The sequence below is a fragment of the Pongo pygmaeus genome, chromosome 9 (assembly GCF_028885625.2).
Source record: "Pongo pygmaeus isolate AG05252 chromosome 9, NHGRI_mPonPyg2-v2.0_pri, whole genome shotgun sequence".
Lineage (NCBI taxonomy): Eukaryota > Metazoa > Chordata > Mammalia > Primates > Hominidae > Pongo > Pongo pygmaeus.
The window spans coordinates 37,026,473-37,098,561 of NC_072382.2; the positions used below are offsets into that span (position 1 = coordinate 37,026,473).

Here is a 72,089-nt window from a genome sequence, read left to right on the forward strand (position 1 = left end):
AGTGGGCAAAATCTTTACTTCCAGGACACACCTTAAGTAATCAAACTGCAGTAATACCTAAGTCATCAGAATCACATAGCTTCAATGAATCCTGAACAGAAAGAATTTCACATGTATAAGATGAATGGTCAAAGAAGAATAGAAAAATATCCACCAGCATTGGAACTTTGGCATCAAACAATCTATTTTGATTTCCTTCTCTCCCACTGATAAACTATGTGACCTTAGGCAAGTTATCTAAATTCTTTAGCTCTCAGTTTCCTCATCTGTGAAATGATAAAAATAGCCACTTATTAGGACAGGTGTAATAAAGAAATGTGGTAATATCTGCTAGAGTCTGAATGTTTTTGTTCCCCCAAAATTCACATATTGAAATCCTCACCCCAACAGTGATGGTATTAGGAGGTGGGGCCTTTAGGAGATGATTAGCTTATGGTGACAGAGCCTTCATGAATGGGATTAGTGCCTTTATAAAGGAGGCTCCTGAAAGATCTCCTGCCTCTCCCACTGTGAGAGGTTTATAGCAAAGAGACATTGTTTATGAACCAGGAAGTGCCCTCACCAGACACTGAATCTGGTGGCACCTTGATCTTGGACTTCCCAGCCTCCAGAGCTGTGGGGAACAAATTTCTGTGGATTGTATGCTATCCAGTCCATGACATTTCATTATAGCAGCCTAAAAGGACTAACATATAAAGTATAAAAAGTTTCATTTTCTAAAGTGTCCTACTTTATTTTCACCCAAATTTTGGCTAATAGCCAAGGTTTAGCAAACCAAATTATTTCTCCAAATTTATCCAATTTTAGAACTGTGTATTTTTTCAAGAAAGTCAATGATATCACCATAAAGATATTTTGAAGCAGGAACCTCAGAAATAGGTGAACCTATGAACGTCCAACCAAATATACTCTATATTTTGTTTTATGTAATTTCAAAGCTGAAAAAAGTTAAAAAATGTAAATACACTAAAATATCAAAAAAGATGAAAGCATTTAAATATCCCTGTATCACAAATGATTAAGAATATCCAGCTTTATAAAATATACTGTCAAGTATCAGAAAGTCATTATGCATTTGATCTTTTTTTTTTTGGCATCATTATCTCTGGAAATGACATACAGAAAACGTTGAGATGTGTGCCGAGTTCTCTTTTGTTTGGCAGGAACCAGTTTCACATTCTCCTCTTTCACACCACAGAACTGAGAGTCCTGTAAGGGTAAAAGGGAAGAAGAACAGGAGCTGTTGATGCTTAAACTTCATTTTGCTAGCAGTGTTATAAACCACAAATTTAAGTCAATGATATGCCTTTAACTGCCCGACAAGTTATTTAATTCAGATACAGCTATTAAAAATTTCTATTAATTTGACCTAGGATTGAGTTCTAGCTATGAAACATAGGATGACAGAGAAAATTATTCAAGTATTCTCTGTTTAGCTTATAAACAACAGAAATTTAATTCTTACAGTTCTGGAGGGTGAGAAGTCCAAGTTCCAATTTTCAAACATGCTAAGCACTTTAAAAGCAAGTAACACCAATACAAATACCCTAAATTGGTAACTTAATTACAAGTGCCTTATTGTTATTACAGAATGTCAGACCCTCATGGTAAATTACCATAGGCCATGCTACGTTTGTCTAAAGGAGGTTAAGGTCTGTGAGAATGGTATGAGAAGATTTTGCAGGGCAGGATTGAAGATGTAGGGGTAAGTCACAGCTGTTTGCTCTCCTTAAAAGATATAAAAGTTCCTGGCCAGGTGCGGTGGCTCACGCCTATAATCCCAGCACTTTGGGAGGCCGAGGTGGGCGGATCACAAGGTCAGGAGATCGAGATCATCCTGGTTAACACGGTGAAACCCTGTCTCTACTAAAAATACAAAAATTAGCCGGGCGTGGTGGCGGGCACCTGTAGTCCTAGCTACTCGGGAGGCTGAGGCAGGAGAATGGTGTGAACCCAGGAGGCAGAGCTTGCAGTGAGCCGAGATCGCACCACTGCACTCCTCCAGCCTGGGCAAAAGAGCGAGACTCCGTCTCAAAAAAAAAAAGAAGATGAAAGTCCCCAAGGGCATGAGTTTCAAACAGGCCATTCTACCCTTGATCTTTTATCCTCAAATGAGTAGAGCTAACTTTCCATCTAGTCATTACCTTGTATTCACTTAATGGTCAATCATGTGCAAAAAGAGAAAATTATTGACTCACATAACTGAAAAGTCCAGGTTTGACTTCAGACATAACTGGATCGAGATACCCAAATTCTATCTGTCTTGGTCTCTAGCTTCCACTTTCATCTATGTTGTTTACATTCTAAGGCAGATTCTCATTTAGTGCCAAGATTAGCCACCAGTAGGCCTGGTCTTAAATCTGTAAACTTAGCAAACCTCATTGAAAAAAAGCATCACTTCTTCTCTAGTCTCAGTAAGCCTGAAGTTGATTGGCTTTGATTGACCTGGCTAGTCATACGTCCACCCTTCTAACATTCATCAAGGCTAGTGAGATGCTACATTCTCAAAGGCCAGGACTTGTGATAAACCCACCCTACAACCACAAAGTAAGGCCAACTGTATCTGAACCACATGGGCTGAGTACAAGGGTGGTTTCTCAAAGGCCAACTGCAGAGTGCTAATTCCAGAAGGGGAAGTGATACTGGGCATGCGAAACACTACCAAACTTTAACTGACGTGGAAACAAAAATAAAAAGAAAACCCAAAGCAGATTCAAGAATTTTCCAAGCAGTGACCAAATGGATTTGATAATATGAACAAAAGAAAGCAGTAAAAAATGACTGACTATATATTTTATTGACTCATCTAAGGCCAGATACAGCAAACAATCTAATAGTTTATAATTTCTTTGATTTTTAGAGCCAGGAACTGAGAACCAAGTTGAAATAGAAATAAATTAGGTTACTGTATTAGTCAGCGTTTTCCAGAGAAAGGGAACCAACTGGATGTGTCTGCCTGCCTGCCTGTCAATTGATATATTGATCTATCCATCCATCCATCCATCCATCAAGAGGTGTAAAGAGCCTCTCAACATGGGTTCTTGGTGTGTCACACAGTGGGAGGCTTGGTTTGCCAAGAATTTGTAGTTGAGCACTGACCCTAAAATCTATGTGTAGTTCTTTAAAAGACACAAGAAAAAAATAAGCATGTTTTTTCAATTATAGCTTTTGGGGATGAGTTGGAAACTTTTACTGAAAAAATTAGAAAATGTTTCCTTTTCAACATTTTCTATAGGAAAGTCTACCGTCCAATTTAGAGAGGTCATGAGCTATTTTGGAATAATAAATTTATTTTCATACACCAAACTGTAGGGCCTGTATTTTATGCAGAAATTTTCTTTGCATAGTCTCATTCACTAAGTCATAAATGGCTAGATGCTTGCTAGCATTTTTAAAAAACCTCAATATACCACAATTCACTAAGCAATTCCGAATACCTCTCTTAATGCCAAAATTCAATTTGTATTTTATCCAGAATATTGTAGTCTCCATTTATATGGTACCAGTACTGCTACTATTGGTTACTTTATCTTATGTGACAAAATAACCAATTTTTCAATATAACTATTACACTACCTTCAAGACCAAATAATAAATTTGGGGTGCCAGAATATAACAAAAAACAATTTAATTTGCATTTTTCAAATTCTTCGGCGTAACTGATTGCTTGTTAACAAAGGGAAACTTAGCCAATTTGTTAAGTTTAGCAATGTTTGCAAACATTAGTTTTAATAAGTCTATTTATTTCAAAACGTATCTTAGGTTTCAAAATCTAAGATAGGATAGGTAGATTATGGTAACTTTTTTTTTTTTAAGATGGAGTCTCGCTCTGTGTCCAGGATGGAGTGCGGTGGCGCAATCTCAGCTCACCACAACCTCCGACTCCTGGGTTCAAGCTATTCTCGTGCCTCAGCCTCCCGAGTAGCTGGGATTACAGGCATGCGCCACCATGCCCAGCTAATTTTTGCATTTTTAGTAGAGATGGGGTTTCACTATGTTGGCCAGGCTGGTCTCGAACTCCTGACCTCATGATCCACCCGCCTCAGCCTCCCAAAGTGCTGGGATTACAGGTGTGAGCCACCATGTCTGGCCAGCAACTCTTTAAAAAATAAAAAGTTTGTTTGCTTGTAATGACATGAAATGTAGTGTCTAATCATTGGACGTTTAACCAAGAAATCATTCCCTTGTAGTTTCGAGGAGGAAAAAACACGTTTTAGTTGTGGCATTTCACAGAACTGTAATACTTCCAAATTTAAATACCTTTTGTATTTGAAGGTGTTTTATTGCTATCCCAAATAATAATCTGCTTTATCTAATAAATTTCCTGTATTTTTCTAAAAGTTAAATTATAAGATTAGTAAATCCTCACAACTATACCATTAAAAATACATATTGGGACATATACTTTGCGGAAGTCTATTACCTTTCGAACTAAGTATTCAGTTGTGTTTCATGATTTTAAAAAAATAGATAAGAGCATTACTTCCCAAGTACCTCCACTTTATAAAAATAAGTGAAAAAGAGACTCAGAATTGCCTGTGTGTATTTCTGTATCCTCACTCACATTCTTGAAAATTAACACCCAATATGGTTGACTGCTGCTGGGCAAGACCTAAGAATGATAGAGAAACCATTTGATTTTGAAAAACATCCACTTCAGCAGGTTATTATGTAATTACATGTTCACAGTTAAATTTATAAGTTAAGAGATTAAAAGAAAGTAGTAATAGCTGAGAGCAGTTTTTTTCATGAAGATACCAGATGTCAGCAAAACTAAGGCAGTGTCCTGAATTTTGCACAAGAATGTTAAGCTATAAGCAGGGCAACCATCATGGAGGTAGAAAACCTCTACCAAAATGCAGTCCAGATAAGACATCAGTTTTCTACATTGTGACTCAACGTGTAATCACCTTTTGGAGGTGGAAGGGGTATGTGAGGCCAGTGGGATCTGATTTTTCAGGGCAGTCACAGCTCTTCTCAAGGACTGAGCTGTTCTGGTTTTGTTTTTCTTGAAAACGGCCACCCACAACACTATTTAACAAACCAACCGACACTGTAGCTATACTCAACTGAAAAAGTAAAATTGTTTACAGAATATTTCATACTACCCAGGCACTACAATACATGTTCAGGAATTCTCAACATCGATATTTGTGAGTACACGAATGCAGATATTTTTCTGGGAAGTTAGTTTATAGCTTTCATCACTTTCTCACAGAGGTCTTTAACTTCCAAAAAGTTAAGACTATGATAGAACTCACTAAAATTATTTTCTTTTTATTAATAAATCACTATGTATATATATGGATATTTGAAAATTCACTTGCTAAAAATTACTTGCTTGAAATCGCGCCAGGGAGGCAGTTTTAGATTAGACTGTCAGGTTGTAGAACAGCCTGTTATATAGAACTAAACATAATATTTTAAAAAGAGAAGAATCCTATATATGATGTTACAAGGTAGATAGCTATTTCCATATTTAAAAAAAAGAAAAAAGATCACGAGATGACATTTTATTCAAATATATACATGCATTTCTACCTTAATATTTGTGACCAACATTGTGTGAGACCAACATTTGTGACCTAACTTCTCTACTAGGATCTACACACAACAGAAATTGTTTATAAAACTTTGCTTTTTAGATTAATAGAATTCTAAAGTAATTTATAGTCACCTGGAATATTTACGCACAATATAAAGAGGCTCTAGATGATTTCATTATATTCCATATTTCTGTAATTTTATATTACAAAATAGTAAGTGGGCTCATTATTTAATTTTTCCAAAACATAGCTTTATTACAGCTTACCGTAAATCAGATACACCTTTCTCTGTAAACATTTTGTATGCTCATTAAAAGTTTGCTTCCCTAAATGGGCATGATGAACAAATATTAGCAAAATTGTTCAAGAATATTTTCCTTTGAAAAACGTATTAGTCTTTGAAAAATTACAGGTCTGTTCTAAAAAATGCTGCAATATGGCAATTTTAAAGTCATTTATTCCATCAAAAATATTCCTATTTTAAGTAAAAAAACCTGATTTTAATTTATCCCTATGAAAAGCCTAAGCACTGTCATACTTAGAAAAACTAAAAGATGGTAGAAACAGTTAAGATCTAATGATCCTAATGTTCAGATAAAACTGGAGTGTTTATGTCCTCAATAACAAAGTATTTCCTTAATTTAGAAAAAAGTAATCTAGCATCTGACTTAAGTGAATAAAGCTGAAATATTCTTTTGCCAGTGCTCAGGTAAATCATACAGATCAAGGAACTGACAAGCTAACAGTATGTACTTCTGGTAACAGGTGAGTGAACAGTTAAAATTATTAAAAATATGTCATTCCAAGGCTGAATATGCCATTCCCTCAAAGTAAAACCAGTCATTTTAAAAGCAAAAAAATTAAAAAACAAACAAACCCTCTAATGGTCAATTCAAACTGGCTGCATAAATTGAGTTTTAATGACTACAAAATCTTTCAAATTGCTAAGAGCACATTTGATTTAACTGATGGACTGTATTTAGGGTGCAAACACCCCCCAAAACCTAGATTAGTGGCAATGTCCCATGTGACAAAAAGCTTTTAGACAAAATGACAGCTGTCTTCAAAAAAGTGCAAAGACCGAGGAGGGCAGATCATGAGGTCAGGAGATCAAGACCATCCTGGCCAATATGGTGAAACCCCGTCTCTACTAAAAATACAAAAAATAAGCTGGGCGTGGTGGCACGCGCCTGTAGTCCCCGCTACTCAGGAGGCTGAAGCAGGAGAATCACTTGAACCCAGGACGTGGAGGTTGCAGCGAGCCGAGATTGAGCCACTGCACCCTAGCCTGGGTAACAGAGTAAGACTCTGTCTCAAAAAAAACAAATAAAAGCAGAGATGATACCATTCCCCCATCCTCCAAACAGCATCCAAGCAAATTCCAACATTAAGATGCAATCAATTTCCAAAAAACTTATTTATACTCTGTATTAACCAGTGTTTCTCTTTTCCATCATCACTCCCTAAGGAGTCTTTTTATAATCCTAATCAACCACCCCCAAAATTTTCATACCACAGATATAGTATCTGTTTAAGTACTGTGTGTATATTCATGCTTTATACATCAAGTTTTTGTCCCCCAGAACAATTTTGACAAGGACTGCATGGTGCAAACAATGAAAAGTTTATAGTATTAAAACTTTTTTATTTGAATAAGTGGGGAGAAGAGAAATATATTTCAGCATTTAGATATGTAAATTATTTCCAAAACAGTTTAATACTCAACTAGTCGGTTCTATCAAAATCAGTTTTCCCTGAAGCAAGCACTGTTCCCAGCTACAAGCGATCCTCATTTCACATGGTACTGTGGGACCATAAAAATGGTCCTCCAATCTTAGTAATCAATGGGGAAAATGATGATTGTTCCATGACCTTTAAGATTCTGCTCAAATCTTAAAAACTCTTAAGATCAGTTATAAATGTAGAAAAAATGCAAAAATGTTTAAAAATATTTAGTAATTTAAAACATTAGAAATAGAACTAAAGTGTTTTATTTCATTGTAAAAACAAAGTAGTTTGAATAGTGCTTGCTTTTTTTTCTGGCAAGTAACTTACCATACTGAGTAAGCATCTTTTATGTTCATGGCAAACTGCCACACTCCTTGTAAGTTTGGGTCAGCTTCCACCCTTTTATTGCTTGTGCTTTCAATGTTGTGAAATATTTCTATATTCACATTAAATATCCTTTAATGTAAAGTTTTTTTTTTTTTAACCACCACTTCCTCTGGGACATATCTGTCTTTATTGCAACCACTTTTCTTATTTGTGCTGGTAAGTTTGCCTTCACTAAGCTCCTATGAATACACAGCAGCAAGAACAACATTCCCATGGTCAGTGACTTCTTCTACAAATTCATTTATGTTTGATTAAAATTTCACTTCCAGTGTTATCATTTTTCATTGCTTTGCTGCACTTTCATCTTTGTTGACCAGTTCTTTCAAGTGTTCACTTCTATAGAATGTCAAGTAGATGACAAAGAGACAGCACAACTACATGTTCTGCTGTAAGTGAACTGAATAACAGATGCACAGGGACAAACCACTGGAAGAATTTGAAAGAAGTAACATGACTGGTCACTAATCATGAAGCATATCTGTTATTTACATAGCGATTTGTAGACTGAAGAGCTAGCAGAGAGGTTTGTACTTCATGTAATTACTCAGAGTTTCACTGTGCTAACTAAAATTTTAACCTAGATTTTAACAACAGTTTCCTTACCAGTTTTCTTTCCTTCCTGGTTAAGGAAACTGGTATTTAAACTAAATCTAGGTCACTGAAATTTGTGCCCATGGGAAACATGCAAACAGAGGACTGCCTACACCCTACTTGTTTATATTGATCCAGACAGGCTTAACGCTGACTACTGAAAAATAGCCTATCTGAATTTATATCAAATAGTGTATCTTAAAGCACCCAAGATGAAAAATTAGGGCACACTGAGATGATCTGAAAATCTTTGTCATATGATAATCAAGCTTAAAATGTATCTTAGAGTAACAGATTTTTAGAAATAAAGACCTTTAAAGGCTCCATAGTTTGGTACCACAGATTATCCAGCATGTTTATTATGAATTATTTCTCCTCCTTCAATTTCAATTTGCTCATACAGCCACTTGCGGTCACAGCGGCATTCAGCTCCACACTTGGTAGAACCACAGGCAGGACAAGCATAGAAACATCCTAAGCAATCTTCATCGAGGCAGTCACAGAGGTCCATCCCACTAAAAATCAGGAGACCCTGGCTATCATAGACCTTACTCTTTGCTGGTATCACTTGTCTGTAAAATAAAACACAATGAATTATACCTCATAAATATGTTATTTTTGATTTAATTGAAAATACAGTAAAAAAAAGGAGATAAAATATTTTGAGATGAGGTCATGCCAAAATGATCTATAATTTATCAGGCTCAAGGCTTATTCTATCGTCAGCAGTAAATGAACTCCATGTGAGAAAAGGAGACCTAACTCTATAGAGTGTTGAGACAAATCTAAAAATTCTGAATACGCTTCTTGAAGTGCATAATTTTCCCTTTACTTTAAACAAACAAAAAAGAATGACAGATTAATAGTGGTTCACTTTATTAGCTACCAACCTCTTCACTGTTTTAGCAACACAGTTTTATTTTTATTATAGTATACTGCCTCTATAGATTTTTATACTACAATTAATGTTTCTTGTTCTTTAATGGACTCTAGTAAATTTGGCCTAAAAATATTTAAATGACTCAATGGTAAATTTTAACAGATGGAATAGATGGCATATATAGAAATGTTGACTGAACTTAAAAAAAAAATTCTGAATGATTATACTAACATTTGTTTTAGAGTCATATTCTAAACAATTTAGTTCTCCCATTCATTCTGTTGACTATACAGAACTGCATTTCTATTTTAGACATGTAAAAAATAAAAACCTTGCATTCTCATAAAATGTAATTACCTTTTAGCTGCTACCCATAGAACAGAGATATATGAATTACAGGCACACTTTGGAGGTATTGTGGGTTTGGTTCCAGACCACCGCCAATAAAGTGAGTCACACACACACACATATATATATACACATATATTTTTTTTTTGCTTTTCCAGTGCATATAAAAGTTAAGCTTACACTATAGCCTATTAAGTGTGCAACAGCCTTATGTCTAAGAAAAAATGTATGTACCTTAATTTAAAAATACTCTATTGCTAAAAAATGCTAACAATCATCTGAAACTTCAATGAGTTGTAGTTTTTTTGCTGGTGGAGGATCTTGCCCCAGTGAGGACAGCTGACTGACCAGGGTGGTTGTTGCTGAAGGCTAGGGTAGATGTGGCAATTTCTTCAAGACTACAGTGAAGTTTGCTGCATCACTGGACTCTTCTTACAAAAGATTTCTCTGTAGCACGTGATGGTGTTTGATAGCATTTTACCTACAGTAGAATGTTCAAAATTGGAGTCATCCTCTCAAATTCTGCCTCTGCTTTATCTACTAAGTTTATATAATCTAAGTCCTTTGTCATTTCAGTAATGTTAACAGCATCCTCACCAGTAGATTCCACCTCAATAAATCACATTCTTTGCTCATCTCTAAGAAGCAACTCCTCATCCATTCAAGTTTTATCACAAGATTGCAATAACTCAGTCACATCTCCAGGCTCTGCTTCTAATTCTAGTTCTCTTGCTATTTCCACCACGTCTGCAATTACTTCCTCCACTGAAGTCTTGAACCCCTCAAAGTCATCCATGAGGACTCGAATCTTCTTCCAAACTCTTGGAATGGTTAATCCTTTCCAGAAGGTGTTCAATTTACTTTGCCCAAATCCATCAGAGGAATCACTCACTGTCTATGGCAGCTCTGGCCTCACAAAATGTATTTCTTAAATAAGACTTGAAAGTCAAAGTACTCCTTGATCCGTGGGCTATAGAATGAATGTTGTGTTAGGAGGCATGAAACATTTATCTCCTGGGACATCTCTATCAGAGCTCTTGAGTGATCAGGTACATTGTCAAGGTGTAGCAATATTTTGAAAGGAATCCTTTTATCTAGGCAGGAGGTCTCTCAAGTGGGCTTAAAATATTCAATGAACAATGCTGTAAACAGATGTGCTGCCATCCAGGCTTTGTCCCATTTATACAGGACAGGTAGAGTACATTTAGCATCATTAGGATCCTAGGATTTCGAAGAGGTAAATAATTGGCTTCGACTTAAAAGTCAACAGCTGCATTAGTCCCTACCAAGAGAAACGGCCTGTCCTTTGAAGATTTGAACCCAGGTATAGACTTCCCCTTTCTAGCTATGAAAGATGGCATCTTCTTCCATTAGAAGGCTGTTTGTTGGCTGGGCGTGGTGGCTCACACCTGTAATCCCAGCACTTTGGGAGGTCAAGGTGGGCAGATCACGAGGTCAGGAGATTGAGACCATCCTGGCTAACATGGTGAAATCTGTCTCTACTAAAAATACAAAAAATTAGCTGGCTGTGGTGGCAGGCACCTGTAGTCCCAGCTACCCGAGAGGCTGAGGCAGAAGAATTGCTTGAACCCAGCAGGTGGAGGTTGCAGTGAGCTGAGACTGCACCACTGCACTTCAGGCTGGGCGACAGAACAAGACTCCGTCTCAAAAAAAAAAAAAAGTCTGTCTACATTGAAAATCTGTTGGGTAGTGTAGCCACCTTCATCAATAACTTGCTGCTTCACCTTGCACTTTTATGTTATGGAGATGGCTTCTTTCCTTACCCTCATAAACCAACCTCTGCTAGCTTCAAACTTTTCTTCTGAAGCTTCTTCACTTGTCTCAGCCTTCAGAGAATTGAAGAGGGTTAGAACCTTGCTTTGGATTAGGCTTTTGCTTAAGGGAATGTGTTGTAGCTGGTTTGATCTTCTATCCAGACCATTTAAAGTTTCTCCATATTAGCAATAAGGCTGTTTTGCTTTCTTATCATTTGCGTTCAATGGAATGGTACTTTTAATGTCCTTCCTGAACTTTTTCTTTGCATTCACAACTTGGCTGTCTAGCACAAGAGGCCCAGCTTTTGGCCTGTCTCAGTTTTTGACGTGCCTTCCTCCCAAGCTTAATCATTTCTAGCTTTTTTTGTAAAATGAGAGACGTGACTCTTCCTTTCACTTGAACACTTAGAGACCATTGCAGGGTTATTAGTTGGACCAATTTCAATATATTTGTTTCTCAGGGAATAGGGACACCTGAGGAGAGGGAGAGAGTCTAGAGAACAGCCAGTAGGTGGAGCAGTAAGAACACCCACAGCATTTATCAACTAAGTTCACCACCTTGTATTGGTGTGGTTCCTAGTGACTCAAAACAATTATAATAGTAACATCAAAGATCATCATAACAGATATAGTAATGAAAAAGTTGGAAATATTGCAATAATTACCAAAATGCGACAGAGATAGAGAGTACATGCTGTTAGAAAAATGACACTAATAGACTTGTTTACCACAGTTGCCACAAATTTTCAATTTGTAAAAATAAATAGCACCTTGTAAAGACTAAAGTGAAGCACCAATAAAATGAGGTATGTCCGTATATATATAATAACAATGCTTTTCAAATAAGTGAATTACTTTAATTGTAATTATTTTAACTCTCATGCCAAAATTATTTCTTCAGTTCATTGCTACCTTCTTAGAAACAAATTTTTGGAGTTGAAAGGGATACCTTAATTTTATATGAATAAAAACAAACGTCTTCATAGGTTTTTACTACTTCCACATTATCCAATTTAAAATATGAACCCAGAAAATTCAAAATTTAAGAGAAAAATAGGGGAACAATGCAGATGTGAAGCAGCAAGTTAACATGTCTTCAGTAACACTTAGCCTACCTGTCTGAACCAGCGGTTGCATTTTTTGTAAGCCTTCTTTTTTCTCTTTTACCAGTTTCTGGAGCAAATTCAGTTTGCCTTCCTGGATTTGTAAATTGTAATGACCTCAAAGCTTTAGCAGTTCTTCCCTGAAGAAAGGTAAACAAATTATCAACTCAAATCTTGACATCAGACAATAGATTAACATTTTATTTAATGTTAAACCAGATGATTCCCTAACGTGGAAGACAGTCTGGAACACACAAGAAAGAAAACAAGGTTTTAGAGCCTAAGTGCAAGAAAATTTACATGGCCCTAGACCATATTCAAAGCGTATTGGTTAATGTATTAGTAACATTTCCATTATTTGATTTTAGTCTCTGGTATATTAGGAGCAGAGGAGGAAGGCACTGTGAAAACTGCAATGGCTGCTGCCAACACAGGTGAGAAGGCACAAAAACTGCTGTATAATCCAGTGGCACATAACTGATTTCCTAACAATCCTGGGTCCTTATTATTGTATTTTACATATTTTTAAGAGCAGAGAATATGATTTCAAGTTCTATAGTATTATAATCTTTTTGAAAAGTTTTGGTGAAACAAAATTTAGGTGTTTAAGGGTTTATGTTTGTTATTTGGGGAGGAAAGAGCTGCAGCTGATATATTCTACAAGAACATTGGATAGATAAGGTGAAGACATCTACAATGACACTATCAGCAAGTATCTAGTATGAACTGCAGATAAACTGGGCCTTCAAGGTGTTCCTCTGAGAAAAGAACAACAGGAAAATAGTATAATTTCAAATTTCAACTATCTTTTAACTTGGTTTAATAAAAAGGAGAAAACTGAGAAAAATATTCTAGCAGTAAGAATTATGAAATAATTACAAGTAAAAATTCTGAGATGTGCTTCTTTGATATACTTGTCCTACACAAAAGATAGCTTTATGAAAACTTAAGTTATTCTGATATGGTTAAATATGCATGTAGGCATGTCAATAAGGAATAGAGGTAAAATATTTAATACTTTACAATGTAAAAATGTATTATTATTATTTTTTTTACCACAAGGAGTCCTAAAATTAACCTTGACCATATTAAGTAGGAATTCAGAACTAGAAGCAAAGAAAATTCACAAGCATTTAAAAAACTCAAGAATGAGATAGTGTCAAAGGAGAAAAAAAGAGTGAAATAAAAACCAATTACTGTAAGTCACCTCTCCAATGTTCCTTTTAAAGCAGTGATTTCCAAGTCCTTCATATAAAGGCGAATTCATCCTGCTGCAAAGACCCTTGCTGGTTGCCATGTCCCATGTAGTTACTTTGGTATCAGAAAAGAAACTAAATCTTGGCTTGGCCAGAATATTCTAAAACCCACTCCTAAAGTCTTCGTACTAAAAGTTGTAGCTTGGAGTCTTAGGCATATTTTATTATTACTTTCCCAAGCCTACTTTCTTTATCCCCCAATCTTGACCTTCAGTATATGTGAATAATATTTAGAAACAGCATCCACTTTCACCCCCTCCTTTTAATTCACTGTATGCTAACAAATATAGTAATAATGTAAATATGATTTTCTTATAGTTAAGCAAAATCCTACACGGTAGAATTCACAAAGTAGAAAAAAATGACTATTATACATACATCTGACTCAGGTTTCCTTTTCTGGCGGTCTTCAGTATCAACATCCACACTTCCATTGATTATCTGTGTGCATTTTGGACAAAGCTTCCAACCAGGTACAAGCTGTCTTCCAAATTTAGCACTCAGAAAAGTGGCATCATCTAAGTCAATTACATGCAAATTTTTTTTCGCTAATTTTTTGTGTATGTTAAATGGGTCACAACATGACTTCTGTAAATCCTCAAATCTGTCAATGTAAATTTTTACATGATGAAAGCAAATTGTATTGTTCCCAGAAAGTGTCATTCCAGTTCTAAGCTGAAGTAAAAGCATATCATTTGATGACAATTCTTGCAAAGTCTTAAAACCTGTGTGACGAGTATAGTAGGTTTTATGGCACTCATTTGTAGTACGAAGCTGGACTCCAACTGAACATGGATCCATCATTCTTGATTCTAGCAAATTTTCCCTGTTTTATTTTGTCTGGAGGTTTAGGTCATGGGCTGATCACCCTAGAGAAAATATTAAAGAGAATCAAATTTGTGCTGCAAGTTTATCTAGGAAACTGAAAAAGCATTTGATAAAATTCAACACTTGTCTAAAAGAAAATAAGGAATAAAAAAGGTATTTATCGAAGTCTTATAATAGACATTTAATAATCAAACAGAAGCGTTCCCTGTAAAGTCAGAACTTCACGAAAACACCTGCAATTACAGATTATATTTAAGGCCACATAAGAATTAAAAAGGAGGAAATAAGAAATATTATCCTAAGATACATGAGAAATACAAGAGGTTTAACAAACTATTAGAACTAATAAGAGAATTCACCAGGGATGCTAGAAACTAAAAAACACTGTATCTTACAAAATATGTGAATCTTACAAAAGACATAAAACAAGACCTTCACGGACAAAATTATCAAACTGAAAGACAAAAACGGTACCCTAAATAAATGCAGCTATATATCATGGAGTGCCTCATTATAAAAAATATGTCAATTATCCGGGAATACATCTGTAAATTCAGTTCCATTACAATCAAAGTTCCATCAGATATTCTACTGCCACCCCCTTGGAATTTAGCAAGCTGGTCTATATGAAAGAGCAAAGGTCTAAGAAAGCCAAGGTAATCTTGAAGGAAAATACAGTAACATATTGATTTACTATAAACCTATTCTAATTAAAACTATGGTATTGGTATAGTATAAACAAACAGATCCATGAGTAGATGAGGGCTCGGTATATGACATGTGGTACTATTAATAGATGGGTATCACACACTAATGAAGAAGGGACTTTAACCATATGGAAAAAGAATTAGATCTCTTCTGCACAAACAAAAATCAATAACAGGTGGATTAAAGATTTAAACATGAAAAGAAAAACTAAACATGCTTATGAGAAAATAAAGAAAGTTTTCTGACACGGAAGTATGGAAGAATTTTTCAAACAAGCAAGCAGGTACCAAAAAATAAAAATAAATAAAAAGATGGACACATTTGATTATACGTAAAATTTACACATTTCTGTATAACCAAAGGAGAAAAAAATGACACTTGAAAAGTGTTGTTAGGATTATTATCGTAAATATTCAAATAACTCCTCACTTCTAAAAATCAATTAGAAAATGACAGAGTCCACTGGAAAACTAAACAAATATAGTTAGGCAATTCAGAGAAAGAGAACAAAAGCCAATACATGCATACAAACTGTTTCCCTCATAGTTCCTAGGAAAATACAAATTAAATATCATTTCTTAAACATTTGCTTGAAATCAATTTAAAAATCTGATATCTGGTTAAGATGTGTCCAACTCTCACATGCTCCTCATAATAACTTTGGTAGGAATGTACATTGCTGCAACTGCTTTAGAACGTTTTCTGCAATTTCTTGTAAAACTGAGGAAGCATATACCTTGGGACTCAGCTCTTTTCAGTTCTGGGTGTCAGCTGGAGAAAAATATCTCCAATATGAACACAAGTTATATATGAAAACTTTCAGTATTCACTGCCTTTGTCAGTAAAAGATGACAAATAACCTAACTGTAAAGGATGTGAAATTGTTACTCATACAAGGGACTCCCACATAACGGTTAAAATGAATAAACTACATGAATTACATGAATCAACATGAATAAATCTCAAAGACAATCTTAAGTGAAAAAAGTTGTAAAGATTATATAGTATCATCATTAAAGGTAAAATTTTAAAAAATAAGATAGTATATAAGATTTACAGATGAAACATGAATATATACTAAAATATACATGAGAGTAACATATATCACATTTGTGGATACTTCTGAGGGGAAAAAACATTATTTTCCCCAAAAAGATTTACAGAAAATAAGGTTTGGTGACATGTACATAAGTGCTTCACTACTGTCCATACTTTCTATTTGAAATTTTTCATAAATAATAATTTTCAAAGCAAATTAAAAAAAAAAGTTGAATTCTCAAGAAAACATGCAACCAATGCAACTCATTAGGAAAAAAACTGCTGTTGAGAAAAAATGTGACCCACTGAAATCTGAGTGGTAGTGAGGTACTGTGAAGTCTAGGATTCAGCAATTTTACAAGTATTTATAAGCTTTGCAAAATTAAAAAAAAAAACTGGAGAGAAATCTTAAACACATTTTGATGTGGTTTCTGCAGAGAAAAACAATAATCAGCAAAATCATATAAAAAGAAAAGACCCTGGCCTCAGGTAACAAAAAATGGTGAATAAGTGTCTGTGTTTTAGGTCAAAATACTATATTTAGAAAGTTAAAAAAAAAAATACACTTTAAAGTGTTAAAAAATGTTACTGAACACTTTAACTGAAAAAAGTTTTAAAGCTGGTAAAAACAGAGTATATTTATATTCATTTATTGTGTTTTAGTCAGTTTTTAAAATGAACTAATACAGGTCCCAATCAAATCAGATAAAATGGCTTCTATCACAGTAATAATTAGAAAATTTTTTCTAGCCAGGCATTGTGGCTCATGCCTGTAATCCCAGCACTCTGGGAGGCCAATGTGGGTTGATCGCTTGAGGCCAGGAGTTCTAGACTAGACTGGCTAACACAGTGAAACCCTGGGTCTACTAAAAATACAAAAATATTAGTCAGGTGTGGTAGTGCAGCTATATGGGAGGTTGAGGCACGAGAATCGCTTGAACCCAGGAGGCGGAAGTTAAGGTGAGCCGAGATTGTGTCACTGGACTCCAGTCCGGGCGACAAGGCGAGACTCTCATCTCAAAAAAAAAAATTGTTTTTTTCTTCAAACAGATAATTGGATTAAGATAAATTAAGGAGGAGAAAAAGGAAATCAGAGGTAAAGTTACAAGGCAACGAACTATGTGGCAATGTATCTTAGCAAATAGGGGACACAATCTGGCTTTGACCTTTCTTATTTTTTATCTATATTTTTTGAGACGGAGTCTCACTCTGTCGCCCAGGCTGGAGTGCAGTGGCGAGATCTCGGCTCACTGCAAGCTCTGCCTACAGGGTTCACGCCATTCTCCTGCCTCAGCCTCCAGAGTAGCTGGGACTATAGGTGCCCGCCACCATGCCTGGCTAATTTTTTCGGTTTTTTTTTTGTACTTTTAGTAGAGATGGGGTTTCACCATGTTAGCCAGGATGGTCTCGATCTTCTGACCTCATGATCCGCCTGCCTCAGCCTCCCAAAGTGCTGGGATTACAGGCATGAGCCACTGTGCCTGGCCTGACCTTTCTTAATACAAGGGAAACTAGGACAACTATCCCTCATCACTGTACAGAAAATAATGCTTAATATTTTGTTAATACCACAGATTCTTTTTATTTGGAGGTAATCATCACCAGTTTTTAGCTGCAGATCTATAATGGAATTTTTTTTCCATAAAGCTATTTCCTAATATTCAAAACTTGGGCTACCATGGTCATATTTGATAGGAAAAGCATCTTGGATTTAGGAAACTAATTACTTTAGAAACCTTATCTGTCCATAGTAATCATACATTTTTACCCTTTAGGGTAATTACATTTACTCTATTAATTTTAATTTTAGGTAAAAAATTCTTTTCCTTAGTTATTGGGGAGTCTCTGTTCCATTAGTTTCCTTTATTCATGGCTAAATTACTACAAAATTCAACAGAGTTCATCATGATTAAAGGAAACTAATGGAATAGACTCTGTAACTTGTGCCAGTGAAGTTGAATACCTATTTCTGAAACTCCTGGCCTCAAGTGATCTTCTCACCTCAGCCTTCTGAGTAGGTGGGTCCTATAATTTGTTTACAAGAAGTTCAGTTTTTCTTAGTAACAGGCAGGACATTGAGCTGGCACCAAAGAAAGATCTCTACTTACTGGATGCAGAAAATGGGGTCACCAGATTTGGCAAATAAAAAACGCAGGATGCCCTGTTAGATTTGAATTTCAGACAATGAATTACTTCTTTACAGGATCCGCTCATTTTAAAATTAAAATATCCTATCTGATAAAAGACATTGTCAACTGTGATAAAAACTAAATTTTACACAGATTAAAACTCAGCGGCAAACTAATCCCACTCACTTGAGTAAAAGTGCACACACCTGAGTCAAGGTAGTTTTAAAGTCTTCCATAGGTCAGCTTTCTGATCTACGATTAGGCAGTTTGTTCACATACTGTCAAAGAGTCCAAGTCCAGCTAGCTCAAGGAACACCAAATTTCAGACACTGATCATAAATGGTCACTGTTTGCATTCTAAAAATTACACCCTCTGGTTGTTCCTCCTCTGTTATATTCCTCAATGTTCTCATTTCCAGCTCTTTCTGACTTCCTCCTATAAGCTGAAGTTCTGCATTTGGGCCTGTTTCCTAGCAACTGTTTTTGCTCATTTTGGTCTGTGTTCTGGCAATGTGGCCTACAGTTTATATTTTATTTTCTTCAAATGACAGTCCAGCAAGTTCATATTGTTCCTTTCACCTACAGTACAGTGCTATGTTCTTCCATAACGATGATTTATCTGGCCCTTTCCTTAATATAGTTGGAAATGCATTACTGTTTACTCTCCCTGAATCAGCACTGGCATCAGCTGAGACCTCAGGAGAAATAACAGAATCTCAGTATCAGCTCCAGACCCAATGAGTCAGGATCTGCATTTCAAAAAGAGACCCAAGTGATTTGTAAGCACATTACAGTTTGCTATGTACTGCTTCAGATAATTCAATTAAAAAATTTAAATTTAAAATGTTTTGATATCTTCTATATTTTATAGAAGATAGCAAAAAAGAGTAAGAAAAACACAGATATGTATTTGCCTTACAGGAAGTCTAACTCTAGGGAAGATTATTGGGGGAGAGGAGATTTAAATTTGATACACTAAGGACAGAGAAAAACATCTGCTTCAATAGAAAACTGCACTGTTGAGAGCACAGCCTTTCAGGTTTTCACATTCTGATTACATGGGAAGTCTGATTCTTTCAGCATCTTGGAGCTATTTTACAACTGTCAACTGTAGATAACCAACAGCAATGCAAAATAATTGTCTGTATTCTTGTAAATTCTATCTGGTGAAGGTTCAATGGACTTCCATCTGACTGTGGAAGCTGCTAATTTTGCCTTCACTTGCACATTTATTTCAATATTCCTGCTCTATACACATGTCTACTTTCAGTTGTCATTTAAACTGGTTATAGCATCTTACCAGTTCCTATTTTAATAATCTTTTAATGCAAGAAAAGATTAATTTGCTCCAAACACTTTGGTCAATATAAAACCTAGTACTCTTCATGGAAGAAAAAAATCCAGCTTCTTATAGGATAACAAGCAAACCAATAACAAAAACCCCAGTCTTAGAAAGATTCATGATGGTATAAATAAAATCCAGGTTTTCAATACTTTTCAATGTCAAATAATAAAAACACTTTTTGGCAAGTTGAATTTTGCTTGAGCCCTGTGCTGGTTCCTTATTAGCTATAATTTAAAAAATCCTCCCACCGTTGAGTTAGGTAAGACTCAAGGATCCTCCCTTGTTTACCTATGACCAGGCAAAAGAAAGACCCTCCAAATTCTCATTTTTTGCTTCAATTATGAATTTATGAATGATTTGCTGATCTGCTTGGCCCTACAGATCAAGTGGAACCAAATACTTGTTAATCAAACTTTAGTTTCTCTCCTTCCCCCAGGTTCCTGAGCTTTGGCCAACTCTCAGCCAGACCCAGGGAATAACATTCTCAGATCTACTATTAGATCAAGCCACCCTTATATCCTACTTCCTCACACCAAAACTTTCTAGCACAGTTCACTCCTTGGAAATTCTTGCAGATCTTTTGGTTCTACCCATTGCAAAAGTCCCTTTTCTCCTTTTGCAATAACCCTTTTGAATAAAGTCTCTCCTAAGTCCAGATTTCTTATTTGACATTGTCTTTTAAAAATTCTGCATAGGAGAAAATTAAGACTTTCTACTGCCTTAGGATTGACATCACTTTACTTTAGTGCCTAAATACAGCATGTTTTGTATTCTAAGATTAACATTTAATATTGTTGTAGCACTACCTAAGAATCAAAAGAGAATGAAATAAATGTAGAATACTTTGATTAGACCTCTCCTACTACCTTAGGCAGTAAACAAAAGTATTTACTCCTCATACAATTTGAAAGTTGCCAGCTCAGGAAATTATCCAGCTTTACTTTTTAAAACATCAGTAGTTTTAAAGAGTTCTTAAGCATTATCTTGCTACCCACTACCAAACGGTAAGGAAGGTAGATTGGGTTGAGGAAGCTGAGAAAACTCACACGTGGCTACGACGCTTGCAAGGTCTAGGACATTATCACAGGGGTTTCGGGGTGTTAATGCAGAACACCCCCACCACCACCAACAAAACAGCAAAACAGCCACTAACAAAACAACAGCAGAGGGAATTGAGGATTAATTAGGGAACTCACTTTTTCTTCCTAAATTTGTAGGGGAGATGCAGAAATATCTGTTCCAATATGTTAATTTCCCTTAACATAGTTTTTTAGTTTGTTACCAGTCTCCTTATAAGTGAGAAAAGTAACATTTAGAGGAAATTTAACAAAACAAAAAATCTACTTCGTTTTTAGGTCAACTGATGTCTCTTTTATGAAAAACATAAAAAAAAAAGTTTTCATGAAATGTTTTATGAAAAAAATTAAAGGCTTTTTTTGGCATAGGGTCTTACAACTTATACAGCGTCTTCCCAGATTATCTCTCATTTAATAAAAATATAATTTAATCTACCCCTACTCCCCAAATCAGTAGCTTTAGTTATGGGCACGTACGCCTACAAAAGTCACGCATCTTGCAACTGTGAACTTTTTGTGCCTGTCATCTTCAAATACTGATTACCTATAACATGACAATTTGCATTAATCAAAGGGCCCAAAGGCAAAGAGGAGAGTCTCAATCCTCAGGAAGATCTAGGCACAATAAGAAAGGTAAAGGCAATTTAAAACAAAAATATAGTCCATAACACCACTGAAAAGATTTGGTTCAAGTGTGGTAGTCAGGACATGCTAGGTACAGTGCTTAGGGCAAACATCATTTCAGGAACCTTCATAGCCACCCTGAGGAAAGTACTATCATTCTCATTTACAGATGAAGAAACTCAAGCCTAGAGCTGTTGTTATCATGCCTAACAGAGTGCCCCCAAACCCTGCAATGATTCCCACCCCAACCCTGTAAGAGGCCACATACATTTCTTCCTTAGTTCACGGCTATTAACAAATGACTAAAACCACCAGATCCGTCCAATGGGCACCTGCTAAGTTCATGGTACCGGGATGGAAAAATAAACATTAGCCTTTGGCCTCAAACGGCCAGGGTTGAAAGGATTCTGATTTGAAAAATTAAAAACAAAAATAGCAGAGATACAGGCTGTCTACGGAGTTCAAGGCCACAATAACCCTAAGCAGTTCACGTCAAAATAGTAGCTTTGAAGGTCCTGGGCCTACAGGACAGGAGACGACCCTCAGAGAGGTCAGAGGCGGCAGAACCTGTGCTGGGCTTTGGCCCAAGGCGTTGCGTCGCAGATGAACTACGCGGGGGTAGGGGTGAGAGGCCCCGGCCAGCAGCTGGAAATCCCCCTCACGTGTGCGGGCCTCCTCTTCCCCCTCTCCCCGGGTTCCCCCGTGACGCCGCCGGGCTCCCTCGCCACCCAGGGGCCCGTCTCCACTCTCCCACTCCTCCCCAGGGCCTCCCCCGCTCCCCTTCCACCTTAGCTTGAGCTCTCCTCCGCTCGGCTTCGGGCAAGATGCGCATCCACACAGGCCACACTCGACCGACCGCTTCCCAGCCAGTCCCCGCGCTACCACTGAGAGGACGGCAAGCGCGGGCTAGAGGAGCTCAACACCACCACAAAGAGACGTCCGGGAGAAGCCTAGAGCGGACACGAGTTTGGCGGCCTCCGGGGACGGAAGGGGCGGGGCGGCGTGAAGTGGCAAATGATTCAACGCGAGGCAAGAGTTGCTTCAGATGCTGTCTTTTGCGGTCCTCCGAGAGGTTAGGGATTTGGGAGGTCCCTGGGGGCCATCTCTTACAAGACACAGTTTCCACTAAATTGGATCGTATTTGTACATCTCTACACCTGTGCGTGATAGTAAACGTTTGCACCCAAATACCCCGACCCCTGAAGGAGAGTGTGAGTTAAAAGGATCTGAAGAACGGACCCTTTAAGGTCTCACATTCTATTTCTTTAATTCAAGCGAAATATATTCCAAAATGCATCTTTTATTGTAAGCTATAAAAATAGCTATTACTTCGAGTAAAATGTAGGCTCCAGGAAGATGCTTGTAAATTTTCTCAGAACAGAAATGGTATTTTTATTGTATCCTTATTGTCTGTCACGGTATAGGTGCTCATTAATTTTTAAAGTGGGTTTTATTATCTAGAATCCAGGAGAATTGAAAGTCTCTTAAAGATTCTTAGCCTTTTAATTATCTTAAGGTCGGGATAGCAGGGAAACAAAAACTTGTTTTAAACCCCCAGTGAAAAATGAGGAACAGGCAAATAAGACAAGCCCCACCAAGGCCCAAGCTTGCTAGTAATTCTCTGCATCTACTGTAAGCTGTTTTCTGCAGTGAGTCTATGGTCCTCCCACCACTTTCATACTGCTCCCCGGCTAGGCAGGCGATTGATGCCTAGAACTAGGGAATGACAGGAAAAAACAATGAATAGTTTCTTCAACTGTGTCTGCAGGAGGTTGCATTCTTTAATTCTTTTACTGTTTACTTTGTGGTTGGCACTTTGTTAAGTAATGATTAGACAAAAAGAATAAAATGTATTTCTGCTTCCAAGGAGCTCACAGACTAGTGAGAGAGGAATAAACAGTTAATCACAGTGTGGTGTGAAAAGTGTCATAACAGAAACACATGGATATAAACAGGATAAAATGATAGGGGCTAAAGCAGGAGCATTCTGGGAGGAGATTAATGCCTTCATGGAACTTAATTTGATGCAATGGTGGCTTCCTAGTAAACTAGGCAAGTTATCCTAAAGGTAGTGAAACAGAGAAGGCTCACAGATCAAATTAAGATTATTAAATAATATAGCCTATTCAATTTAAGTATCCAGTGAAAAGGTGAAAGAGTTGTGGTAAGTGGACACACTTAGGATAAGGTGCAAGCAAGTGGAAGGAGACCATCACCTGAATCATGGGTTAAGTAATGTTCATATATCCTATCTGCCACAACAGCCTTCTTCACTGGTGGTATACTTACGAGGACCAGAGGTGAGGTGTCAGCAAGGAGGCTCACAGGTGGAAAGTGCTTTGGGCCAATGGTACACACCTGCTTTATTGGATAGAAGCAGAGAAGTATGCCTGGTCACAGCCAGAGCTTACTAGGTAAGTTGTTGAACAGATACAGGTTTTATTTGCATTTCCTGGGCAGAGCACATATGAGACTATTCTAAGTGTGACCAATGGGTGGCTGATTTAGAGGTGGCATAGTTAATAGTCCAGAGATGTCAGATTGCTCATTGCTTAGTTTTTCCATCCCTTTTTGGCTATCAGTGACTCTCTATTCCATCATATTTCTATTTAACTTTGGCATGTCTTACAGTTTACTAACTTACTATATATATTTTACATAATCCTGCCTGTGTTTCACAAAGTACATGCTTACTCATATTCTATATTTAAAATATGCTAGGAGTTTTGCATTTATCTCATAAGCTACTAGCTTACTTACTGTCTATAGTTAACATTTCTTACGACTTTCATCCATCCCTAAGGAAACTGCAAAGCCTTTCAGTATGGGTAGAGTGGAAAGCTGGAAAGGCACGTTAGGTAACAAATAATGCCCTTTTCATGCCATATTAGAGATACTTAATTTTAACCTGTGAAAACTGTAAAACTATCAGTAGTGTAGAGAATAGAAGAGAGGTGCAGTCCTGGGCTAGAGGGCCAGGTGGAAACTCTTGCCCTAACACAGATGATTAAGAAGAGGGCCTCCATCAAGTGAGGCAGTGGCTCTATGGGATGAAATGTAATTCCCTCCCACTCACCTCCTCCCACTGGATTTGGTAATGTCTAGAAACATTGTGGCTGTACCAGCAAGGGGTGCTACTAGTATCTAGAGGGGTAAAGGACAGGGTAACTGCTAAACACTTAACAATGCACAGGACAGCCTCCCTCCTCCGACAACAAAGAACTAACTGGCTCAAGATTTCAGTAGAGCCAAGATTGAGAAACCCTAAATGAAGGACATTTAAAAGGCATAGAGATGATAGAGGTTAAGTAAGCAGAATTGCTCATATTTTTTAACTGATTAGATATAGAGGTTAGGAAGAAGTAAATAATTATTTCAGGTTTCCAGCTTGGTTAACTGGGAGGTCAAAAGGAGGAATGGGCTAGGGAGAACAGAGATAAGAATTTAAATACTGAATACGCTAAGTTTTCTCAAACTTATCAAATGTACCTCCAAGTGAAGATATACAGCTGGCAGTTGGAAGAAGAGGGCAGGATAAGAGAGGGATCTCAGCTGGAAAACAAGAGTTTTGGGAGATGTTATTCTGTGAGTGGTAGTTCTACCTTTGGAGGTGGGTGGGATAGGGAAGATGATACCTATGGAATGTTTAGGGTAAAATGAGAACAAATAGGGCTAAAGATTATTCTAAATTTCTGAGCTCTCATTCTCGGTCCTCCAAGCCAGCCTACCAGATCATAATATCTGCAGATAAGATCCAAGAATCTGCATTTTTGGCAAGCAACCCAGGTGATTTTGCAGCACACTACGATTTTAGAACAACAGATTTAGGTCTCAGAAGAGAAGTGTGAGAAGGAGCAGGCAGCGAGGTAGCAAGAAAACTAGGGAAGAACAGAGACCCACAAACCAAGAAAGGAAAGTTTAAAGCAGGGCTCTGTTGGTGCAAGAGGTTGTAGAGCAGTACTGGCCATTAGAAATACAATGTGAGTCACATAAGCAATTGTAAATTTTCTAGTAGTGATATAAAAAGTTAAACAGAAGCAGATGAAATTAATTTTAGAGATAGCGCTTGTTTAACCCAATAATTAAGACATTATCATTTTAACATGTAATTAACATAAAAACTAATGAGATATGTCATGTCCTTTAATTCATATTATGTCTTGGAAACCTGGTGTGTGTTTTACACCTCCAGTGCCTCTCAATTTGGTCTAGCTACACTTCAAATATTCAGTAGCCGCATGTGCCTAGTGGCTACCAGAGTGGACGGCACAGATGTAGAAAGTCAAGTAAGGAAATAACTCATCTTCCAGCTCGGACTGAAATGAACTAGAAGGAAAATAAAAAGAACTAAATATATTCCTTAGCTGTACTAATAAGATAGTTATAGATGGTGTGATAAGACCTGTTTCAGTGATGTGGTGATGGTAGAAGTCAGAATATACCCAATTAAAGAGTGGGAAGTTAGAGATGCTAACAGCTACCTGAGAGAACATCTTCAACAAGTTTTACTCTCAAGTATAAAGAGGCACCCCTTTTTTGTGTCTTTGAAGATGAATTTTAAGATTAAAGAACACAATTCAGTTTTAGGTTTTAGCAATTACATTTGGATTTCTGCTTCTGCAAAATTACCCTATCACTAGAAACACCTGGAAAATTGAGCATAATATGTGAAATGAATTGGGCACGGTAGCTCACAAGTGTAGTCTCAGCTACTGGAGAAGCTGAGATGGGAGTATCACTTGAAAAAAATATATATTTTATATATTACATACATGTGTTTATGTATATATAATATAAAATATATAATATGTATATAACATTTTATATAACATTAATATACTGAATATATTATATATAATATATAAATAAATATACAATGTGTATAAAATACATGCATATGATAAAATATACGTTTATATTTTATATAAATATATGAAATATATATTATAAATATATAATATGTATAAGATATATAATATATACACACATATATACATTCATGTAAATCATAAGTATATATACTTATACATATTTAGGAAAGGGTTGTATATATACATATACACATATGTATGTGTATATGAAATCATTGTTTTCAGACATTGGCCAACAGGCAGTGCAGGATCGTGATCCCTGAGAGAAGGGAAACAAATGAATTAAGCTCCATAATGACCCCAGCTTACTATCTGGAGGCAGTGTCCAGAGCCTAGAACAGGGAAGGGAACCCAAACAAAAACCGATGATTTCACTAAATGGAGGCAGCAGAGATGGAGGCGACAGAGATGGGAATTTGGGGAGGCTGATGGACAGAGTATCTGAGAGGAGGACGTGGCACACAATAGAGTCTTGGACATCTGCAAGAGTGTTCCTTTGTATTGCTTACTTCCCTTTGGCTCTGAGTACTTATCTGTGCAATGGAAGGATGAAACTCCACGAGGCTAGGGAAAAGACACCAAAAAGCTGTGGGCCAAACAGTTTCTAGTACTTACACAGGGCTGGGAATAGTTTGTCTTCCCATAAGCCAGAGCAGATTGACAGACCTTGTAAGAAGCACTTATTTGTTTCTACCAATCAAAGTAACAGTAGGAGCTGGGCCAGGTTGGTCTTTCTCTCTCTTTCTCTCTCTTTCTGTCTCCACGTGGGCTCTTTGCTTAGGCTAGTTTGGTCTTCCTCACAGCATGGCAGCCAGAAGGTAGTTGGATTTATTACATGGTGTCTCAGAGCTCCCAGGGTTTGTGCTCCAGAAAGCAAGGTGAAAGCCTCTTTGCCTTTCATGACTTAGCCCCTGGAAACATATAGCATCACTTCCACTGAATTCTCTTGGTTGTGTGGGAGTCATTGAGCTTGCCCCAGATTCACAGGAAAGGAACATAATCTTTACCTCTTAATGGGAGGAGTGTCAAAAACCATGTTTTTTTAAAATGCTACAATACTTACCCTAATGCATACAATAGCATGGTCTGGTGTCAAATCTAATAACTACCATAATTGCAAAGTAGTAACAAATATGAATATATCCTGAGATATCTGTAACAACTATAATATGATACAAAAAGTTATGTGATTTCTGTTGGTGACAAAGTTATAGACACTGTAAACAAAGTTACTAGTACTGCAGCAGTACTAATAGGCACTGCTAATACTATTATTTGTTGCCTAACCTTTGTAAATAAATGAAATGCTAAATTTCAATTAGAGGTTAGGAAAAATAAAGAGAAAGCTCGCTAGGGACATAGAACAGCATTTAGGACCTAGATGAAGTTAGAGACCATGAATATGCAGAGACATAAATTAATGATGTGAAAATTTTAATTTTTCTTCTAGTGTATAGTTGTCCTTGTGTGGGACCAGTGAAGGCAGAGAACAGAATTAATTTAAGCAAGAGCAGTTGATGGTTAGATGTGTAAGAAGGACAAGAGACAAGAGAGTTTAGGGTTTTTTCATGGAAGTCATTAGATGGTGAGAATCATGAGATAAGACATAATGTCAGTTTAATTTACTATAGTATTCCGAGAGCCTAGCGCTATTAGTTGGATAAGAGGAATGGTTGAAATGATAAATCTCTTCAAATAAACAAATGAACAAAGGAGGGAAAGCTGGTTGAGAATGAAGAGAAATGGAGCTTTCAAAATCAAAATTGAAGGCAAGGAGGTGGAATCTGTGATCAAATTGAAACAATGAACAGTTGTGGTCAGAGAGTGGAACTGAAGTTTAGGATATCAGCTAGTGAGGTAGTTTCCTGTGAGAAATTCACAGCTTCTCATTAAACGCACTTGGGAATGTGCAAAGGAACCAAGAATTAGGAAAAAAGAGAAACATTTGCATCCAAGAATCCCAAGTTTGGGATGAGATGGCATGTACTCTGAAAGGGAATGAAGGGGAATGAATTCTTAGTAATTGTTTTCATTTCCTTTGTGTAAGCTTTCATACTGAATTTTGGCATACCACAGAGAAGTACACAAGTTCTAAGTCTATAGCTTGATACATTTTTATATTTGTATAACCACTACCCAGGTCAAGAAATTATGAGCTCCCCAGAAGTCTCTCGCATGCTGTCTCCTAGTTGTGAGCGCCTTTTACCAAAGGTAACCATCATTCTAACTTCTTTGACCATGGATTGGTTTTGGTTGTTTCTGGACTTTGAGCTTTGGAATTGTACCACATATATTCCTTTGTGTCTGGCTTCTTGTGGTCAGTATTATGTCCTTGAAATTCATCTATGCTGTATGACATCGTAAGCAATTATTTGTCATTGCTGAGTGGTATTTCTATTACGTGAAACTGACAACATTTTCTTTTATCTCTTTCACTGTTGATGGACATTGGGTTCATTCAATTTGGGGCTTCTACAAATAATGCTGCAACAAACATTTGAACATTCTGTCTTTTGGTCCACATACATTTACACTTTCATTTGGATATGTAGTAGGGAGTGGAATTGTTGGATTATAGGCAATGTGTATGTTCAGTTTGAGTACATACTGCTGAAGAGTTTTTCAAAGTGGTTGCATCAATTTACGTTCCTTCCAGCACCAATTTACACTCATAAACATGCTCACCACCACTTGGAGTTCTCAGTTGTTATTGTTGGCTTTCATTTTAGTTATTCTGGAGGGTGCATAACTAATTGCTTTCTAAAGCTTCAATATCCTCCTTGGGGCATGAAACAAAACTCTAAGTGGGCTCTGGAATCAGACTGCCTGGTTCAAATCCTGGCTCAGCCACTAGTAGGATAATGTGTAGATATTACATTAATTCTCTTAGCTTCAAATTCTTGTCTGTAAAATAGAGAAAGTAGCATCTGCCTTATAGAGTTTTTGTGGGGAATAAATGAATATGTGTTTGTGTTTGTGTATAACTTTTTATATATATAGTTTAGCATAGTGCCTGGCACATAGTGAGTTCTCAATAACTGGTAGCTATAATTATTCTTGCTACTATTTATGGACCTTCCAGTTATGTCTGAAAACACTGGAATGATAATCTCACATGTATTATCTCATTCATGACATGGTATATTTCAATCTGGAAAGATGGGTATTAAACTTAAAAGAAGCGGAGTCATTATTTGAACTAGTATCCCCTAACCTCACACCCACCTTGTCCTTGCTTTCCTTATAACAATGTTTAAGAGTCAGTTGATTCAAAGAAATGTGATATAGGGGATTTAACTAATGACTGGACAGAAGGACAGATTGAAACTGCGTTTTTCAGCAGTTCTTGTGATTTGTCTCATTTGAAGTAAAGATTTCAGACTGTTGTGGGGGTGGCGTAGGGGAAGGAAATACAGATTTGTTCACAGCTGCTACTCAAAATACTAGCCATATAACTAGGAAAGAATTTGGCTCGAATAAAAATCCCAGGGCTCTTTATTGCCATCACAATCATTATTGTATCAATTAGGATTCATCTGGGTGTCCACAGTGTGTTTGGCACAACATCAAGGAAGGAAGCTGATGATTACAGGAACCATTTTGGTTACATCTTCGAATGACCCAAATGGTGTGAATTAAATGCAGAAATTAATTATTAAAAATTAATAATTCAACAGCACTGGGAACAAAAAAAATTAGAACTGGAAAAGGATTTAACAATTCTGTTGCATAGCTTCCTCATTTAGAGGTTGATGAGACTTAGTTCCATAAATGGTAATGTTATACAACTAACATATAAATGACAATCTGTAAAGGTTGTACAACCAGTACATAATAGGGACAGTCAAGACTCACACCCAGGTTGTCTTTCTAAAAATGCAGTGTTTTTCTTACTCAATCAGGCTGCATCTCAATCTGTAAGAATCATATTCTTAGAAAACTAGAAAACATAATATTATATATTTGTAATATTAATATCAATTACTTCTTTTGAATTGCTCTTTTGGAAAATTGGTCAAGCCATTGGATTCTACTTGTTCTATCTTTTCTGTATTAGTCATTATCTGTGATAAGAAGAGAAGGTAATGATGGCTTTGGTGGGGATGCTTTAGCTTTGGTGGAGCTTATTTAGATGAACATTATGAGCATTCTAAATATTTTTGGAAAAAATTACAAAAACATTATAGATATTTTTGAGATTCCTTGAAAAAATTTCATATGGGCCTTTGGACAGATCTTTGAAGAGCAATACTGCCTAAAAGCCAGCAGAGGGAGAACAGAGCACTGTTTTGCTAATTTTCACCAAGTTTCTCCTCATTCTCTTTTACATTTTATTTTTCCACATATTTAATACATTTCTTGACCATGAGATAATATTATCCTGTCCTGCACTTTTGGAAAGGGTAGAGGATGCTGTTATCATTGAATTAGAGTTTTGTTTAACTCACTGGTCAATAGGGTATCAAATGAGCTGGGTTAGACAGTTCTTAAGCATAGTCGGAGTTCATTTGTGTGGCTTTCACATGTTTTTCTCTATAATAATTGTGTCAATTAGGTGATTTTAAATATTATATATAATCAAGTCAATTAATATAGATTCTCTCACCTCCAATAATTACTGCTAAGAGAAAGTTACGATGTAATAACAAGGTTTGGGATTATCTCATTAATGACTTGATGTTGCTATGTAAGAGGGCAAATGTATATTGACTCAAAAGAAAGTTGAAAATGATGACTTTTTATAATGAGAGTTTTAGAAATAAAATTCAAGTGCCAGTTAGTTGAAGTAATCACCTACTCATTCTTCCAAAAATCTTCAATACATTTCCACATTCACTATTGCTTTGTTTTCTGTATCTTCAAAGTTTGAGGTACAAAACTGAATATACTACACACTTGTCCTCAAATAATTCATAAGAGACAGACACAGAAACAGATGATCAAAAATGTTAACAGTAGTGTTAGACATGTTCATGAGGCAGTAAGTGTGCATAGAACACAGGCACCCAAACCAATAAAGGGAATCTGGAGTGCTCCCTGGAGGAGGGTCATCTGAGCTGAGATTCCTTATTTATGCTTAATTTATATTAATTCATTTATGCAAATGAAATTTTTTCAAAGAATCTCAAAAATATCTATAATGTTTTTGTAATTTTTTCCAAAAATTTTCTGGGTGATTCCCTCCCCCATCCACATGGTTATGGTGAGAGCAGCTATTCTGTACATCATCACACTGCATCCCTGGGCCACAAATGTTTGGGCCATGAGGGGGCACATGAAACATGCTGAGGCAATCAATGTCCCTCCCTAGGATTTTTCCACATGGGACTCACTGAAGCTTGAGAACTGTCAATTGCTATGTTTTCTGCCATTTGATAGAGGAAAACCAATAATAACAACAATGTGAGTTACATTGACATGCACGGGGGAAGCAGAGAGAAACTGTGAAGAGAATGCATCTCCCAGACAATGCATTCTGTTGTTACCTACAATAGGTATACAATCACTTCCTTGCTCTCTGTTTCAGGAAACATCCCAGTATCCTTACAGTAAATTTCTCTTTTTTCCTCCAGTTAGTTTGAACTAGCTTGCTTTCTTCTGCAGCCATGAGAATCCCAGCTGGTATGAAGAGTTACCAAGGGTGAAGGACATTTCATGGACTGCATGAGCAAAGCCACAGAGACATAAAAAAGCATGGCATGTATAGAGAAATAGAAATAGTTTAGTTTTTTTGAAACAAAATGAGAGAGAAAGAGTGCTAAGAGCTTTGGTGAGAGATATGTCATTTTAAAGAGTTTAACTCTACCCTGAAGGCAGTGAAGAGCCATACACTGGTTTATACAGTGAGTGACATGGTCAGATATGTGGTTTAGATAGATCACTCTGGCAGGATTTTCTTCAATAGTTCTCTCTTATCTCTGGGCTTATCCTATGTTCCCTCACCCAGGAACCTGGGGAAAGAAGATGGGACATAGAAAATGTATTCTTTCACTAGCCAGAGCAAAGCCCAGAGTCATGACTTTTTATTATTTGCATTTTAATTGCTATATAACAGTCTGTCTTCTCTTGCATTCTGAAAGTCCCACTGGAGCACAGGCCATGTCTAGTTTGTTTACCATTGAATTCCCAATGCCTATCTTAGTACCCAGAACACATGGTGATTCAATAAAAAGTTGTTAAGTGAATAAATGAGTGAATGAGTAAATAAATAGTGATAAGGTGGAGGAGATAAATTCAAGATATATTTTGCAATAGTCAGGACTTGATGAGTTTTATAACATATCCTGCTTTACTGAGTACTTATGTGCTCTGCAGGGGATGGAGTGCTTTGCATGCATTATCTTATTTAAATCTCACAACAATCACCTGTGTAATATGTACCACAGCTCTTCCTATTTTTCATATGGGGGAAAAAGAAGATTAAAGAGACCAAATGCTAGTTTGAACCATATGAAATTGCCACCTAATAACTTGCCCAATATAGTTAATGAGTCAGTAAGTACTCTACAAACTGAATGTGTGTTTCCTCACCAAATTTATATGTTGAAACCTAATCCCCAATGTGATGGTATTAGGAAATGGGACCTTTGGGAGGTAATTAGGTCACAGATATAGAGTCCTGATGAATGGAACTAATGCCCTTATAAGGGGCTGAAGAGGTCAGAGTTCTCCCTTCCACCATGTGAGAATACACACCAAATCTGCCAGCTCCTTGATCTTAAACTTTCTAGTCTCAAGAACTGTGAGATATAAATATCTTTTGTTTATAAGCCACCAGTTTATGGTACTTTATTATAGCAGCCTAAATGGACTAAGACAAAGTGGTACTGAAACAGTTGAATATCCAGATGCAAAAAAGTAAACAATGATTTTTATGTCATACCATATACAAAAATTAATACAAAATAGACCACATATCCAAATATATCTAAACTATAAAAAAAGGTCTAGAAGCAAGTATATGAGATATTCATTGTAGTTTTGGCTTAGACAAAATTTTTTTTAGATACAACCAAAAAAACAGGAACCATAAAATAAAAAAATGATAAATTGGATTTCATGAAAATGAAAAACTCTCACTCTTCAAAAGACACCAATGGAAACGAAAAGAAAAGCAACACACTCTGATAAAATACTTGTAGACATATGTCTGATAAAGAACTTGTTTCTAGAATATATCAAGAACTCTTATAATTCAATAATGGTAAGACAAATGACACAATTTAAAACAAAATTGGCTAAAGATGTGAAGACATACTTTGTCGAAGAAAATATATCAGTGGCAATGGTATGTGAAAAGATGTTCAATATCATTAATCATTTATAAAATGCAAATTAAAGCCACAATGAGATAGCACTACACATCTACTATATGGCTAAAATTTTTAAAAATGATTGATAAAATCAAGTGCTTAAGAGGAGGTATGGAGCAAATGACATTCTCATACATTTCAGATGGAAATGCAAAAGGGTACAGCCACTTTGGAAATGCCATTTGACAATCCTTACAAGTTAAACAGATCACTTAGAAATCTCACTCTCAGGCATTTATCAGGGACAAGTTTAAGCACCTACCTGATCAATAATTTGGATCTGAATGCTCATAGCAGCTTTATTCATAATGATTGAAAAAAAGAAAGAACCAAAGTGTCCATTGAATGATGAATGGATAAACAATGATATGTCCATACAATGGAATAACACTCAGCAATGAAAAAAGCTAATCTACTGATAAGCATAACATATATGAATCTCAGAAGCATTATGCTACAAAAAGAAGCCAGATAGAATATGTAGTCTTTTACATGATTCCATTTATATGAAATTTTAGAAAAGGCACAAATATAGAGATAGAAAGGAGATCAGTCGTTGCCAGGAGCCAAAGAGGATTGACAGCAGTGGTGAATGAGGAAACTTTTGAGATGATACAAATGTTTTGTATTATCATTGTAGTGATATTCAAATGACTGAATTTATTTGTCAAAACTCATCAATTGTATACTTACAAATTGGTGAATATTACTGTCTATAAGTTGCACTTAAATCACAGTGGCTAGTGAGAGAGAGAGAAAAGGAGAGGTGAGAAAGAGAGTAGAAGCTGACCTACCCCATTCCACAAGTGCAAGTGGCCTGCCTACCCACCTGCCTTAAGCAGAGGAAGGGAGGGGAAACTGCTTTTGAATGAAAGCTTAAGAGATGTTTAATATTGTGGACTTGGAGTTCCACTTTCTGAACTGAGACAATGGTTTGTAACTTGAGTGACCACAGAGCCATCGGATACCTAAACTGAGAAAGTTATGAGTCCCATGAAGTCTCCTTTTCAGTCACAAAGAAAGATTCTCCTCTGAATAACTTTAAAGGGCCATTAAGAGGCAAAAAAACAAAGTTGGATCCCATAAATCAAGCTTGTCCAATGTGCTAAGTACATTGACAAGAGAGTACTTCAGAAAGGTAGCCATGAGCGTCAGGATAGGCAGGCAAGGAAACAAAACCAGGGGAGGAGAAAATGACTGGGAGAAAGTGAAGGAAACTAATGAGCAGAGGTTATTAAGATCTTGCTAAATAGGAAAAGTTGCCAATGTGAGTGAACTACAAGGATAGAGCTTAGTGTCTTTTTAAATATATATCTGCAGATTTAAGGAACAATTTCATATCATTTTCCCTTTAGATTTTCATCTTTGCAACAAAACTCATTGATGTATTAATATAATCAATCATTTATGTATTCAACAGATATCGTTAAGTTCCAGTACACTGCTAAGCACTTGGATCTTGAAGTAAATAAGTAAAACACAGCCCTGCCCTCCTAGGATTTACAGTTTAGCAGGAAAGGGAAGCCATTACATACAGTCATGTGCCATGTAACAATGTTTTGGTCAATGACACAGTGTATATACAGCAGTGGTCCAAAAAGATTATTCCTGTATTTTTGCTGTACCTTTTCTATGTTTAGATGCACAAATACCTACCATTGTGTTATAATTGCCTATAGTATTCAGTACAGTAACATGCTGTACAGGTTTATAGCTTAGAAGCAATAGGCTACAGCATATAGCTTAGGTGTGTAGTAGGCTATATACATTTAGGTTTGTGTAAGTACACTCTATGATGTTCACACAATGATGAAATTACCTAACAATGCATTTCTCAGAATGTATCCCCATCATTAAGTGATGGATGACTGTAGTTTTGTTTTTAATTATATCCATGAAACCTAGCACATTGCTTATTATGTGCTTAATCAATATTTGTTGAATTAATAGACATATTTTATAATGTGTGTATGTGTGTGTGTGTGAATATCAAAACAATCCTTAAAGCTGCGGAAACTTATTTTCTCTGTTGTGTATAGATTAACTTGCAGTTTTCTCAATTAAAGAAAAGTCTCTAGCAATATTTGGTCTTGTCTCTGTTCTCTGAATGACTTTTGTGAGTCTAAAGGTATAAAGAAAATCCTATTCACCAAAATGTTCATGGCATTGGAGAACACAGATATGCTTTTGTCAAGTGAGGTCTACTTTTCATTAGGAGAATTAAGCTTCCTATGCATGCTAAGGAAGAAGACATGTGGGAGCACGAGATTTTGGAAAAGTCAGAGCCTACAGGGTCTGGCTGAGAAGAAAAAAAGAAGGAAGGTCGGGGCAACAAGATGGCAGATGGCAGTGCGCACCACAATGAGATTCTCTTACCTCTGCGACTGCACAGAACCTTAGAATATCTATAAAGAATATAAATGTGATTGGAAATTTTGTGTAAGATAGTGAAGCTTCTAGATATGAGGTGCCACAGGAGCAGGGTAACCTGAATAAATTCAGAAGTGGAGGCAGAAAAAGGAGAAATCATGGTCTAAAAATCATGGGGTAATTTTGGGAGCTTGATGGGCTGAGTCTAAGCAGAGCTACTCATCGCCTTTAACCACATAGAAGTTATCAATAAAAAAAAAATAACAAAAGACTGACTTGTCATAAGATAGATGTCAGTGGGTGCAAGAAAAGGAAAATTAAAGCCAGAGTAATAAACTTACCAGCTGATGCTGTGGAGGCTGGGGGAGCTGGTGACTGGATCTAGCCACTAGGAACTAGGGGCTGTAGCTTTGAAGGTCTCCTGGAGACAAGAGATAAGGCTTTGACTTGTGTGAGGCAGAAAGTTGGAACTGAGACCGCAGCATAAAGGCAGAATCATAGAATTGCTGTCTGTCAGTGAAGGAGGAATTAGAAAAACTAAACACTAAAACTTAAAAAAAAAAAAAAACTCCCTAAGAAATCAAAGCTCCAGGGTTTTTCCATATTTAACTGAAGTCTCAATTGACATTCTTCCTAGGGTTTTATAATAAACAATAATCCTTCACACCAATGAAGTTCTGGGGTGTCCGGCAGAAGCAAAACTCTGTATAGCTACACCTCCAACAGTCCAGGGTGATAAAGAACTGCCAACAAGAGCTCGGGATTAAAATTTATAAATCATAGAAGAAAATAATTCACCATGACAGAGAGTAATTAGACAGTGAAGAGGACTGTTAGAACTTCAAGGACTTGAGAAACTAGAACAATATGAAATGTATTCTAGAATAACTATGCTTAACATAATTAAAGTGATAAAAGGAGTAAAAACCACAAGGAAAGAGTAAGATATTATTATATAAGAATATGTGAACTTGAAAAATAGGAAAGAACTCCAAAAAATGATTTTTTTAATTTTTGAAATTAAAAATTCAATGAAAGAGTTAAACAATAGGTAGATCATAGCTAAAATGAGAATTACTGAACTAGAAGACGGAGATGGAAAAGCTAACCAAAATCCAGCAAAGATAAAGAAATGGAAAATGGGGGAAAATGTTTGAGAAATAGAGGCAGACTGAATGGGTTGAACATTTGTCTAATATAATAAGAGTTGTAGAGGATGAGAAATGAGATTGGAGAAGAGGCAATATCTAAAGAAATTCCCATAATCAAGTGTGTCATGGTTATAAGCAGCATATAGTTAAGCTTTGTTTATTTTTTTCAGTCTGACAATCTTTGTTTTTCTATTGGAGTATATATTCTTTTCTTGTGATTAACATTACGTGCTTATTACTGATATATTTGGGTAGATGCTGACCATTATACTACAATATCTGGTTTTTTTTTGGGTCTCATTTGTTGTATGTTGCCTTTTTCTTCCTTTGATGAATTCATCAAATCTTTCTATTAATTATCTTTTACCTTTATCATCATGAGAATTATGCATTCCATTAGTGGCTACTGCTGTGCTACAGTGGCCATAGGTACATGTGGCTCTTTAAATGTAAATCCATTAAAATAAAAAAGAAAATTCAGTTCTTCATGTCAAGTACTCAATAGCCACATGTGTGCAGTCACTCGTGTATTGGATTGCACATACATAAAACATTTCTATCATTGCAGAAAGTTCTGTTAGATAACATTGATTTTGATAATCTGTGGGTCTATTTATATCATCTGGGCTTTATTTTTGTCTTGTTTCTTGGTCTGCCTTTGTAGGGAATAAAAGATTTCTCATCCATCACAAATTCATGGCTGAGTCACTTATAATAAAAGACAGATTAACATGAGAAAAGCTTACAAATTTATTTAATGTAAGTTTTCTATGACACAGGAGCCTTCAGAAATGACGACCCAAAGAAATAGGGAGAACTGTATTTTTATGCTTAGGTTTGCTGAAGAATGAACAGTCACACAGAAGTGTGGACAAAAGGGGGTGTGTTCTAAAGGTTACAAGTTGGGGGCGGAGGGCAGACTTAGGAAGGGTTGTTCAGATTCTTCTTGGCATCTCTATCTTTGAGGATAAGAGCGTTCCTTTCTTCCGGGTATAGGGAGGGGGTCTATGGAATTAAGGTCTTATGCTTCAGGGGAAGATCAGCTAGGTTTTTATGGCCTGCTTCAGGGGAGAAGGGGCAAGGGGAGAGTGAGAGTGACCTTATTGCTTTTGCCGTTTTCTCAAATCCAAGGTGCCATATTTTGGTGTACCGTGTCCTGAACCCCATCTCCTTGGCATCTTTTTATTAAATGATGAGTATTTTATATGAAAAAATTACATGTGTTCAGATGATTTTGTCTGTCCCCAGAAAGGGTTCACCTTGTTCTCTGTCAGGAAACTACAGTGAGGAAACTACACTTTAATTTAATCAACAACTGAATTAACCTAAGTTGTCTGCGTTACAGTTGTTATGAACTCAAATATACATCTTGTTTAACCTCATTCTTGGGAGCATAGCCTCAGACAGTCTTAACTGAGAGGCTGGGGTATTTTTCCTTTTATTAAGTCCCCTTCTTTTTACCTCATTCATATGCTGTAAATTGTCTTTGTCACTGGCAGACTATTGAAAATGACTTTTCTTTTAAGTGGCATTCTGCGTAGATTCTTAGCCGGTTGCTTTGTGTATCTTAAAAATGTAGCTGTGGCCAGGCGCGGTGGCTCACGCCTGCAATCCCAGCACTTTGGTAGGCCGAGGCAGGTGGATCACGAGGTCAGGAGATTGAGACCATCCTGGCTAACATGGTGAAACCCCGTCTCTACAAAAAAAAAAAAAAAAAAAATAGCCAGGCGTGGTGGCGGGCACCTGTAGTCCCAGCTACTCCGGAGGCTGAGGCAGGAGAATGGCGTGAACCCGGTAGGCGGAGCTTGCAGTGAGCCGAGATCGCGCCACTGCACTCCAGCCTGGGCAACAGAGCAAGACTCCGTCTCAAAAAAAAAAAAATGTAACTGTGTGTCAGGCTTGTTTCTCCCTCTGTCTTTGCTGCCTTGGTGGCTCTGGGCTCCACTTTTTGTCTTTTCTGCCCTGCAAAATTACTGGAAACTCTTTCAGCTACTCTGCTTCTCAGCAACTATGCTCTTCCTGAGATACATAGCCTTTCACACAGCACCAAAAATTAGGAAATTCTCCAAGGGGACTCTTACTGGCTCACATCTTTCTGCTTCACTCTTTAGGATGTTGGGCCTTTAAGTCCTAACTGCCTAATTAGCTCTCAATGCTTTTAAATAGAGATTTTTAAAAATCTCTTTTTTTTCTTTGTGGGAGCTGCTATTGTTTGAATGTATGTGTCCCTCCAAAATTCACATGTTGGAACTTAACCCACAAGGTGATGGTCTTAAGAGGTGGGGTACTTAACAAGTGATTATGTCATGAGGGCTCCAGCCTGGTGAATGGGATTAATGTCCTTATAAAAGTGCTGGAGGGAAGTAGCCAGGCTCTTTTTTGCCCATTGCCTTTCACCATGTGAGGATGAAGCAACAAGGTGCCACCTTGAATGTGGAGAGCAAGCCTTCACCAGACATGGAATCTGTCTGCACCTTGATTTTGAACTTTCCAGCCTCTAAAACACAAGAAATAAAATTCTATTATTTATAAATTACCCATTCTATGGTATTTTGTTATAGTAGCACAAATGAACTAAGACAGAAGCATCATTGGTTTGCTCCAAGTTATGCTGTTATATAATAGCTGGGAATAGAAGCCCTTCCACTTCATTTCCAGTCATGGTTAATTCTGGTTCAAGCTTCCAATATTGACAGGAGAGTCATTTTATTATTACCAATGTTTCTGTGTAGTTACATCTTTTTTCTGTGGCATCAGTATGACTACTACTATGCTTGTATCTGTAAATCCTCAATGAAATATTGGGAATGTGTTGCATAAATTCATATGATTTAATGAACCTTATTTTGGGCAAACTTCTGAGAGCTATAATAACAGGTAACATTTATCAACCACCTATCACATACCTTGTGTGTTGGATATAAGTTGCTTCTAATTATTAACAATAATTCTGCACCATATATATTATTGCTCTAACTTTACTGATAAGAAAGCCGAGGCTAAGAATAGTTAGATAACTTCCCTTTGGAGAGGATCCAGGGTTGACTAACTTTAAAGTATTCGTAGCCATTTTCCACCTATTCTTGAGAAGGTACCAAAACCTTAGGAATACTCTGTTCTTCACATCCCCTCAAGCTTAGCTGCAGACTCATTTGCTGTAATTCAATTCAGCTTTCTAGGTGATATCCCAAAGGAATAAAAATAGAAATAATGACAACAGGCCATGCTTATTGCACTGAGAGGCTCTAAAATCATTTTAATGAGCGAAACCTACTAGTATTAGTAATAGTCTAGTGACCACCAGCATGTTGTCTGCTTCAGGCAAAGTTTAGTTGGCTGGGCAAAAATAGGAAAATCACAGATGAGGACTTTTTCATTTAAATAAATTAGCACTGCCATAGCATTCATTATCTAGAGTAGCTATTTTTAGCTCAGAGTACCCTGCAGAGAAGATGCCAGACAGAATCTTCTGTCTTACTTGCTGGCTTGGAAGAAAGTCCTCTGACCCCAACACTGAAAGGAAGACAGGATCTGAAAACCACTCATCTCCCTCCCTGGTTCCTTGCTGAAGTGCACATTCTGAACTACCCATCACTGCTTGTGACTTTGTACTTCCTAGTATCCTTCTACAGTGGCCTACATATTTATCCCATTCTTTGTGATGTCTTATGCTAATCTGAAATAGAGTGATGAGAACCTAAATTATGATGGTGGATATCCGGCAGTGCCTAAGTCAGATCTTAGCAAAGTGATAGTTGAGGAATAATTCTAATTCAATGAGAGCCGCAAGGTTTGTTTGGGACTGTAACTTCATCTAGAAACATCTAGAAAGTGAGAGTCCAGATATTACAAATAAGAAATAAATTGAATCATACAAATGGCTTGTTTCAATATATTCACAGTTCAGAGAATGATGCAAAACATTTTTTTCCTGTTGCCATGGGGTCATCTTTCACTCCAAAATGAGTAATAATCAGATAGGCACCAAGAAATACTTTCTTTCTTTTTAGTCTGTTACTCTCTGTTCTTTTATTGCCTCTGTTTCCTCACAATTCTATCCTCTGTTAGGTTCTGGTACGTTTTGCTACCCCAGGTAACCTATGCCACATTTCATGTTTGGATGGCAATGGTGAATTCCTATTTTCTTAAATGGACCATCTATAAAGCAAACAAATTTTCCTTTTGCATCATAAGGCAGCCTTAGAGCATTAACATAGTTGTATTTTTATGAGAGAAGGACTCTGCATCAGAGATGAGAATGGAAAGTGACACAGTAAAGGAGATAGAGACCCCTATGCTCCAGAATTATTAATGAAGAGAGGAAGATGGCATGACTAATGGGAGGAGATTTGAAGAAGTGTTTTCTTTTTATGTTACAAATGTGAATTGCTCTACAACTCTATGGCTTTAATTCATTTATTCATTCATTCCAAAATGTTTATTAATTATATACTCTGTATCAGGAACTACATCAGACACAAGTAGGTAAATATTTGGTAAATAAACAAGATGGGACTCCTGCATTGGCTAATATACAACCTAATTGGGAAGGCAGACAACCAACATATTAAAAACAAACAGTAAAAAGTGCAAAGAAGAAAAGGTGAGGGGTATGGTCATAGGGATTATGTGCAGTGTGGTGTGTGCATGAATTAATTATATATAAAAATAAAATTCATAAGCATATGGATAGCATTTAAAGTTGTAGAAATTTACGAGATCAACAAGGGAAAGAAGACACAGAGATAAGAAAAGAGATTCCTAAACTAAGCCCTTAAGAAGCAAACTTTTTCTTTTGTCTAAATAAGGCTAAATCTGGTTTTATCCACTAAGATTGCTTGAAAGTTTGTTATCAGACATTTTATTTCACAGCCTCCTTCCCCTTGCTTGGGTTTTACAAGGACCCTGGGGACTTAGAAGGTCCTTAAAGGCAGACACAACAATTCATTTGAGATTAATCATTCCAGTGTGTGATTTGTTTCCACTGTACCAAATTTAACCAGATGGACCCTCACTTAGACTTCAAGGAGTGTAGCGCTTCTTCTCTAATTATGGCCTTCTACAGTTCTTTCACTACACAGGCAGTTTAGGTGGGATCAATCCTCACACCCATGGCAAGCAGGTATATATTAGAGAATCAATAACTATCAACCTGTCAGATAACACTATAAAGCCTCCAATTCTTCTCTTCTTTCCAAATATTTGTTTCTCCAAATGGACCTAGGCCTTTGAAGCACAAAGACCTATTCAGGGCTGTCTTCAATGGTAGCGGTTCTCTGCCTAGCAACTCACCCTTCTGGCTCCAAAACACAATATCATTGTTTATTTTTTTCTAAACTTAAAAACAGCCCATGCCTTAGAAGTCAAGACCCAACTACCTCCCTGGGTGGCAGAATTAATGATATCTTTTCTTTCTTTCTTATAAATATAGAGTAGCCAGAAACAAGACAAAATTATTATTTCTTTCTTACTGATGTAGAGTAGCCAGAAACAAAATAAAATCTATTATCTTGTAATCTGCCACTTTAGGTGGCAGAATATATTTTAAATGAGCTTAACCTTAAAATACACAATGCATTACTGGTGGGAATAGAAACTAGTACAATATTTCTGGAAATTAAGCTAATAGTATAAGTGTGACTATACCTTGTGAACCAGAAATACCATTTCTGGGTGTGTATTACATGGAAAACTTCCCACATGTGGATCTATAAGGATATTCATCACTGTTAGTATTCAAAGGTAACCTAGGTGGTCATCACTAGGGAAATTGATATGTAAAATATGAGGGACACATACTGTAGAAATTGATGCTGCAGAGAATGTAGCATTAGAAGCAACTGAGTAGATCTATATATAGCCACATGGATAGATCTGAAAATATAGTGATAAATGGGAAAAATACATAAATTAAAAATACAAACACAAAACATATTTTATAGGCTGTATAATTATAGTCAGTACCTCAATTAAAATGCTAAACTGGCTATCTGGTCGGATGGATAATGGGAAATGTGTTCATCTAGGATGAAGGGAGAAAATAAGTAATAAAATTAAAGAAGGAACCTGTAAAGACTGAGCATGATAATCTTCCATGAATTAAGTAGTATATAATACTTATTTTCTTTGTGCCTGAGGGAACAAACCAGCTTCAAACATCAAAAACAATAACCCAAATTCTTAGAAGAAAAGAAGTTCCATTTTCTTTCATTTTTTAAACTTTTATTTTAGGTTCAGGGGAACATGTGCAGGTTTGTTATATAGGAAAATTGCATGCCACAGGGGTTTGGTGCACAGATTATTTTATCACCCAGGTAATAAGCATAGTACCTGATAGGTGGTTTTTCAGTCTTCACCCTCCTCCCACTCTCCACCCTTAAGTAGGCCTAGATTATCTGTTGTTCTCTGTGTCCATGTGTACTCAATGATTAGCTCCCACTTGTAAGTGAGAATATGTATTTGGTTTTCTGTTCCTGTGTTAGCTTGCTTAGGACAATGTTCTCCAGCACCATCCATATTGCTGCAAAGGATATAATCACCTTGTTTTTTTAAGGCTACATAGTATTCCATGGTGTATATGTATCACATTTTCTTTATCTAGTCCATCATTGATGGGCATTTAGGTTGGTTCCATGTCTTTGCTATTGTTAATAGTGCTGTGATGAACATACATGTATGTGCGTCTTTATGGTAGAGTGATTTATATTCCTTTGGTTATAGACCCAATAATGGGATTCCTGGGTCAAATGGAAATTTTAAGTTCTTTGAGAAATTGCCAAACTGCTTTCCACAATGGATTAACTAACTTACTTTCCCATCAACAGTGTATAAGTGTTCCCTTTTCTCCATAACCTCGCCAGTGTCTGTTAGTTTTTAACTTTTTGATAATAGATATTCTGACTAATGTTAGATGGCATCTCATTGTGGTTTTGATTTGGATTTATTTAATGATTAGTGATGTTGAGCATTTTTTCATATGCTTATTGGCTGCCTGTATGTCTTCTTTCAAAAATGTCTGTTCATGTCCTTTACCCACTTTTTAATGGGGTTGTGTTTGTTTTTGCTTGTTAATTTGTTTAAGTTTCTTATAGATTCTGGATATTAGTTCTTTGTTGGATGCATAGATTACAAATATTCTCTCCCATTCTGTAGGCTATCTGTTTAGCTTGTTGGTAGTTTCTTTTGCTGTACAGAGCTCTTCAGTTTAGGTCCCACATGCAAACTTTTGCTTTTGTCATAATTGCTTTTGGCATCTTCATCATGAAATCTTTGCCAGGTCCTATGTCCAGAATGATAATTCCTAAGTTATCTTCCATGGTTTTTATACTTTTAGGTTTTACATTTAAGTCTTTAATACACTTTGAATTGATTTTTTATGTGTTTCAAAGGAGGGGTCCAATTTAAATCTTCTGCATATGGCTAGCAAGTAATCTCAGCACCATTTATTGAATAGGGAGTCCTTTCCCCATTGCCAATGCTTGTTTTGGTTGACTTTGTCAGCAATTAGATGGTTGTAGGTATGTGGCATTATTTTTAGTCTCTCTATTCTGTTCCATTGGTCTATTGTCTATTTTGTACCAGTTCCATGCTTTTTTGGTTACTGTAGCCTTATACTATAGTTTGAAGACAAGTAATGTGATACCTCCAGCTTTGTTCTTTTTGCTTATGTTTGCTTTAGCTATTTGGGCTCTTTTTTGATTTTATATGAATTTTAAAATAGTATTTTTTTTGGAATTCTGAGAAGAATTCCATTGGTAGTTTGATAGAAATAGCATTGAATCTGTAAATTGCTTTGGGCAGTATGGCCATTTTAACAGTATTAATTCTTCCTATCCATGAGTTTGAAATGTTTTTTCATTTGTTTGTGTAATCTCTAATTTCTTTCACTAGTGTTTTGTAATTCTCCTTGTAGAGATTTTTCACCTCCCTGATTAGCTGTATTCCTAGGTATTCTTTTTTCTTTTTGTGGATATTGTGAACAGGATTAAGTTTCTGATTTGGTTTACAGCTTGGATGTTGTTGGTGTATGGGAATGCTACTAGTTTTTGTACATTGATTTTGTGTCCTGAAACTTTGCTAAAGTTGTTTATCTGCTTAAGGAGCTTTTGGGCAAAGACTGGGGTTTTCTAGGTATAAAATGTCATCTGCAAGCAGAAATAGTTTGACATCCTCTCTTACTGCTTGGGTGCCCTTTATTTCTTTCTCTTGCCTAATTGCTCTGGCTAGGACTTCCAGTACTATGTTGAATAGGAGTGGTAATAGAGGGCACCCTTGTCTTGTTTCAGTTTTCAAGGGGAATGCTTCCAGCTTTTGTCCATTCAGTATGATGTTGGCTGTGGGCTTGGTATAGATGGTTCTTATTATTTTGAAGTATGTTCCTTCCTTCAATGCCTAGTTTGTTGAGGGCTTTTTTCTTTTTTAACATGAAGGGATGCTGAATTTTATTAAAAGCCTTTTCTGCACCTACTGAGATGATTGTGTGTTTTTTGTTTTTAGCTCAGTTTAGGTGATGAATCGCATTTATTGATTTGTGTATGTTGAATCAACCTTACATCCCAGGGATAAAGCCTACCTGATTGTGGCAGATTAGCTTTTTGATATGCTGCTGGATTCAGTTTGCTAGTACTTTGTTGAGTATTTTTGTATCTAAAGTTAGTCAAGAATCCAGGTCAAGAATAATGGCCTGGAGTTTCCTTTTTGGCTATGTTTCTGCCAAGTTTTGGTATCAGGATGATGGTGGCCTCATAGAATGAGTTAGGAGTCCCTTCTCAATTTTTGAAATAGTTTCAGTAGAAATGGTACCAACTCTTATTTATACATCTGGTAGAATTCAACTGTGAATTTTTCTGGTCCTGGGCCTTTTCTGGTTGATAGGCTTTTTATTACTGATTCAATTTTGAAACTTGTTATTGATCTGTTCAGGGATTCAATTTCTTCCTGGTTCAGTCTTGGGAGATTATATGTTTCCAGGAATTTATTCATTTCATGCAGATTTTCTAACTTGTTTGCATAATGGTATGCATAGTAATCTGTGAGGGAGGGATTTTTTGTATTTCTGTGGGTTTGGTGATCACAACCCCTTTGTCATTTCTGATTGTGTTTATTTGGATCTTCTCTTTTTCATTAGCCTAGCTAGTGATCTATCTATCTTATTTATTCTTTCAAAAAATTAACTTAAGGATTCATTGATTTTTTTGTATTTTTAGGGGGAGGGTCTCAATTTCCTTCAGTTCTACTCTAATTTTGGTGTTTTTCTGTCTTCTGCTAGCTCTGTGGTTGGTTTGCTCTTGTTTCTCTAGTTCTTCTAGGTGTGACAATAAGTTGTTAATTTGAGATTTTTCTAACTTTTTGATGTGGGCATTTAGTGCTGTAAACTTCCCTCTTAACATGCTTTAGTTGTATCTCAGAGAATCTTTGTTCTCATTAATTTGAAAGAATTTCTTGATTTCTACCTTAATTTCGTTGTTTACCCAAAGTCATTCAGGAGTAGGTTGTTTAATTTTTATGTAATTGTTTTTGAGTGATCTTCTTAGCATTGATTTCTATTTTAATTGCTCTGTGGTCCCAGAGTGTGGTTGGTATAATTTCATTTTTTTTTTGATTTGCTGAGGATTGTTTAATGGCCAGTTGGGTGGTTGATTTTAGAGTATTGCCATGTGCATATAAGAAGAATTTATATTCTGTTGTTTTAGGGTGGAGAGTTCTGTAGATATGTATTAGGTCTATTTAATCAAGTGTCGAGTTCAAGTCCTGAATATCCTAGTTACTTCTCTGCCTTGATTAGCTGTCTAATACTGTCAGTGGCTATTGAAGTCTCCCACTATTATTGTGTGGTTATCTACGTCTCTCTGTAGGCCTCTAAGAACTTGTTTTATTAATCTGGGTGCTTCTGTGTTGGGTGTATGCATATATTTAGAATAGGTAAGTCTTCCTGTTAAATTGATCTCTTTATCATTATGTAACGCCCTCCTTTGTATTTTTTGATCCTTGTTGGTTTGCAGTCTGTTTTGTCTGAAATTAGAATAGTAACTCCTACTCTTTTTTGTTTTCTGTTTGCTTGGTAGATTTTACTCCATGCCTTTAGTTTGAGCCTATGGGTGTCATTGCATGTGAGATGGGCCTCTTGAAGACAGCATACCATTGGATCTTGCTTCTTTATCCAACTTGCTACTCTATGCCTTTTAATTGGGACAGTTAGCCCATTTATATTCAAGGTTAATATTGATATGTGCAGATTTGATCCGGTTATCGTGTTGTTAGCTGGTTATTATGCAGACTTGTTTGTGTGGTTACTTTATAGTATCAAAGGTCTATGTACTTTAGTGTGTTTCTGTAGTGGCCAGTAACAACAGTCTTTCCTTTTCATATTTAGTGCTTCCTTCAGGACCTCTTGTAAGACAGGTCTGGTGGTAACAATTCCCTTAGCATTTGCTTGTCTGAAAAGAATCTTAGTTAGTTTGGCTGGATATGAAATTCTTGTTTGGATGTTTTGTTTTGTTTTTTGAGAGGAGTTTTGCTCTTTGTTGCCTAGGCTGGAGTACAGTGGCACGATCTCGGCTCACTGCAACCTCCACTTCTGGGGTTCAAACAATTCTCCTGTCTCAGCCTCCTGAATAGCTGGGATTACAGGCGCCTGCCACCACGGCTGGCTAATTTTTGTATTTTTAGTAGAGATGGGGTTTCACCCTGTTGGCTGGGCTGGTCTCAAACTCCTGACCTCAGGTGATCCACCCACCTCGGCTTCCCAAAGTCCTGGGATTTATAGGTGTGAGCCACCACACCTGGCCTGGAATTTTTTTTTTTTTTTCAAGAACGCTGAGGGCCAGGTGGGGTGGCTTATACCTGTAATCCCAGTACTTTGGGAGGCTGAGGTAGGCAGATCACCTGAGGTCAGGAGTTCGAGACCAGCCTGCCCAACATGGCAAAACCTTGTCTCTACTGAAAATAGAAGAATTAGCTGAGTGTGATGGCACGTGCCTATAATCCAAGCTACTCGGGAGGCTGAGGCAGGAGAATTGCTTGAACCCAAGAGGCGGAGGTTGCAGTGAGCTGAGATCATGCTGTTGCACTCCAACCTGGGTGATAGAGCAAGACTCCATCTCAAAAAAGAAGAATGCTGAACACAGGCTCCCATTCTCTTCTGGCTTGTAGGGTTTCTGTTGAAATATCCACTCTTAGCCTGATGGGGTTGCCTTTGTAGGTGACCTGCCTCTTCTCTGTAGCTGCCTTTAATATTTTCTCTTTCATTTTGGCCTTGGAGAAACTGATGACTCTGTGTCTTGAGGATAGTCATCTGTGTACTGTCTCATAAGGGTTTTCTGCATTTCTTGAGTTTGAATGTTGGCTTCTCTAGTAAGGTTGGGGAAATTTTCATGGATGATATCCTGAAATACATTTTCCAAGTCATTTGCTTTCTCTCTGTGTATTTCAGGGATGCTAACGAATAGTAGATTTCGTCTCTTTACATAATCTCACATTTCTTGGATGTTTTGTTCATTCTTCTTTGTCTTTATTTTTGTCCTACTGAATTATCTCAGATAACTGGTCTTTTAGCTCTGAGATTCTTTCATCAGCTTGGTCAATTCTGCTGTTAATACTTGAGATTTTATTCTAAAATTCTTGGAGTTTTTCAGCTTTATCAGATCAATTGGTTCTTTCTTAAAATGGCCATTTTGTCTTTCATCTCCTGTATTGTTTTATTGTATTCCTTAGAGTCCTTGGATTAGGTTTCGACTTCCTCCTGAATCTCTTGATAATCTTCATTTCTACCATATTCTGAATTATATTTTGGTCATTTCTGCCATTTCATACTGGTTAAGAACCATTACTGGAGAACTAGTGTAGTTGTTTAGCGGCAAGAAGAAACTCTGGCTTTTGGAATCGCCAAAGTTCTTGTCCTCGTTCTTTCTCATCTGTGTGGACTGATGTTCCTTTAATGTTTGAAGTTGTGTCCTGTGGATGTTTTTTTTTTCTATTATCTCCTTTGATGTCCTTGGGGGTTTCATTGTGATATAAGGTTTGTACAGTCTACTGGCTTCATTTCTAAAAGATTTTAGGGGGTCAAGGGTCAGCTTAGCACTCTTGGGCTATTTGTTCTAATTCTGGGTAGCTGGTATAGGGCCCCTGGCTTTGTTTTCTGGTCCCTTGAGATTAGGAACTTGTTGTGCTGAGGGGACTGAGGTATTCCCAGACCACTGATACAACACTCTGATGGATGATACCAGCCAAAGTGCTTTGTCAGGGCAGTTACAGCAGGATCTGTGCTGTGCCAGCAGTGGCAGTGCAGTGCGGTGAATGCTTATCAGCTGGGATAGGGTGCTGGTGGGTACCAGTCTGCTTCTCCCCAGGTGTGCATTCACAGTGCAACAGTGGCAACCTGGAGCAGGGGAGTAAGGCCACTGGCATCAGTGTGGATGTTTGCACTGGTGGTGGTTGGTGTGGGGTTGAGGTGCTGGTGGATGCAGAACTGCTGGCCTCTATGTGGGGTAATTTTGCCAGTGGTGGTGGTGATGCAGTTCAGGGAAGGGGGTGGGGTGTGGGACCACTGGCCTTTGTTTGCAAGTTGATGCTGGCAGTGGTGATGTGGGGGTGGGGTATGCTTATGCCAGCAGCAGTGGTGCATTGGGGTGCACTGCATGCCAGCTGGGAAAGGGAGGCAAGGTCTACCCACATGTAAACAAAGAAGGGGGGTGCAACTGTGGGTAAGTGTGTATTGGCAGAGCAGCTCAGGAGAGGCTGTGATGGTGGGGGAGTGAGGGTGGGTTGGTATATGTCTGTCTGCAGGGGCCACTCTTCTGGAGCTCTCCCCCATGGTCAGTTGCAGTCGGCCGTTGATGGACCTAGGAGGCAGGACCCTAGGAGGCACCATGGTTGGGCATCTGAGGCTGCACTGCAAATGGGTGTGGTCAGGCTGGGGCCCAGGAAGAGGCCAGCAGACAGGCCGGTGCTTAGATCTGACTGGCCCCGTCTCGTGGGCAAGACCACCCTGCTCTGTTTGGGTTGGACAACTCCCCTAGGCTAAAGTCTCCTAGAGGAGCATGGCAAGCATTGGGAGATTGGCATCCCTGACCATGCTCCACTGCAGATGGTCTTGCACCAAACCCTCTGGGCTCTGCACATGCAGGAGCTGTGTCCCTACCACCTCTCTAAGCAGCTCTCTCTGCCAGCTCAGGTGTCTATGGGTATCATGGGGCCTCCTGCTGCCAGGATTCCAGAGGTCCATGGCAAGTATCCGTTGTTCCTCACCTTTTCAACTTACTCCTTCCCCAGTAGTCACTGGGGGCCAGGAATGAATCCTGATGCATGGTAGCCCTGTGTGGTGTGCCCCGCTTACTTCCCTTCTGTAGAAGTTATATTTTCTAATCTTAATACACAGGAGAAATTCTGTGGCCATGTTCCTTAGATGAGAGCTATATTATTTTGGGTTTAATCACATTTAAGTTTATTGGCAAGCCTTGAACTCTGAGAAAGTATACTAGAGTGGTTTGTTCAGAGATATGCATTAGCAGGTATTTTATAAAAATCAACTTTGTTGATATATAATTTACATGCAATAAATTTTATCTACTTTTAAGTTCAATGGATCTCGACAAATGTATTTATCTTTGTAACAGCCTCCCCGACTGGGATGTAGAACATCTCTGTTATCCCCCGACAATTTTCTTAAGGAGTTTGCCAGGCAGTCTTCCACTCCAATTTGCAGCCCAGACAACAATCACTATACATCAGTTTTACCTATCTTCGAATTTTATATAAATTGAAACGTGCAGTATGATTTTTGTCTGCCTTCCTTGGCTTAGTATAATGTTTTTGAGAGTCATAGATGTTGACTCTCGAATTGTATGTATCAGTAGTTTATAGCTTTTTACTGTTTAGTAGTATGTCATTTTATGGAAATGCCATAATTTGTTAATCCTGATGTAACCTATTGATTTATATTTAAGTTGTTTGTAGCTTTTGGCTACTATAAATAAATCTTTAAAAATATTTTTATGCAAGCCTTTATGCTGATATATGTTTATAAATTTATTTTTGTATTTGATGTTAGAGATTATTATTATTTTGATTATTACGATTATGATTATTTTGCATCTGGATATTCAAATTTTCCAACATCATTTGTTGAAAAGACTATTTTTTCCCCATTGCATTACCTTGAGATATTTGTTTAAAACAGTTGTCTTTTGACAATATACCTATTTTTGTTCCACTGATCTGTAAGTAGTATACTGTCCTTATTAATGTAGTTTTGGAATAAGTCTTCATATTAACTATGCAAGCCCTCCAACATTGTTTCTTATTTTTAAAATTGTTTTTACTATTCTGGCTCTTTTGCATTTCTGTATCAATTTTAGGATTCCCTTGTCGATTTCTCCAAAAATCTTCCTGTAACTTTGCTTGGTATTGGTTTGAATCTATGTGTCTATAAAGAATTGATATCTTAAATATATTAAATCCCCCAACCACCAACATGGTATATTTCTCTCTATACATTTTCTTTAATTTCTCTCAACATTGTTTTATGGTTTCAGTGTCCAAATTTTGCTTATATTTCTTTCTTTCTGGTTTTTTTTTTTTTTTGAGACAGAGTTTTGCTCTTTCACCTAGGCTGGAGTGAAGTGGCATGATCTCGGCTCACTGCAACCTCTGCCCCCCAGGTTCAAGTGATTCTCCTGCCTCAGCCTCCTGAGTAGCTGTTATTATAGGCACCCGCCACCACGCCCGGCTAGTTGTTGTATTTTTAGTAGAGATGGGTTTTTGCCACGTTGGCCCATATTTCTATTACCTAAGTAATTTGTATTTTATTGATATTTTCATAAGGTATATATTTTATTAAATTTCTTTTTAAAGTTATTTTGTTTTTAGCATATAGAACTATAATTGATTTTTGTATGTTGGCTTTGCATCCTGCACTCTTGCTAAATTCACTCATTAATTCTAGTAATTTTCTGTGCATTCTGTAGAATTTTCTTTTTATGTAGTAATATCTATCTATAAGGACAGTTTACTTGCTTGCAATTGTTTTCTTGCCAATTGTACTAGCTAGGAAACTTATTAATCATGATGTTACATAGAAGGTGACTTAGTTTCTTCCTGATCTTAGGGGCAGCATGCTTATTTATTCTGCATTAAGAATTATGTAGCAGTAGGGTTTGTAGTAAATGTTGACAAAGGTTATTATTATTACTATTATTTTGCATATGGATATTCAATTTTCCAGCATCATTGGTTGAAAAGACTATCCTTTCCCCATTTCGTTATGTTGAGATATTTGTTTGAAACAATCATGTTTTCTGCTTAGTTCTCTTGCCTTCTCTCTGGTGGTCTGCCTCACAAATTTCAGCTGCTTAGCCTCCCAAACTGTGATCTCCATCTCAGCAGTTCTGTAGATGAGTCTTCCCTGCTTGGCTTACACTTCTCCACTTTGTGATCCAGGCAGTTCCTTAGGGTAGAAACTGGGGGTAAACAAAGGGATCACAGTCCTACACTACCTGTTGTCTAAACTCTGAAAACAGTTCTTTCACAAGTTTTTTTCAGTTTTTGTTTGCTTATGATGAAATACCTACCGGCATCAGTTTCTCTGTCAGGACCAGAAGAGGATGGTTTTTCTTTCCTAGAAGTCTATAGTCATCTTCTCTTAGCCCAGAATTACTTAGATTTTCATATTAATTCCTGAACCAATGACCAGCAAGTGGCATGAGATTACCATTTTTGGTGTAATCTAACAGTAATCAGAGTCCACTCATGCGGTTGAGGATGGCAAAGGCCACATTATATTTATTTATTTATTTATTTATTTATTTATTTATTTATTTATTTTTGAGGCAGGGTCTTGCTCTGTCACCCAGGCTGGAGTGCAGTGGTGCAATCTCGGCTAACTGCAACCTCCACCTCCCGGGTTCAAGTGATTCTCGTGCCTCAGTCTCCTGGGTAGCTGGGACTACAGGAGCGCATCACCTCTCTGAGCTGATTTTTGCATTATTTTGTAGAGATGTGATTTCACCATGTTGGCCAGGCTGGGCTCGAACTCCTGACCTCAAGTGATCCACCCGCCTTGGCCTTTCAAAGTGCTGGGATTACAGGCAGGAACCACTGTGCCCAGCCAAAGGCCAAACTTTAAAAAAAGTGCTTAGCAAAGGGATACAAGGGAAGTTTTTTGGGCAAGTTAAAAATTTTGTATCTTGGTGGTAGTACTGAATACACGACTTTATATTTTCAAAACTCATCAAATTGTAAACTTAAAATTGATACATTTTATTGTAGTTAAATTATACCCTAATAAAGCCATTTGAAAAAACAATAAATTATCACCTGCTTTGGTTGTATATGCAGATAACTGTATTTTAAAAGGTACAGATGTCAATAGAAAAAAGAGCCTGAGCCCCAGTCTCTCAGCCTCACTGTGAGCCTTATACAAGGTAATGTTTTAACTATCGAATGCCTAGCAGCCAAAAATACTCTAGAGAGAGTAGCTTCCTAGGCCAGAAGTCTTGAGGGCTTTTTTTCTTGCATTCTGTCTCTTATTTTTTTTTCGTTACTGTCATCTCTTAGGTAGGCAAATTCTTTCTCTCTCATACCCCACTTGAAGAGAAAGTGCTTTCCTCTCTCTTTAATGGAATGGCCTCTTTTTTTCTTATAGGAGTCCATCCTCCTTAGCCTCCCTTAATAGCCTACAGACTTAAACAATACAGTGCAGTGTCTTAGTTTATCTTCCTAGAGAAATAGTCTTTTCTTTCATATCAGAAGTGTCTTGTCTTGTTTTACTCGGGATCATTGGTGAAAGAAGTCCGTTATAACTTTGAAGTTACCGCCCTGTAGTGGACTGCTTGCCTGCAGCGCATCAGCTCCTCTTTTTCCTGCCTAGTAGAACTCTGAATGTGTTCCAGTATCTACTACACTTTCATGCAGCCTATGTGACTCAAGAGAAATTGACCTTTTTCCATGTAATATGAGCTCAATAAATCTTTGTTGAATAAATTGCATTTATTAAACTCTATTTTAACTTTTCATTTGATCTCCTGTTTCCCCAAGTGTGATATGGTTTGGATGTTTGTCACCTCCAAATCTCGTGTTGAAATGTGATTCTCATTGTTGGAGGTAGGGCCTGGTGGAAGGTGATTAGATCATGGCAGTGGATCCTTCATGTACAGTTCAGCACTATCCCCTTGGTGATAATGGAGATCTCATTCAGTTCATGCGAGATCTGGTTGTTTAGAAGTCTGGGATCCCTCCACCCGACCCTGCTCCCTTGCTCCCACTCTTGCCGACACGCCTGCTCTCCCTTTGCTCTCTGCCATGATCGGAAGCCTCCAGCATCACCAGGAGCTGATGCTGGATCCATGCTTGTACAGCCTGCAGAACTCTAAGAGCCAATTAATTTTTTTTCTTTATAAATTGCCCAGTCTCAGATATTCCTTTATAGCAATGCAAGAATGGCCTAACTCACTTAAGATTGTCTTATTTATTAGGTACTGTTAACATAGTATATAAAGCCAAGAGGCAGAGGCTCTGAAGATGTAAGAGACCCTCCCTCCCTCCAAAAAAACCCAAAACCAGAAATGAGGCTTTGTGTTCATAGCATTGGTTAGGTTGTGCTGCAATCACAATTATTTCCCAGGTGTTGGCGACTTTAAAAAGGCTTTATTTCTAGCTTATGTTACATGTTCCTTGCAGGTTAATGATGAAGGGTTGGGGGTTCTGGGCTTCACTAAGCCACTTAAGAACCCAGGCTGATAGAACCTCTGCCATGTCTTATTTGCACCATCTAGAAAACACAGCCTTCCTGATTGCCAAGGCAATTGGGGAAGAGAGAGCCTGAAGATTGGGCACAGACTTTTCTCTGCCTCACTATTTACCTTTCACTGGGCAGGACTAATTATGTAGCTTTTCAGCTGGAACATGTAGCTTTCTATTTGCCCAGAGGAGAGGAGGGCTAGTGATTGGTGGATATTATTTTATCTACCAGAAATTCTAAAATATAAAAATAAAACTGAAAATTCAAGTTAATAAATTCAAATTAATAAAAACCCAAAATAAAAATAAAGAAAATCCACATTAATAGTTAATTAAATGTTACTTCGTCATTAAATGGGGGCATACATAAATATTTCACTGCATTCAAAAAGTTTCTTTCTTAATTTCAAAAACCTCAGTATGTGTAATGCTATAAAATCATAATCATAAATTATATTTTACTTATATCCAATGATGTCAAACACAAAATTGAAAAACTTTTGTAACTTTTTCTGCTACATTAAAAATGTTTAATATGATGTGTGGTATGGCCTCCAAAATTAAAACAACCAAAGAAAGTATTTTAATGCTGTTAGTAGGCAGTAAGTGCCATGAAGGCATAATCTTTTTCTTTTGTTACTTATTCCTGGGGTCTGGCACAATTTCTGACATGGTGGAGAAGCTCGTCAATATTTGTTAATACAGAAGGAGCAGGATTGAAAAAAAATACTTGTCAAACTACTGAACAAAACCATAAAATAATTTAGTCTTCACTTTCAAGGAAAGTATAATCCTAGTGAAGAAACTGATGAGTCCAATACATTTCTGTAAATGTTAGCAGTCAAAGTCCCAGTAGAAAAAAGCTGGCAAACACAAATTGAACAGTGTGAAGAGAATTTAATGAAGATGTGGACAGGTCTGAGGTGGGGAGGGAAGGAAGTAGTTCCTGGAAAGAGGGCCACTTACAGCAAAAGTTACTTTGGGTTGAGGGACTCAGCCAGCCTGCAGACATTTTCCAAGTCAGATAGAAAATGTAGGTGGAAAAGTCTATGCCAGGCAGAGGGAATAAGATTTTGCATGGCAGGGAGGGGTGAAAACACCAAGTGTACTGAACTGATGGTGAAGTGCAGCATCAGAAGTAGGCAGAGGTGACTGGGTGCAGTGGCTCACACCTGTAATCCCAGCACTATGAGAGGTTGAAGCGGGCAGATCACTTGATGTCAGGAGTTCAAGACCAGCCTGGACAGCATAGTGAAATCCCGTCTCTACTGAACATACAAAAATTAGCTGGGCATGGTGGTGCGCATCTGTAATCCCAGCTACTTGAGAGGCTGAGGCAGGGGAATTGCTTAAACCTGGGAGGTGGAGGTTGCAGTGAGCTGGGATTACGCCACTGCACTCTAGCTTGGGCAACAGAGTGAGACTCCACCTCAAAACAAAACAAAACAAAGAAGTCGGCAGAGCCAGAAGGTCCTGGAGTAGAGTGGAGAAGCAGATAGGAGCTGTAATGTGAAGTATCTTTAGAAACAGATGTTCCCCTGTAGGTATGGCCTATTGACTGATTAGGAAACCAAACCCTTCAAAACATTCCTGAACAATGTAAACTTCTCCCTTGTGAAAACAGAAATATAACTACAGCGGCTGGTGCCAGGGAGATTTTACAGGTTACCTTTTACCTTTTTCTTCAAAATATGGTTCAAAAGTATTTTTTCCTCAGTCCAATTTCAAAAATTCCCTCCTCATAAATTGAGAGTCTGAGCCAGGAATATGTCTGAATGTAGCCCTTGCTTTGTGATGGTAGGAGAATGTCTGGGTTGAGTGTAGCTAATAAAGGATCTATCTGGAGAAGAATGTAGGGGGAGAAACAGAAGTAGTCTGAGAGGTGAATCTTGAGTCCCTGGATCCAATATCCTGGAACGAGAACTGCAATTTATCACGGTCCCACCCATTTTCCAGAGTTGCCTTGGCTCACGGTGCCCTGCTTTAGTTTAAGGCTCTTATTCAGTCACTGTGGTTTGTTAGGTGGGGCTTCCCAAGAGGTGATGCTGCTTGTCTGTGGCTTCCACTCCAGCCAGGTTCAGACAATTGCCAGTCCCATCAGTAGGTGCAAGGGCAGTAGTAGGAAGTTTATGAGTTTGCTCCCTAGTATCTGTCCAAAGGCCAGGAAGCTGAATGCAAGCATCCTAGATGTGAGTGGGTCATAGGAGGGTAGATGTGTAGACAAGCTTACTTGCATTTGCTCTTTTTAGTGCCTGCAAACTTCAGCTCTCTACTGGTCTTGCATTGTCGGGCTGTCCATATCAGTCCCACTTCTCTCTTCCAGAGCCTTTCTAGTTCTCCCGTGTTCCTGCTTGTCTGCTACATGGCAGATTCCCAGCTTATACACTGTTCAGCCCTATCATGGTTACTACTTGGAAAGTCTTCTTTGGTTCAACAAAACTACCATAGGCCAGACTTGAAATAAGCTTCACCTAGAAGAGGATAGCCAGGAAAAGTAGCATGCCAGGAGGGCAGTCAAATGTTTCTCTTTGGTGGGAGAAATCTTCACAGCAATCCATATGATCTTCCAGGAGCCAGCCGTTTTTGTTCCCTACCCATATCCCAAGTTTTAGCTCAGTTGTGAAGAGAGGAGATCCAACTGGGTAAGTACCGTATTCAACCTAGCTTCAAGGCCTTGTGTCACAAATATGACTTGGTATCATACATTACTTTCTTAGGCACAGTTTCCAGGATTCTTGCAAGGAACATGTTTGATTACAAGAACTATCACTTTCAGAGGAGTCTGAAGATGTGTATTCCAATAAAGTATTTATAGTTCATACACATAGCTTCCACTCCAGATGTTATTGAGTATGAATCAGCGTTTTTTTTTCTTTTCTTTTTCTTTTTCTTTTTTTTTTTAACTAAAAGCACGTTGCTTGGTAACAGAGTTGCTCTTCTGACTTTATTAGGTTTCCAGGAGAACAGTGCTAAAATGTTAACCCAAGGTCATTCTGAAAAAAGAGAAAGGGTATTATTAACCATGTATCCATAGAAGGTTTCATTGATAGAATATCATTTGAGAAGACTTGAAGGAGGAAAGGGAGTTAGCCATGGGGCTATCTGAGAAAACTCTTTAGGCAGAGAAGGAACAATCAGTTTAAGTACCCGAGGTGGAGGCATATCTGCAAAGGGTGAGGAATACCAGAGATGTCAGTGCCTCTGAAGTAGAGTCAATGAGAAGAGTGGTAGGAGCTGGTGAGAGGTAAGTGGTGAGGATACAGGCTAAGTAGTGCTTCTTAGGACATTGTAAAAGACTGGATATTTCTTTGAGTAAAATAGAAAGATATTAGAGAGTTTTGAAAAGAAGAGTGATGAAATCTGCCTGATATTTTAAAAGGACCATTCTAGCTATTGTGTTGAAAATAGATTGTACCAAAGGGTAGAAGCATGATGACTTGTAGAAGGCTGTTGTAATAATTTCATATGGGCAGTGGCTTGGATTCCTGTAGTAGCAGTTGAAGTGAAGGGAAACTAGTCACTTTTTAAATATATTATAGACAAAGCATGTAGTTCAGCTATGCATTCTCTATCAAATACAACTTTTAAAGCTTATTCAGTTATCTGTATACATGAATGTAGTGCATAAAGAATGACAGCAGTGCATTCTGAGAAATTGGGGAAGATGGCCAGTAAACAATCAGGATTTGAGAGTGAAGCAAAAATAGTAAACCCATACTGCCCAAACTGAGATATGAAAATCACTGAGAGCTTCATTGTCATATGAAAGGTCAATGCTGGTGTCTCCAAGTGTATGGAAAGTCTTATGGCCAAACCCAGGTATTTACTTTTCCTCTCAAGCCTAGGAGTTAGAGTCCAGGCTGGGCAACATAGTGAGGCTCTGTCTTAAAAATAATAATAATTATCATGATAATAACATCAAACAAACTGCAAACTACCTTCTCCTAACTCCCAGTATTCTCAACCCCACTTCCCTAGTTTTCTCCATAGCTCTGATCACTATCTGATATATTCTGTATTTTCCTTGTTAATTTATTGTCTGTAAATAGAAATGTAAGTTACTTGATGACAAGTACTTTTGTCTGTTTTGTTCACTCCTATATCACCAATCCTTGACAAGTGTTAGGCATACCCACATTTTCTGAAAGACTAAATAGTATATTTCATATAAACTGGTTGTTTTTTAATTAACGTATTTTTTCCTCTTTCTGTATGTTGTTTTTATTGTCTTCTTTTGATGCAAGGGTATTTTTTCCACACATGTACAATCTATTATTAAAAATTTCAACCTTATAAAAGTATATAAAATAGTATTAATTAAGTCCCATGTGACCATCATTTCTTTTTAATGATTATCAACTCATTGTCAACCTTGTCTATTTCACTATCCTTATCATGACACCCTCCATGAATTATTTTGAAGCAAATCTAAGACATGTAATTTCAATATGTATTTCTAAAAGACAAGGACTTTTAAAAAATATATGGTTGGAATACTACTAACACACTGCAAAAAAAATGAGCACAACTCTATAATCTCAGCACAGAAAAAAGGAATATTTCCATAATGTCAGCAAATATGCAGTCACTGTTTAATGTTTCCCAAGTGACTCACATTTTTAAAAACAATTTGTTTAAATCAAAATACAATTAAGGCCTCTATACTGCAATTCAGTGGATGTATCATTTATCTATTGTTACAGTAATATAATGCTTCATCACAATACCTACAGTACTTCTGAGGTTAAACAATAAAGCATTTAATGCTAATGTGTATGGGATCAGTGTGCAGCTCTGTTGATCTTGTCTGAGATCACTTACATTGGATTTGGCTGGCTGTTAGCTACGTATGTTGGCCCCACCTGGGATGACTGGTATGACTTGTCCTTGATCTGCATGTCTCTCATCATCCACAGGCCAGCTCTGGCATGTTCTCATAGTGATGGCAAAGGAACCAGAGTATGATATGTAGCTTTGAAGTGATTCCAAATACTTACCTAGTTTGCCACATGAGTGACATGTTTTGCTGTGATAAGAACATGGAGTCTAATCCCTCTCCATGCAAAAATGTTACACCCCACCCTATTGGACTACATGTGTGAGTTACTGGACTCACTGGACTCCAACACACATATAAGCCCAAGGTTATGACAAACACATTGACAGCTCAGGTCCAAAAGTCAATTTGTCTGGCTATTCTGGCAGGGATGCCTATTAAATATGTCACTGAACATAAGAATCATGTAACCAGTACATTTTTTGAAAATTCCATTTTCACCAAACAACTATATGATTGTGATTTGATTTCTCATATTATCTGCCTGCTGAATTTTTAGTTAATGCTTGTCTTGCAAATGAACAACTTCATTCTAGCGCATTTAGGTATACTTTGAATGTGATTAGTGACAGCCATCTTAAGTCACATCTACTGTAGGAGTTTTATATTATGTTGGTGCAAAAGTAATTGCGGTTTTTGCCATTACTTTTAATGCAAAACCGCGATTACTTTTGCACCAACCTAATATTAGGAAAGGTAAGAACTAGAATCTGCACTAAGGTAAATTACTCAAAGTAATAGGATCCTGGGAGGGCTCTTTTCACTAGTGGCAAGCAGATTCTGCCTTTCCATTTAGCTCCTTCTACCTTCAATGGTCTTAAAATGGTGTATTTCCTAATATAAATTGATAAACTGGTTTTTAAATGACAAGTCAGACTCCATTTAAACTGGCAACTTTTTAAGGGCAAGTTAGTTCTCTAGAGCCTAAGCATTTCTAAGTAAACTGATAAAATATAATTCAGAGGACAACAAAACCAAGGATCTTCTTCATCTACCAATATATTATTTTTCTTTTCCAACTTCTATTTTAGAATCAGAGGGTATATGTTCAGGTATGTTGCATGGATATTTTACATGATGCTGAGGTTTGGGGTATGATTGATCCCATCACCCAGGTGCTGAGCATAATACTAATAGGCAGTTTCTCAGCCTTTGCCTCCCTCCCTCTCTCCACCTTTTAGTAGTCCCCATTGTCTGTTGTTCCCATCTTTATTTCCATGTGTACCCAGTGTTTAGCTCCCACTTGTAAGTGAGAACATGTGGTATTTGGTTTTCTATTTCTGTGTTAGTTTGCTTAGGATAGTGGCCTCCAAATGTAGTCATGTTGTTGCAAAGGACATGACTTCATTCTTTTTTTGTGGCTGCATAGTATTCCATGGTATGTGTGTGCCACATTTTCTTTATCTAATCCACTGTTGATGGGCCCCTAGGTTGATTCCATGATTTTGCTATTGTGAGCAGCACTGTGATGTATATACGAGTATCTGCGTCCTTTTGGTGGGATAATTTATTTTCCTTTAGGTATATATGCAGTAATGGGATTGCTGGGCCAAATGGTAGTTCAATTCTTAGTTTTTTGAGAAATCTCCAAACTTTTCTCAATAGTGGCTAGACTAATTTGTATTATTTCCACCAACAGTATATAAGTGCCCTTTCCACTGCCTCACCAAAATCTGTTATGTTTTTGAGTTTTTAACAAAGACCGTTCTGACTGGTGTGAGATGGTATCTCCTTGGGGTGTTGATTTGTATTTCTCAGATGATTAGTGAGGATGAGTATTTTTTCTCATATGTTTGTTGGCCACTTGTATGTCTTCTTTTGAGAAGTATCTGTTCATGTCCTTTGCTCACATTTTAGTGGTTTTCGCTTGTTTAAGTTCCTTATAGATTCTGGATATTACACCTTTGCTGGATGCATGGTTTGTTAACATTTATCGTTCCATTCTGTAGGTTGTCTCTATACTTTGTTGATAGTTTCTATTGCTGTGCAGAAGCTCTTTAGTTTAGTTAGGTCCCACTTATCATTTTTGTTGTTGTTATAATTGCTTTCGAGGACTTAGCCATAAATTCTTTGCCAAGGCTGATGTCAGCAAAGGTATTTCCTAGATTTTCTTCTAGGATTTTTATAGTTTTAGGTCTTACATATAAGTTTTTAATTTATTTTGAGTTAATTTTTGTATATGGTGATAGGTAGGGGTCCAGTTTCATTCTTCTGTATTTGGATAGCCAGTTATTCCAGCACCACTTTTGAATATGGAACTTTCCCTCCATTGCTTGTTTTTGTTTTTGTTGTAATGTCATCTTTGTTGTTTCTGATTGTGCCATTTGGATCTTCTCTCTTTTTTTCTTTGTTTAGCTAACAGTCTATCAATCTTGTTTATTCCTTCACAGTACCAACTTTTGGTTTAATTTTCTTTCATATGGACATTTGCATCCTAGTTTCATTCAGTTATTCCTTGATTTTAGTTATTTCTTTTCTTCTGCTAGTTTTGGGTTTTTGTTTTTTTTTTCTAGTTCCTCTAGGTGTGATGTTAGAGTGTCAATTTGAGGTCTTTCTAGCTTCCTGATATGGGTGTTTAGCACTGTTAACTTTTCTCCTAACACTGCTTTAGCCACATCCCAGGGATTTTGGTATGTTGTATTTTTATTTTCATTAATTTCAAAGAATTTGAATCTCTCTACTTCTCTCTCAGGAATGCCAATGAGTCACAGGTTTGGTTTCTTTATACAATCCTGTATTTCTCCGAGGTTTTGTTCATTTATAAAAAATTAATTTTTCTTTATTTTTCTCTGAGTTGATTTGAAGAACTGGTCTTAGAGCTCTGAGATTTTTTCCCTCAGCTTGGTCTATTTTGTTGTTAGTGCTTCCAACTGTATCATAAAATTCTTTTAGTAAGTTTTTCAATTCCAAAACCTCAGTTTGGTTCTTTCTTAAAATGGCAATTTTGTCTTTCAATTCTTGGATCATTTTACTGAATTCCTTGGATGAAGTTTCGGATTTCCTCTGGATCTCAATGAGCTTCGTTGCCATACAGATTCTAAATTCTATGTCTGTCATTTCAGTCATTTCAATCTGATTAAGAACCACTTGCTAGAGAGGGAGAGATGACCCCCCTCGCCATGTCCTTTCCTGTGCCTTAGGGGAGCCCCCTTTGATCACTGGTGCTGCACCTGCATTTCCTTTGTTAGGTGTTCCAGGATGCAGGGCTCCCTCAGGCAGAGGCTGTGGCTGGCAGACTGACCACATCCTTCCTGGACCAGCCTTGTAGAGGGAGGCATGCCCTGCTGCCGTGCTAGTCCACAAACCCACGTCTCATTCTTCTCAGTGTTCTGAGAGTGGGGGCTCTTCCCCTGCTTAATTGCTGGTAATAGGTCTCAGCTTAGTACCCCTGAGCTATATGCTCTAAGCCTGGGGCACTGGGACTAGACCTATGGCTTTGTCCTCTGGCTGCTTGGGGTCAGGTACTGGCTGTGCTGAGGGAGCCAAAGTGCTCCCAGGCTGCTGGGAAAGCACTCAGACAGGGCCACTGGCAAAGCATTCATGCTGGGCGGTGGAGGTTATGATGCATGCACACTCTTGCAGGAGCACACTCATGCAGGGGCCTTGGGAGGGGCAGGGAGAGATGCGCTGAAGAGGCATGATCCAGTCCCATGGGAGAGATGGCCCTGCTCTCTCCTGGCCTGGGGATCAGATAGGGTTAGAGGTATTTGGAGGAAGATGGAGAGCCTTGGGGAATCGATGCCTATTACTGCATTTTGCTGCAGCTGCTTATCACACAAACTCTCCTAGGTTCTGCACAGGCTGGAGCTCTGTCTCTATCTACTCTCTGAGCAGATCCCCCTGCCAATTCTAATGTGTATGAGGGTTGTAGAATCTCTGGTAGTTAAGATCACAGAGGTCCTCAGCGATGATGGGTTTCTTTGCCATCACTTCACTCTCCCCTTCCCCTTAGGAGCTCTTCAGGGCTGAGAACTAGTCCTAGCACTTGGCAACCCCGTGCAGGGTTCCTAACTTCCTCCCTCTTCAGCCTCAGTGTCTGCATTGTCTCTCTGTTGCCTCTCAGTGTTTTCTCTCTGAAGATCTTTTTAAAATATGTTGGTTTACTCAATATTTTGATCTAATCAGCCATCTTGTCCTCTTCCTTCCCAATATACTATTATGAGGACCTTCTGAGTGGCTAGTCAGCTCTTCTCCTTAATATATAAAAATAAAAACAGAACAAACAAACTATGTAGTTTTCTTCTGTTTATAGATTGTTTATAAGCAAGAAATATAAACTTTATAAAATTTAGTGATGCTATGATAAATTTTATATGATGTGCAATATTCCACAATTAAAAAATGTAAATTTTTTTGCTAGGATACCCAAGAACTCTAGGTTGCAGATACAGCGGTCACTCCTGTCAGCCTCTTAGCATTTGACACAAGTGGTCTCTTTCTTGGAACATGTGGCATCTAGGATACTCCATGCTCATGGCTTTTTTTTCTACTTGAAGTATTGTTGGCTCTCGGTTGCCTTTCTGGGATCATTCTTATCTTTCTGACCTCTAACGTTGGGGTTCCCTAGGCTCAGTCCCTCTACCTCTTTTTTTCTCTATGTTTATTTCCTAGGTGACTTAATTCAATTCCTTAGCTTTAAATACCACTTAGGTGTTTTTCAAATTTATGTGTCCAGGGCCAGTGTGTTCTCTGAAGTCTAGACTTTTATGTGTCTCTTGGATATCTAATAGCATCTTAATTTTAACATGTCTTAAACCAAATTCTTGATTTCTACTTTATCATCATCCTCCCACTCCTCATCCAAAGGAAAGTAAACAAAAGAAGCTGCTCTTAGTGCAGCGGGGGGTCATACACTTTCATTGATTAACTGTGTGGCTTTGGGCAAGTTATTAAAAATTTCAGTGCCTCAGTTTCCTTGTTTGAAGAAGATCAAATGAAATAATATATATAAAGCATTTGGAAAAGTGCCTGAGCCCTACTAAAAATAAGGTTAACTATTAGGTATTATTATTTATAGTTACCAAAATGATAACAATAACAACAGAACAATAATAACAATTTTTGTTGATTTTACTCTCAGGTTGTTTTCTGAATCCTAATACTTTCCACCACTTCCATAGCTACAACCCAAGTCAAAGCCATCATCCTCTCTTGCCCGGAAAATGGCAAGAACCTCCTCACTGGTCTACTTGTTTTTATTCTTGCCTTGTGTGATAGTTAATTTTATGTCAACTTCACTAGGCCATGGGGTGCCCAGATATTTTTTAGACATTATTTTGGCTGTATCTGTGAGGGTGTTTTTAGAGGAGATTAACATTGGACCTAGTAGATTGAGTAAAGCAGACTGCCATCCATCCCTAATGTAGGTGGGCCTCATCCAATCAGTTGACAGTCTGAGTAGAAGAAAAAGGGGAATATTCTCATGAGTAAGAGGATACACACCTGCCTAACTGCTTTGAGATAGAACACTGGTTTTCTTCAGCCTTTGGACTTGACCTGAAACGTCGGCTCTTCTTGGGTTTAAAGCCTGCTGGCTTTGGACTGGAATTATAACATCAGTTCTTTTGGGTCTCCAGTGTATTGACTATAGATGTTGGGACATCTCAGCCTCTGTAACTTTCAGAGCCAATTTCTTAGAAGTCTCCTTATGCACATATGCACACATGCACACACACACACCCTGTGGATTCTGTTTCTCAGGAGAACCCTGACTAATATACTCTATAAGTTTATTCTCTGCGAACAGCTAAGGGAATCCCTTAAGAGAGTAAATCTGATCACATCAGCCCCCTGCTAAAAACACTCTAGTAGCTTTTCTTCATTCTTGAAGTAAAATTCTGAGTTATTTTCTTGAGGGGAGAGAGAGAGAGTCAGAGAGAGATACCAACACACACACACACACACACACACAGAGGGAGAGAGAACTTGGGATTACCATTTCTTTACCAGCAGAAAATCCCACCTGTTTTCGTTCCTCCCCATAATCAGCTGGAAATAGAAATTAGAACATGTGTGATAAGGTGGAGCTCCAAATAATTGACTTGTCACTTTTAAATGTTAAATAACATTGTTTATTTTTAACGATATGAAAAAGTATATTTTAGGAAATGGCCTATAATGCCTATGACATAGAAAATAAAATATGACATGCTTATATGAAGCACAGTCAAACAGTATAGAAAGGTTCTAAATGACTTATAGTCTCTTGAATATGTGAACCTACCATATTAGTTTTTCATGCTTCCTTCCAGAGAAGAAATTATGTGTTCATTGTCTGTATATAAAATATTTCTATTTTTTCATTCACACAAAAAGAGGAGTATACTTACACATTATTCTGCACTTGATTTTGCAACTCAATAACATGGCTTGGCTATCCTTCCGTTATCAGCTAATATAGATCTTTCCCCTTGTATCATGGACTACATAGTATTCCATAGTCTGGAGATGTCATATTTTATTTAATAAGAACTAGAGTGTTGAAAAAGCATTTGTTGTTTTCATTTTTAGCTCCAATAAATAACCTGTACATATATCTTGATGAATTTTTGCAAGTGTGGATGTAGGTAAATTCCTTGCAATTAATTGAGAGGTGTCACGTAACACACTTTAAATGTTGGAAGATAGCACAAATTGCCTCTAAAATGTTGTGTAAATTTACATATCTAGCAATAGTGTCAGCATTAGTCATTGTTAAACTTTAAAAACTTTTAGTTAGTGGGTGAAACTAACATCTTATTTTCGTTTATATTTCTTTAATTATGAATTATAAAATTTTTCCTCAGCCTATTGGCCATTATTTTTATTTTACTATACATTATCTGTTCATATTTTTTGTTTATTCTTTATTAGTTTACTTATCTTACCCTTGATTCTTACAACTTGTGAATATGTTAAAGAAAATTTTTGTCTAATGTATACTATAAATATGTTTCCAAGTCTTAACTGTAATTTTTATGAACAATTTTTTTTTTGGTTTTTGTTTTCCTTTTTTGTTTTTTTGAGACAGAGTCTTGCTCTGTTGCTCAGGCTGGAGTGCAGTGGTACAATCTCAGCTCACTGCAACCTCCTCCTCCCGGGTTCAAGTGATTCTCATGCCTCAGCCTCCAGAGTAGCTGGGATCACAAGTGTATGCCACCATGTCTGGCAAATTTAGTAGAGACGAGCTTTCATTATATTGGCCAGGGTGGTCTTGAACTTCTGGGCTCAAGCGATCCACCCATCTTGGCCTCCCAAATTGCTGGAAGTACCGGCATGAGCCACTGCACCTGGCCTTTTATAAACAATTTCTTATGTAGTCATGTGACTTCTGAATTGTGTTTTACCTTTCCCGTTCTCAGCTTTTTGAATAAATTCACTGTTTCTTTCTTTAAGAACACTGATGATTTCATATTTTGAGTGTTTGAATCTTAGATCTCTCTGGAAATGATTTAATTGCTACAAACCAAATAGGGATCTTAATATATTTTCTTCCTAATTGGTTACCTAATTGCCTCAACATTATTTATTGAACAATCTATTCCTTTGACTACTTACTTGAAATACTCATTTATCAAATGGATTTGCATCAATTTTTGAATTCTCTCTTACATTCTGTTGATCCATATGCTTCTTCTTTAGTCCCTAAAACTAATTAATATAGCTTCTTACCATATCTATTTATCAGGGTGAGCTTATCCTTTCTCATTTTCTTTTTCATAATATTCCTGGCTTTTGGTACTTGTTCTTTTTTCCAGTTGAACTTATTTGTGGTACAGAGAGGACACTAAAAAACCTTTGCTTGTTCTAATCTGTGTTTCTTCACACATAAACATAACAACTACATGGGTTCATTTCAACTAGGTACTAAACCTTCTAGAATATAACTAACTGGCATATATACTCAAAATGACAGGTGGTGGAAATCTGGGAAATTCAGTTTCCATATATATGGCCTCAAAAAGGAAATAGCAAAATCATGCAGATGAAATTCTAGAGAATGGATGTTTTCATGTAGGTTGTCAAAAATCTTATTCTTGTTTCTACGAGGATAAAACCAGTCAATATATGGTAATGATGAAGGATCCCATAACATTATTTAGGATTGATCTCTGATTTATTGACTAGGATTTTTCCTATCTTCTTCCTCACCTCTCAAAATTCATTTGGCATAATCAAGTATCACTTTTAAATTCTGCATATTTTTCACTTGACATATTACCAACCTCTTTTGGACTATTCTACTGTGTTGGCACTAAACTTAGAACAGTTTCCTTGGGAATCTGATGCCCTTTCATTTCACATCCTAAATATTGACAATCACCAGTGAAATCCTAAAATCTTATTTTTCCCCTTGGATTTTGTACTAGGTTTGATTTTGTTTCTTATTTGCATTTTCCATTATAGAGAAAGTGACAGCAAGCATGTTGCCATAAACGCTTAAGCTCCACACCCCACTTTTATAAAGTTGATATTTTAGCAGGTGGCTGTTCAGCCCAGAGAGATTTCAGAGTCGATAAATATTTTTAAATATCTTATTAGAATTCTTAATCTCGGTAATCTTCTAAGGTATATATCAGTAATCTTGTTTAACAGAAGAGTAAACAATCTAAAGAAGCTGAGGGGAGAGAAAACAAAAGGTATATTTATTGTGCACCTATTATATGCTAAGAATTGCCGAGTGCTTTACTCCATGAGGGTGGTGACCATGGTCACTGGTCATGGTTTGTTTTGGTCACCAACCTATCCTCAGTATCTGGCATGTTGCCCAGGACATAATGCTTGCTGAATATTATTTGCTGAAAACTTGAGTGAGCATCCATGCTTCCAGGCTAGATAGCAATGGCTGGTGAATAGCAGGGCTGTTCTCCCTGTTTTGGCATGTATGTGTGTGGTGCAGCCACATCTGTAAAAGAAAAGCCTTAATGAAACTGGATTACTTTAAGCTCTTGTGGCAGATCCATCTATTTTCAGTGACTCTGGGAAACCCTAGAAGAATTTTTATTTTCCAACCATTAAGTTTTCACCTTTGCAGTTTTTAGTTTCTCTATGTTAAGGATGAGGAAAAGGCATCGGGACAGCCCATGGAGAAATATTTCTTATTCTAGAAGGAAGTACCTGGAATGTATGTTTCTCCTTGTGAAATGTTGTTATACTAACTTCTTTAACACTCTAAAGTATTACTCTTTCCTGCATTGTTTGGGTTCAGTTATAGACCTACTGCCACAGATAACATAGTTCCGTCGGGGGAAAACGTGTTTCATATCTTCAAGTTTCAATTTATATTTTTGTGGCAAACCAAGGCCTGATTTTCTGTTGGCATTAATGATGTGTTATCCACAAGACTTCTTTCCATTAGCAGAATTAATAAAGGGTTGATTACATCTCCTCCACAAAGCCCCTCAGTTTTTCAGTTTTTCCATCTTCATTGCTGCATATGCCTGTGACACAGCTCATGATTAATCACTCACTTTCAGGATATAGGGCTACTGTCTTTCTCAACCCTGGAAAACCTGGGAAAGGTTACAGTCATTTACCACACAAATGGAAAGGAACATCAGAATAGCTTCAGGGGTTCCTCCAAATCAGAGATGATTTTTCACAGAAATGTATTTTAAAATTTGAGAGCAGTTGTGTGCCTTTTCTTCTAAACTGTGGAACGATTTAATGTCTTTTTAATGTGAGAAGCAATTTGCATTGTCCTGAAGTGTTATAGCCTTTAAACCAATCATGAGATTGTACTAGGCTCCATTTGCTCCCAGATCTCATGTGCTATAGTAACAGTGAAGGAAAAACCATATTCATTTCTCAAACACTGTTGGCTGTTCCTGTTGCAACTAATACAAAGGTTTGGCTTTTAATTTGTTGTCGGTTTCTGTAAAGCACAAATTATATTACTGGTTTTAAATGATGAGGTATGCTATTATTTTAGATATGTGAAGAAACGAGACTGTGGTGTGCAAATTTAATTTTAAATTGCTTGATTAATTCATTTTGGTGGCATGTAGCAAAGACTATTCTTTATTACGCTGGAATAAGCCAATTTACTGTAAATCACTTTAACAAATGAAATGCCTGAAGGTACCTTATAAACTGCAGCACTATTTTCGTTGTAGGGAATATAAATGAATCAAAATGCAAATTTCTAAGGCAGTTTAAAAATGTTTCTAGTAGCATTTGTGTGTAAATCATTGACCTGACTTTCATAGTTGATTACATTCAGCTAAGATTTTGTTCGTTTACATTTTTCTTCTCTCAAAGGCTGACAGAGATCTGAAGTTGCCCACCATTTTGAATGATAGATTTGCCTTTCATTTGGTTGGTAAGGAAGGTTTCACCATGCTTCATTCTTACTGGCCAGAAGATAATTTTAGAGGGTGGTGAAACTTTCAGGAAAATCTGAGTTGACATATGCAGCCAATGCAACATGAATTTTTATACCAGGTGTGAGAACTTTTGATATATTCCTTTGAGTGAGAAAAGCAAGACATAGACAAGCATGTAAAGACGATTATTGTATATACACAAAGCCATATCATATGGGTGTGTACCTATATATCTCAATATTTAGAGATAAAAATATATAGAGTTATAGCAATGCAATGCAATGCAAACATGCTCATTGTTAGCATGAGTTTTCCGGGGAGTGGGGTGGGTGGAAAAAAAGCCAGGAAAAGAATGAAAAGACAGAAAATATTGCCCTAAAAAGCAGATTTCATGTTTGTAAAAATAGGCATGTTTCATTTACCAGTTGGATTATTTTTAGAGGAGATAGAAATAAGGTACAGTGGAAGCTCTTCTCCATTTATAGAGCAGTAAGTAAATTAGATTTCTTTACATTTACCACATCTTAAACACTAAATATTAAATAAGGCAAACTGCAAATTTGATTACGTCATTTGAAAAAGGAATATGATTTTTTGTAAAGTGAATGAATAGTCAACCACCTTAATTATTGTGTATGAACGGCAAGCAGAAACCACACAATAGAGAAGAGTGATTTTTCATTATAGGACTTTATCGTTCCTTTAGTCAACAAGCAATTATTTAGCACCTATTATGGGCAAGGGCCTGCCTTAGGTGCTGGGCAGGCTATGTAGAAATAACACAGTACAAACTTCAAGGAATTTACAGTATAGTTGGGGAGACCAACAATCAACTAATGTATAGCATGTTTGCCAAGTGAAAAAGGGAAGAAAGAAAAGCATTTCAGGCAGAGACAATAGCATGTGCTGCAAAGCCTCAAAAGTGAGAAAGAGAATGGAATGGCATGGTTACAGACTTGTAGAACAGAATATGATTGGGCAATATGGAGGAGGAAAGCTAGCTGGACAGAAGAAAGCTTGAGAATATTAGGAGACAAAATTAAGGTAGATTTGGATGAGACTGTAGAGGCTTGGTGAACATGCTATGAAGAGTTTGGGCTACCTACTACAAGTAAAGAGGGGCTCTAGAAAGTATTAGCGCAAACGTGACATGATTACATTTATCTTTTTAGAAAGATGACTCTAACAGCAAGATAGAGGTTATATTTGAAGAGAAAATAATGTGAGGCAGTGAAACCGTTTAGGAAGATTTTCTTGAAGACAAGTACTAGAAAATAAAAGTATTTAGAAGAGGAAGGAGCTATTGTGGCAGAGGATATAAAGGAAGAATTGATAGAATATAGTGATTGATTGATTGTTGCAAGAGGTTGGTCAAGAATGTCAGGAGTCAAATATGCCTCCAGAGTTTCTAAGAATAAAGTCAGTGCAATAACTAATTTTCCCCATTAACTCCATGAGAAAAGAGAAGGGCTTAGATTTAGAACATGCTGATAAACAGGCCAGTTCTAAACATAAAACTAATTTTAATTGAATGTTTATTATATATCAGGTAAGACACATTATATGCACTATCTCTTTACTAATATACACTTAATATATGTATGAGTACCAATTATGTGCCTGAAAATGTTTTAGACATTATTATATTTTCATCTTATAAATGGAAACAGCAGCTTAAAGTGGTTAAGGAACTTGCCTATGGCATCACAGTCAATTGATGGTGGGGTCAGAACTAGAATATAGATTTGTTCAGCTCTGTAGGTTAGGCTTCTCAATAACCACACTGTGTTGTCTTTTTGATGTTATGTAGGGTGGGTAGGCTCCATGTTTCCCAGCAAAGCTGGAGACATACAGACTACTGGTTCTACATTTATTTCAGTGCCTCCTGAGTGTCTCTAAATGACATATTTTCGTTGATACTTTTTCATTTTCTAAGCTATGGGGTTTTCCCTATGAAAAATAAAGATATAATTCTTTACTCTCCCAACCTTGCTATATATATATGTAACCTTTTTATTTCCCATTCTGCCAATACAGTGATGATTTAACTTTGGTTTAATATACTCATTTATATGTTTTGAATGTATTCCCTAATCACAACTGCACCATGTAGAAAAGTCTGATTACTTTTATTTTACTACATAATTT

The 72,089-nt window shown here is 37.2% G+C and overlaps 1 protein-coding gene and 1 long non-coding RNA gene across 2 annotated transcripts; one reads left to right on the top strand and one right to left on the bottom strand.

The window, feature by feature from the left end:
- Positions 1-7,170: 7,170 nt before the first annotated feature.
- ARL14EP (ADP ribosylation factor like GTPase 14 effector protein) lies at positions 7,171-22,347 on the bottom strand. Its single transcript, XM_054438586.2, has 4 exons — positions 22,150-22,347; positions 13,993-14,483; positions 12,371-12,498; positions 7,171-8,824 (listed from the first exon to the last, which is right to left on the bottom strand). The coding sequence occupies exons 2-4, from the start codon at positions 14,416-14,418 to the stop codon at positions 8,596-8,598; spliced, it is 783 nt and encodes a 260-aa protein (XP_054294561.1). The 5' UTR covers positions 14,419-14,483; positions 22,150-22,347; the 3' UTR covers positions 7,171-8,595.
- Positions 22,348-22,371: 24 nt separating this feature from the next.
- On the top strand, positions 22,372-29,543 carry LOC134740246 (uncharacterized). The gene is made up of 3 exons (XR_010127567.1): positions 22,372-22,609; positions 23,627-23,776; positions 28,374-29,543. It is a non-coding gene; the product is annotated as an uncharacterized LOC134740246 (long non-coding RNA).
- The last annotated feature ends 42,546 nt before the right edge of the window (positions 29,544-72,089 follow it).

Excerpts from the sequence above, each read along its gene's own strand:
- ARL14EP (XM_054438586.2), bottom strand. The coding sequence starts at position 14,418 with ATGATGGATCCATGTTCAGTTGGAGTCCAGCTTCGTACTACAAATGAG. Across the intron at positions 12,499-13,992 it reads AAAGGAAACCTGAGTCAGAT|GGAAGAACTGCTAAAGCTTT; the intron begins GTATGTATAATA and ends ACCTTTCTTCAG. Across the intron at positions 8,825-12,370 it reads GCAACCGCTGGTTCAGACAG|ACAAGTGATACCAGCAAAGA; the intron begins GTAGGCTAAGTG and ends TTTATTTTACAG.